The sequence below is a fragment of the Rhinolophus sinicus genome, linkage group LG09 (assembly GCF_036562045.2).
Source record: "Rhinolophus sinicus isolate RSC01 linkage group LG09, ASM3656204v1, whole genome shotgun sequence".
NCBI lineage: Eukaryota > Metazoa > Chordata > Mammalia > Chiroptera > Rhinolophidae > Rhinolophus > Rhinolophus sinicus.
The window spans coordinates 87,878,764-87,950,852 of NC_133758.1; the positions used below are offsets into that span (position 1 = coordinate 87,878,764).

Below are 72,089 nucleotides of genomic sequence, written 5' to 3' on the forward strand. Positions count from 1 at the left end.
CTGAACCAGAATGGAGGCAACCTACCAGGAGGAATGTCTAGCAGTATTCTCAGGGTGGAGTTTCTCATCTATGCGATGATTATAAATTCCAGTTTGCCCTGGACACTCTTGGTTTACACCTGTTATCCTGAGCTAAATATTAATAGTGCCACTCTTCCTTCAAAAGAGTCCCAGACTGGAGGATAATTTACATGGTCACTATTCATCTTGACCCACCATTGAAGAGGCTAACCAGACCAGAGAGCAGAGAGTGTATACACATAATGACAAAATTTGCAGGACTCAAATTTGTAGTGAGAAATCCTATGGCAGTTTAAAAAAATAATACATATACTTCATTATAACTACATTAGTGGGCATTCTGATTACTTGAATGTGGGAGCACAGGAAAGGTAACTACATTGCTCTTGATCGTTCTACACACAAGTGGGAAATACAGTTCATGTCCTGAAGAATAATGCTCTTTTTAAAATAGGCAATACATAAAATAGAAATGATTTGTAACAAATATTTTATAAAGAACAGAAACACAACGAAATGGAATAGAACACAATGCTAATAGCAGTTGTCCATGGAGTAGAGGATAGAAGGGCTTGCTTTTTTGCTCTATATATTTCTACAGTTCCCAGTTGTTTTACAGTAAGAACATATTACTTTTATAGTCAGAAAAAGCCTTTTTAAACGTTCAGAGTGACTCACAAAAAAAGCAAAACACAACTGCAGAGTCCAAAACATATTAAAGTTATTTCAAAAGCATGAAAGTGAAGGGATAAACAAAGATATACTAGGAAAGTATAACCCAAAACTTGAGATCTATATATCTGACAATGTAGAATTCATGGAAAAAAGCATGAAACAAGACAAAGAAGGACAAGTTTAATGCTAAAAGCCATAATTTACCAAAAGCCATAATATATCTATGTACCCAAATAATATAACAGCAACCTTCAAAACTCAGAAACTATGAGGAGAAGCAAAAATAAAAATAGAAAAATGACAATATCATATTGCTTTCCAAGAGAACATGGAACACTCATAAATATTGACCATATTTTAACTCACAAAGAAAACCTTAACAAACCTCAACAAGTAAAGATAATAAAAAACATTATCTAATCAAATGCAATAAACAATAAGTTCATAATAAAATTTTAAAGATCCTCCTACTTGAAACTGTAAAAACTCAATATTATACAATTGTTAGGTCAAAGTAGAGTACAAATTGAAACTGCAGAACTTCTGAAAAATATTGATGAAAATAGTACATATCAGAATTTATGGGGTTCATTTAAAGCAGTAGTCAGAGGAAAATTGGTAACATTAAATATCAATAAAATAAAATAATAAAAATTAATTAGGGGATTTCCAGTCAAGCTGGTGGAGTAAGTAAATGCTACGCTTGCCTCCTCTCATGACCACATCAAAATTACAACTAAATTACAAAACAACCATCATTGAGAATAGACTGAAGTCTAGCTGAACTGAAGTCCTACCTCTAAGGACATACAGAAGAAGCCACCTTGACACTGGTAGGAGGGGCAGAGATGTGGAACAGGCTGCTCCAACACCCATGAGTGACTGTTAAAAATTGGGGTGATATCTCAGCTGCAGAGACCCCTCCCCCCAAGGAGCAAGGTGTCCCAACCTCAGACCAGGCTCCCCAACCCAGGATTCCAGTGTCAGGAAGAGAAATCCCCATAACTTCTGGCTGTGAAAACCAGCGGAGATTGTGGCTGAGTGAGACAAAGGCAGCTAGGGTTCCAGAAGATTCTCTTAAAGGGCCAACACACAAAACTTCTCACTGATGGACTCATTTGCTCTGAGCTCCAGCACTGGGGCAGCAGCTGGAAAGTCACCAGGGACATACAGGAGGAACTGAGTTGTCTGGCTGCAGGCTGAGGGCTGCAAGATGGAAGTGCTGGCAGGAGCCATTGTTCCTTTGTTGAGCCCTCCCCCATCCCAGTGTGCAGACACAGGCAGCCACCAAATCTGAGTCTCCATCAATCTAGCCAACACCATTCTCCTTGCCCTGGTGATTCCCTGAGACCCCACCTCATCCCACTTTTGGGCCCACCCAAGCCACTTTCAGTGGCTATTCCATACAAACAGTCTCTCTTCGCTCATGCTGCAGACTTTCCTAAAATGTCTCACAGGTTCACAAAACCTAAACAAGCAGCAGCTGGCTTTGGTGTATCCAGTATGTCTTGCTTAGCAGCCCCAATCTTTATTGCAGTGGTCTCGAACTGACCCACAATATCTCTGAGATATGTTTGTAGTTTTGTTTTTGGTTTTTTTTTCCAATCTCAATGTGACCTCTTCTTTAGATCCTTAGCTTCAGGGGTTTTGTTCAGCCGGTTTTCAGATGATTCTTAAGGTTGATTGTTCTATAATTTATTTATAATTTTGTTATGATCCTGGGAGGCAGCAGGCATAGCATTTACCTAATCCACCGCCTTGGACCTCCTCCTGTTAATTATCTTAATTCTGATAATAGTGCTGTGGTTACTTAAGAGAATGTTTTTACTGGGTTTTTTTTTTTTTTTTGGAAGCCTTCCTTTTTTTTTTTTTTTTTATTGAGGGAGGGGAACAGGACTTTTTTATTGGGGAACAATGTGTACTTCCAGGACTTTTTTTTTTGCTTCTAAGTCAAGTTGTTGTCCTTTCAGTCTTAGTTGTGGAGGGCGCAGCTCAGCTCCAGGTCCATTGCTAGTTGCAAGTTGCAAGGGGCACAGCCCACCATCCCTTGCGGGAGTCAAACCGGCAACCTTTTGGTTGAGAGCCCACTGGCCCATGTGGGAATCGAATTGGCAGCCTTTGGAGTTAGGAGCATGGAGCTCTAACCGCCTGAGCCACCGGACTGGACTGTCTTTATTCTTAGGAGATACATACTGAATTATTTAGGGGCTGAACTATCATGATGTCTGAATATCATGATAATTCCAAATTATTCTATAAAAAAATATGTGGAAAACACTAACAATTGTTGAATTTGGATGGTGGCTATAGAGTTGTTCTATTCTTCCATTTTTCTCTCTGAAAAAAAGTGTAACAAAATGTTGGCGATTGGATGAAATTTATAAAACTAGTAATAACAGTACTTTGTCAATATACTTTCACGCTCCTATTGTTTTTGGTAGACACTTTCGGTTCAGTAGTCACAAGGATAAGAGACTCACTCAAGTTACCTCAAGAAAATGGAGTCCAACACTCATGGGTGCTCAAGTCGCTCTAAGAACTGCCTACTCTCACTGTGGCCCTCTGAAGGTCCACCTAGTAATACTCTCTGGGTCTCCGCTTTCCTCACGGCTTCTACTGCCTTCTCAACTCTCTAGCAACAGACTTCCTTTGTTACTCTCAATTTCTGCTTACCACGTTTATGCATTACCCTTTCACTTATCAACCTTACTCCTAGAAATCTACCTCAAAGGCACGCTGGCAACAATACAAAATGATATTCACACAAGACTTATTATTGTAGCATCATTGTATGGGCACAAAGCTGAAAACAACCAATTCCCAACTTCCTTCAAAACGGGACTGATTGAATAGACTGTCATAATCTACACAATGGACTGTGTAGCCATAAAAACAATGAGAACAGTCTCTGCATACTATATGGAATGATCTCCAGGTTCTATTGCAATGTGAAAAAGCAATGCATAATATACTAATTATGATATTTTACCTTTAGTGGTAAAATTATATATAAACATAAATATATACAAATATACATATGTACTGTGTTTCCCCGAAAATAAGACCTAGCCAGACAATCAGCTCTAATGCGTATTTTGGAGCGAAAATTAATATAAGACCCAGTCTTTGAGGCAGTTGGAGAAATTTGAATGTAGACTCTGTAGAGGAAGAAATACAATTTTCCCTCTACCTTCCTAGGTTCTCGGCTGAGACCCCCCTGCAATAAAAGATAAACAGGGAAAAAATCTATTTTAATTATATATGTATATACCTACATATAGGAACCCCACAAAGATAGACTCAAAAAGCAGCCAGAGGGGTGGCTGGATGGCTCAGTTGATTAGAGCGAGAGCTCTGAACAGCAGGGATGCCGGTTCCATTCCCACAAAGACCAGTGAGCTGCACCCTCCACAACTAGATTGAAGGACAATGACTTGGAGTTGATGGGCCCTGGAAAAACACACTGTTCCCCAATATTCCCCTAATAAATCTTATGAATAAAAAAAGGCAGCCAGACAATTGAAACTGATATATTATCCTGAACTATGGAAAGGGAGGGGGTCTGGAGCTTCACTGGGGGTGGGGGAGGGTCGGTGAGGGGGAGGAAGATAAGAACAGGAAATGTTTAGTAAACAAAGATTGCCCTGCCATGTAGGCAAGTCTCTCAAGTGACAAAGTTATCTGTGGTAATAGCTTTCTTCTGGTACAGCCTCCCTGTAATTTCCCTTACAGAAAGGTAACTTCTAGTTTGTTTTTGGAGCTTCACCTGTGCCTAAGTTTCTCAAAAGAATCAGCTCAAAATAATCCTTATGCCAAAAAGGCACATTTTAGGGTGGGACATTCTGCTCCCCTTCGACTGAGTATTAGATGATTTTGAAAGGTAGCACATTATGCCACCCCAAAATATACCACTTTGGTATATTGATTATTTTGAACTGAAGGCACATGAAAAATAGCAAAGGCAGGGAGAGGCTTTCTCTGAACTTCCCTTATCTTCCTAAAGACAAATCCTCCTAAAGGAACTCAAATGTCATAGATCCCCTGTAGGGAGTTTCACCAACAAGGGAAGATTGACTCTTAACACCAAAGAGGAGATTAGAAGTTGATACCACATCCAGACAAACTTTGTCACAAACTATCATATATCCCTTCTATTCTTCTAAAGGCCCATTCATCTTTCCTAAAAACCGTTTGCTCTCCCCTAAGAGGCCTACATCCCATCTCCCCTTTCCCAAGTAAGCTGGTGTTTAAGTCAGAATTCTAAGCCACCTCCAGAGTTGCTCCCTTTTCCCTGGAGATCTCCCATGTATACATGAGATACACATGTGAGGATTTATAAGAACTTTAATACCATAACTTGTGACCCAACATTTGGATTTTTGCAGCTTGAGCTCTGTAGGGGCTTACAAAGCAAAACTTTGCCTTTTTGAGCTATAAAACCTGTAGAGTAAGAAGCTCCCCCCATGCTGATTGTGCTGTTGGATAAATTGTACCCTCTTGGGCAGTTGACAAGCAGCACCCCCTGTATTGGAAATGCTCAATCACAAGCCTTTGTTTTGTGAGCCTGAACCAAAACTAGGACACTGATAAATGCTTAATCATATGTTACTCATTGTTTTTACCATTGAAAGTTCAGTTGCCCCATCAATCAGAAAATGAATGATGTCGGTTTATAACCTAGATTCCCTAGCAACACTTCTCCTTTTAAAAACCCTGTTCTCTGCCCTCCCCCCACCTCAGAACATGTTTTTGGTTCATATGGAGGGCTATGCTCTCTGATTTGCAAATCATATATGAATAAAACTCTCCTTTAATTTCTTTTGCAAATTTTGTTAACACATGTTAATGAACTGGGTTTTTTGTTTGTTTGTTTTTTATTACAGGGGTCTCAGCCAAGAACTTGGAATGGTAGAGGAAAAATTATTTTTCCTACACTATTAATTCTGTTAAAATGTAAACCATAAATAAATAAATAGAAAATCTGTTAAAAATTCACAAAGAACTATTTAGAGATGCTTAAAAGAGAAACTGAGGCATATTAAGTTTTAAAAGTTTATTTGAGCAAAAATTGATTGGAATTTGGCAGCACCAAACCAGCAGTGGTTAGTAGCGCTCTACCAACACAAACTTGGGGAGAAATTTTTTATAAAGAAAAGGCAGAAGCAAAGCAAGGACGTTAGTGACTGACTATAGCTTAAAGCCTGGTTAGCTGTTTGTGATTGGCTGTCCTTAGGTCCCAATTTTTAACCTTGAAGAATTTGCATGCTTAGCTTTTGGCTTGCTTACATATTAGTCCGCCAGGGCATTAGAGCCACATAAGTCTCATGACCTCCGTGTTTAATTAGTTTAACAAGGTGAAATAATATGTCTGGGATTTGCTTTAAAAACGTAAGAGAGGGAAGTGAGAGATGAATGAAATAAAATGTGCAAAATGTTGATGAAATCACACAAATGTTTCCCTTTTTTTTGTTTTTTAACATTCTTTATTTACATTAACTTGGTGTTTGTTACTTGGTGGAGGATCCCTGAAGAGTAAATACAATTGATTCAGCCAAGCTGTAGCCCACCTGTTTGGGTCTAAGGTCTACCTGTCCTTGGGTTTACTCTCCACTCACCCTGAGTCCAAAGAGCTGGGAGCAGTGAGTTAAAATGTAGCAAACCTGACCCCTTGGGCCTGCCCCTTGGAGGGGTGGGGAGGGTTGAAGACTAAGGCACTTCCATAGAAGAGAGGCAGCTGAGGGGGGAAGCAGACTATTCCGGTGCATCTCTAGTGCTGCTTCCTGAAGGTGGGAGGAGCTGATGTTTGAATTGGATCACATTTGCATGCTCCAATCCAATTTTAAAAATATCAATAACATCTTTTTGACTCAGAAACTTGTCTGTAAGCCCCAATTCCATTCAGAGAAATAAATGAATTGTATTTTGGTAAATCCACTAGACTGCATCTTTGGGGAATTGTGTTGCATTGAAAGCAGTTTTTAAGATAACTAGTAATTATCTTTAAGCACCACCACCCTTTCAAAGATTTCTTTTAAGACTTGCCTACCGAAATCTAACTGGCAGCAGATGGGGGTGTTGAAATAGTAAAATGTAGGTTGGAAAGTCAGAGAATATCCTGTTTATAAACGGCCTTGAGAAGCAGGCTAAGGAGTTTCAGATCCATGGCTTTGCTAAAAGTGGTGACCGAAAAGGTCAAGTTCAAAAAGAGCAGGATGAATTACCAAGACAAAGAGTGATGAAAGCTGGGGCACCACCTAGGAAGTTCAGTTATAAAGTTCTGATCTACAAAAAGCAACAGTGGAAATGTAGATGATGCAAAATATCTGAAAGCTATTCCAAAGTGAGAAATCATTTATTTTGATGACTATAATGTAATGATACTCCAGACAGAGATGGAATATGAAAGAGAACCCCTAATGAGGAAGGCAGGCACTCAGTCTGATTAGGAAGAGCTCAAAATAAGTAGGGTAAGAAAGACATCTTGAAGGCAAAACTCTGTACAAATACATGTACAAAATTCCCCAATTCTTTATAAACATTTATTGAATTGTGGAAAGGGTGGAGTTCAGGACATTTCGACCATTTTCACTCTTTGAGAAGATAATTCTGGGCCTAGAATATTAATATTGAAATTAATTGATTAATACTGCAGGGAGTTTATACACTGGTGGGCTGAGAGTTTAAGATATCTGTCAAGTTATTTAATCATTCTTCTGTTTCCTTCACATCACTGATTCTAAAAGCTTTACCAGCGTTTAATCATCTTAGCCATGGAAAATTTAATAAAATTTCTTTAAATTATATTTATCGTAAAATGTTTTAATTACCCATGGATAAAATTCAACTGGCAATGAGAGTCATTCCCAGGTTTGAAATGAACAAATTTGACAGTTGAGTGATGACCATGGTTGATGTTATTGCTTTCAGAGAAAACAGCAATCTAATTTCATCTAGAAGCCAATGCATCATATCCCAGTGTCAGTATCTTCAAACAGTGATAATCCAAGTGAATTGTAGGCTATTTCCCAAGAGAAATGACTCTAAAGGTACACACAGCTCTCTAATTTTGTAAACACATATATCTTGTTGCAATTTGACCATCATCTAAAAGTTAACTCCTTGAAATTTAGAATGGATCTCTGTGTAACCCTGTAGCTTTCAATCTCTGCTGCATATTGGAATCACATGAAGAACTTAAAAACAAAACAAACAAAACTGATATCTGGCTCCCGTCCCATCCCCCTTCCCAAGCTAATTGTTCTGGACTATGGTCTGAGGAGCAAGAGTCTTAGATGCTCCCCAAGCAATTCGAATGTGCAGACAGTTGTCTGCTGTTTTCTTAATGATTTTTTGAAAACTCAGGTTTCTTTTCACTTTTTAACAATTTCCTAAAGTTCCTATAGCACTGGTGTAAGGAGAAAAAAATGCGAGAGTGAATAAAAACAAACAAATAAAGCAAGGACAAAAAAAGTAGTTTTTCTAGAAAGTAGGGAGGACTTTAGGGAGAAAATTGTTATTTAGGGAAATTATTTAAAGGCTTTTAGATGGATGAAGTGGAACAAATGCCTACTTTGTGTGGGGAAACCCTACTTTGTTGAGTCTAGAAGAGGTTGGACTTATTCAGCATAATATGGTAAAAACATGTTGCCCTTTGGCAGAGAAGCTATTTTCTATTGGTTTTGTTGTTTATTGGTTGGCTAATGGGTTTAGTTTTCTTAAAATGAGCATTTTGCTGATTCTTCTGGCAGCTGAAAAAATGGTTGTTTGGTTGGTTGGTTGGTTGGAAGGTTGTCAGTTGGCTTTGGGAGGAGAGAGAAGAAATTGGAAGATGGCTTTAGAATGGCCTCCATATACATGTAAATAGGCCAGATCCTAAGATCTAGAGAGAAATGACCAATGAGAGGCTTCTATTATAGGATTTGGTTACTGGAGCATTGAAACAGCAACATCAAGTATCTTTCTTTTCTATGTTTTAATACCCCGCTCAGAGAGAAGAGAAAAAGCATCCTTTTAAATTACTGAGGGTTTTTCTTTTTTCTTTTTGTGAATGACTATATAGAATGGGGCTCTGAATTTGGATAATCACTTAGCATATTTTCTAATAAACCCATAGGCCAAAGAAGAACTCAAAAGGGAAATTAGGAAGTACTTTGAACAGAATGAAAACACATTTCAAAATTTGTGGGATGATATTGAGGCTGAACTTAGGGAAATTTATAGCACATTATATTATATATTTTTTTTGGTAGAGCTATATCCCATGTCTTCAATTCTGTTCCTCTTGTATTATTTTCTTTCTGCCCATGTAAGGATGGAAACTATGATTTGATCTTCTTTATCTTACTATCTGTCACAATTTACCCACTAAACAAACATGTATCAAGAGACGGCTGTTGGCCTGTAACGGCAGCTCCAAGTAAGAGCTTGATAAATATCTTCTGAATAAATAATGAGAAAATTTCGCTTGGAGAGAGTGAAACTAAGGATATGAGGAGAGTTGGCAACTCCATTTTCCAGATAGCTCTGTTAAATCAGAACATTTCACGTTCAGGTTCATGCCCTCATAATCTTGATCCTAATTTTCCTCTGTCTTAAAAGATCAAGTCATAGAATTACAAATCTAACCTGGTCACATCTAACACACCAGTATCTGGCATTTCCAGCAAGATCTTGTCTAACCTCCTCTGAATACCTTCAGTAAGATGATCCAATATATCTGTGAATTTTCTAGATTCATGATAGTGCAATGCTTTGCATTTACCTTTCTAAACTGATTTGTAAATCTGATGAAGTTAGGACTTTGAGCATTGGCTCGGAAGTCCTTCCAGCTCAAGTGGTCTGTCTTCATCACCAAGAGTAGTTTGTAGAAAGGCAGAGCTGTCTTCACTCAGTTACTTTGGCCGCAGAAGAGCAGGGGTGTATCCCCCAAACTTCCATCTTTTTCCCTTTGCAACGTATTAGAGAACAACACATTTGGTGACATCACCTTGAACCTGTTTGTGTTTCTATCCATCTACACACTTTTAACAGGCAGACTCCAGGGGTGGACACAAGTGAAAGCAGTCCTTCTTTTTATATGCCTACATTAACCCCTTTCAAAGTAAAGCAATGCCTAACGACTATGAACAATAATTCTGATTACGTTCCCACTCCTTCTTTATGGTTTTGATGAAAACCTGCCTCTTGAGTTGACCTCCATGTGATTCCTACTCATTTCCCTTTACATTTTAGTGGCCTCTTCTCAGACTTCTGCAGCTCCGTTGTATCTTCCTCATGACTTTAGAATTGCATATATTATCCAACAGCTTATATAAGAGGAGGATGGTGTTTGCAGTTTTATTTCCATTGCCTTTCTGGTGATTCCTTCCATTTGGACGGCATTGTTGTCTGCATTCCAGAATATAACTTGCCAAAGTTTTTGAGAAACAATCAACCATTACTGCTACGTCCTGTTCCAGAGCTAAAACTTAGAATACAACGTTTATCACAGTTAAAGTATATTTTGGAATCTAATGTTCCAAGGTGCATTACTTGAGTTTGGCCACAATAATCAAACACTGCTCTCAAACTCTTTTGTCACTATTCAATGTTTTGCATAATCAGGTGAAGTGTGTTCATTTAAAAAGCCTCTTGTGTTCCATGTCTAGTTACCTAATATTTTACACGACATAATGTTAAGCATATAAATTTAGCTCTCTTCTTCAAAGGTAGCATATGAATCTTACTCATTTTTGCTAGAACACTATAAACCCTTCCATTGATATAACACTTTAGAACTCTTGGGTAAAACCTACACCTTGTATTTAGAATGACAAGTTAATAATCACTGCCATCTGCAGGCAACAACAAACAATCTCTGGTTTATACCAACTTGTTTGATCAAAGGCAATGTCAAATGAAAAAATAATTATATTTCCAGGGAACAATACACTCACAGATAAAAACAGACTCGGCTATTTCCTGCCCTCCACATTTGCATTAGAACAAACAGCACCCAGAGCAAACAGAAGAATAATATTGAGCAAAAGCAGTTGTATTGGCAACACTGAGGTCACAGTCTTTACTGGAGAATATAGAATGAAAGGCAAGATAAGATGGGGAATAGATGTGTCCCCCAAATAGAATTCTTTTGGAGCATCACTACTCTCAGTTGACAAAGCCAATTTATTTAGCCAAATTGATAATCAGTCACATGCAGAATATCTGTCTGGGATCCATACTCAACCCAAATGTATGTTATCTATTATTAGAGCAAGATATTGATGTGCTCTAATTCATTGAGTTTGCAAATGTAAATACAGTGTGGAGAAAATATTACCATATATCAATGGGAAATGTGTTTTTATATAATGATTTCAATTTCACTTATATGTGGAATCTAAAAAAGCAAAACAAATGTACAAACAAAACAAAACAGAAACAGACTCATAGATACAGAGAACTGGTGGTTTCCAGAGAGGAAGGGGCTAGGGGGATGAGTGAAAAAGGTGAAAGGGGAATAAGAGGTACAAACTTCCAGTTATAAAATAAGTAAGTCATGGGGTTGTAATGCACAGCACAGGGAATATAGTCCATAATGCCATAAAATCTGCATGGTGACAGGTGGGTACTAGACTTATCATGGTGATCACATCATAGGTAAATAAATGTCCAATCACTATGTTGTACACCCAAAACTAATGTAATATTGCATGCCAGCTATACTTTAATAAAAAAAAATTTTTTTTAAAGAAATAGTATTTTTTTAAAAGATGTCTTGGATCACAGTCTAACTCAGTTGTTTCTCAATGGCAGCTACTCTTGGCATCCAGGAGGGACAAGTCCTCACTACTCTGTGCATTGCAGGATGTTTAGCATTCCTGGACCTCATACACTCAGTGTCAATAGAATCTCCCAGTCTCATGACAATAAAAAATGCTCCCATACATTTCCAAGTTGTCCCTAGGGCACTAATGCTCTACAGTCCTGTGGGATCTGTGAATGCCCAACTGGCCACCAGAGCTAGCCATCAAGGGGTACGTTCCCTGGGTGGCAGCCACAAAAGCTGCCAGACTTGTGTATAAGCTCCTTTCATGGAGACACCAACAACCTGGAGCTGGGCAAGGGCTCCAGGACTTGGAGATGGCCAGCCCCACAACCCGTCATAAGCCCCTAAGTGTGTGCTAAATAAGGAACGGGACCCTCAGGCTGCAGCTTTTATAAAATATGAAAATGGGCCTCTTTCATGGGTAGACTGGGAAATGGGTGGTTTTTTTTTTTTTTTTTTTTTTGCCTGCTCCCTCTGTGCTTAACCCTGGGGAGATAGTCCTTATGAGGCCATTAAGAACTAAATTAATTAATTAATTTATTAGTTAAAAAGAACTTTTTCATTATTTACTCTAGTCTTGTGGGTCTGCCAGATACAGGTCCCACTGACTTTCAGAGCTAGGTTTTTGGGGGACCTATCCCTCAGGTGAAAGTCATAAAAGTTGACGAGCTAGATGTTGGGCCCAAACCTTTTACTCTTGAGGGAGAAGCTGGGAGTTCCTTTCAAATTATATTTTGGCATGTTGGGGTTGGGGTTTATGGCGAGATTGTGTAGCTGAGCCCCCTTGTAATTTTAATGCCCCTAGTATTTTTGACAGCTAGAACGGAATAATTTAATTCTTAATTAGGCCTTTGTTCACATGTTAACTGTTTTTCTTGCTCAACTCCTTTTGTTCTCACGGTATAATTTTGTGTTGCTGATGTGCTGTTTCTTTGTCAAATGGGAGGAGATAACTTCAGGATCTTGAGGATTTATGAGTTTGTTTTGCAGAAGGAAAGAATGTCTCCAAGGTAGTTGTGACCAGCTGCTGGCACCCATGAGTCTGATGCGAAAAAGCATCATCTGTGACTAAGAAACACAGACTCCTCTCTCAGTGCCCTGGAACTTCTCCTCCCCTTCCTCCCCTTTAAAACTCCTCTGCTTGGACTAGAACTTTGGAGATGGGCTTTGGACATTAGACCTCCATCTTCCCAGGCTGCCAGTTTCCTGAATGAAGCATACTTTCCTTTCCACCCAACATTTTCTCTTGGGTATTGGCTTTCCAGCCGTGAGCAGCTGACCTGGGTTTTTTTCAGAAACAATTGTGTCTCAGCCTCTTCTGTTTGTTTTGATGTCTAATCAAATATTGTCTAACAAGTAGGAATTGCTCAGCTAGTGTCAGGATTTATCTCAGAGGGAATTATTCCATGTATAGCTGTAGATTTGGTGTGTCTGTGGGAAAAGGTGACTTCAGGAGCCTTCTTTGTCACCATCTTGGACTAGAACCACCAAAACAAAGATTTTTAAAAAATTAATATATTTGCATTCCCTTACAAAAGAAAACACCAGTGTTGCTCATGGCGTTGAAGGACTGGATCTAAGGAGCAGCTGTGCCCCATACAAACGTCTGGTCTTTCTTTGTCATTGACCACTCGCTGCCCAGGCTGGCTTCACCATTGACACCTGCCTGGCAACTACTGAGTGTGTAATTTTTGGTTGGGTTTATAAACAGATGTGCATAAGGCGATCACCTAGTTTTGTGGTTTTAATCTATGTTCACAGAAAAGTGCTGGAGACACACACACACACACACACACACACACACACACACACAATTTAGATGTTAAAACTGGCAGAGAAATTCCTCAAGAGACTGTGGAACATATTCGACTATCATCTTGCCCCACCTTGTGGTCCTTTGAGAACCACACAGACTATCAGGATACCAAATACAACAGAACGTGGCTTGATCAGGGGATAATGTAATAGGATGGAAATAATGTGTTCGGTGCATTTTAGTAAAGCGCCTAAGACAGTACTTCATTAAAATTTGATCTGATCAAAACTTGTGCGCAGCCCCAGAAACCTTACCATTTTACCCAATAATGAATCATTTACTTCAACTCTGTTTTCTTTTCACTCCCTGAAACAGACCAACACATATCCAGGGTTCTTCCCTGCCCCTCCACTTTCAAACCTTCTGCTCTAGAACTTCTAGCATTCCCACTAAAATCTTGACTAGTGAGCTCAACCCGTGAAGCATAAAGTTAATGGATAGAAATTACCACTTTGGGGCCGGCCGGGTGGCTCAGGCGGTTAGAGCTCCATGCTCCTAACTCCGAAGGCTGCTGGTTCGATTCCCACATGGACCAGTGGGCTCTCAACCATAAGGTTGCCAGTTCGACTCCCGCAAGGGATGGTGGGCAGCGCCCCCTGCAACTACAAAACGGCAACTGGACCTGGAGCTGAGCTGCACCCTCCACAACTAAGACTGAAAGGACAACAACTTGACTTGGAAAAAAAAAAGTCCTGGAAGTACACACTGTTCCCCAATAAAGTTCTGTTCCCCTCCCCCAATAAAAAAATCTGAAAAAAAAAAAAAAAGAAAGGAAATTACCACTTTGTTAGCAAGAAGAAAAGAAGACATTTCTTGTATATTGTAGTGGGGGCTCACCACGTTTCTATGGGTCATCTATCTGCAAATAAAAATTACCTTACTAATATAGAACTTTTTTCTGTAGCATCCAATATAATCAACAGACAATTCCATTGGCCACCAGTTAAACATCTCATTCAGTATCTAGGCTGCTTATGCATTCTGTTTCTTCACCCCTCAAAGGAGGATGCCAACAATAGTGGGTACCTCTCAGGATTGTTATGGAGACCTAGTATGGTCCTAGATCAATGTTAGACACACAGTAAGTCATTAGTACATGTCACCTGGTTTTATGTGTAAACAGAGTGCTCAGTACAAAGTTTTATCTCTTAGCTGGATTAGAATAAACTAAAATGAGTCAAGGCTAGCTAGAATGGGTGATTATGAAAATGACAGTTTATGCATAGATTTTATTGTATCCAAAAGGCAAATAAATACAAATTTGGGGTTGTCCACCCTCCTTCTTACCTTTCAGAGTATGAGCAATCTTGCCTTTTAAGGGCATACTTTATATAGATATGTTTAGGATGGTGGGTCAAAGAGGAGGGAAATAAAAATTTCAGGGGTAAATATATATATATATATAGAGATAGATATATGTATATATGATATATTGGCCCGTACAACAGTCATACGCTGTTAACAAGTAAAAACTGCTTACTAATTACCTCTAGCAAACTACAAAGATTCCATGCTGAGATTTATTCTATGAAATGAACAAGTCATCTCTCAAATTTGGCATAAAATAGTCTGTCCAAACCACTATACTTGAGAAATGCATAAAATTGCCTGTGGAGAAACTCATGTATCATGGCTGCCACCTTGTGGTTGTGGTTGTATGTATTATATTAGCCCTCAGATACTAAATAGTTTGTACTGCAACAATTAATTACTAAAATACACCAACAGCTTGAATATGGCTTTTTTCCCCTTTAGCATTATTAAAATTCCTCCAAGTTGCAAAGAGGACTATGAATTAATTTCTTGCCATCCATTTACGGGTTAGCTAGGGCCTGAAATCAGGTAAATATTCACATAGGATCTAAATCACATAAGCTCCAAGTCACATGAGGTCTAAATTATAGAAGACATGTGTGCTTATGTGTGTTTGCTACAAATTTTAAAAACCAAAAAAAGAATCCTCATGCCTAATTAGTAGAGGTGCTAAATAATTTATGAACTATCCATATATACAAATATATTCCCACTAAGAATACAGAATTAGAGATGACATCCAAGATGGCAAAGTAGATAAACACTGTGCTTACCTCATCCCGTGAACACATCAAAATTACAACTAAATTATAGAACAATCCACCTGAAGAACTACTGGAAGTCTGGCTGAACGTAAGTTTTATGATTAAGGATATAAAGAAGAAGCCAATTTGAGACTAGTAGGAGGGGCAGAGATGCGAAATGGGCTGCTCACACATATGTGGTTGTTGAAAATAGGGAGAGCTATCTCAGCTACAGTGCAAGCCATGAAGGAGCAAGGAACCCTAGCCCACCGCACCAGGCTCCTCAGCCTGGAGTACTAGTGCCAGGAAGAGGAGTGTCATGCAGGGTGGCATGCAGGGTCTCCCGCTCCCCACATAACAACACAGGACATGGTGAGGCCAAAAAGGAACACCCAAGGAGCCATAGGTAGGGGAGTCATACCCCTATAGTCTCGCTGGCAGCTGGGCCGGAGACACAGGAAGCAGGATCCACACAATCTGCAACCCACCGTCCTAACAGCAATCCGTGCTTGCCAGCCACCATCTTCTTGCTAGCCCCCATTTTTTTGCTAGCGTAGCCACAGCAGTTATATTAGTGGCCAATGGCTCACTGGTTATAGCTGACAGCCAACTAGCCACAGCTGATGGCCATCCAATCACCATTGATGGCCATTTACCACCTGAGCCAGCACCTTTCTATGTGAGGCCGAGAACCTGGAAACTGCTCTTTGGGGCTCTGTCCCCACAAGGAGCCAACATAACTTCTGACTGTGAAAAACAGTGGAGATTCTGACCGTCTGATGGTTCACAAGGCTGTGGGAAACCCAGACATCCTTTAAAAGGGCCCACGCAGGCACTCACCCTGGGCTCCGGTGGAGGGATGGTGACTCTGGAGGCATCAGAGACACATAGGGAAAGACTGAGTTGTATAACTTCAGGGCAAGGACTGGAGTAACGGTCCCCATTTTCTCTGTGTAGGGCCCTCCTCCCAAGCAGCTGGCAGGCGGGAGCCATCTTTCCTGTGTTGAGCAGACCCCTACCACGGCCAAACCTGAATCTGATTGGCCTGCTGAACTGTGCTGCTCCACCCTGCTGACTCATTGAGACCCTGCCTCACCCAACTTGCAGACTGCAAGAGGCTTTATCAGTGGCTGACAGATGGGAGGGGGGTTGTGGAGCAGAGTGAAAAAGGTGAAGGGATTAAGAAGTACAAACTGGTAGTTACAAATAATTTGAGGATATAAAGTAAAGGAAAAATAGTCAATAATATGGTAATAACTATATATAGTGCCAGGTGGGTACTAGACTAGTCAGGGGGATCACATCTTAAATTATATGAATGTCTAACCATATGCTGTACTCCTGAAATTAATATCAAATAATATTGAATGTCAATTGTAATTTAAAAATTAAAAGGGAGGAAAGGTGAAGGGCAATAAGTGGTCCAAAGTTTCAGGTATAAAACAAATAAGTCATGGGTTAGTAATATACAGCATAGAGAATATAATCAATAATATTGTGATAGCGTGGTACGGTGTGAGATGGTGGCTGGACTTATCATGGTGATCACGTCTTTAGGTATATAAGTGTTGAATAACTATTTTGTATACCTGAAACTAATATAATATTGTATGCTAACTATATTTTCAATTAAAAAACTTAAAAAATGTAGAATTAGAGAAAAATTATAGGATTATGTTTTTTCCATGTATATAATTGTATTCTATATTCTAATCCTTTGAAGGGTAACACAGAGTAATTATTAAGTACAAAGTCTCTAAAACCCTGTAGTCTTGGGTCAAATATCCTACTCTGTTTATTTATTAGTTATATGAATTTGGGCATGCAACTTAATACCTCTGTGCCACTTTCCTCATTAAATGTGGATGAGCTCAACAGTACATACCTCACAGGGCTGTTGTGAAAACTCATTATAGCTTTTAGAGCAATCTCTGGCACTTGGGAAGGGTGATCAATAAATGGTAACTCTTCTGAGTAACCAAAATTATGATGGCATGCATCAAATTAACTTCATTGTTAGAAATCAGACTTGCCTGTTCGAAGCATTCCCATTTCTCACACATGCATAGGAATCTATTCCCCCCAGCTCTCACTCCTGCCTCATTCTGAAGTCTTGGCTACTGGTAACCCTTTGAGAGGCAGTTTTCTGCTGGAAACCCAAGGTGAGGGCCCTCAAAATGACTGGTGAGCAAAGTGTCTGAATTGCTACCTGAATTGCTACTCTATCCTTTTTTAATAGGAGTACATATGATTTTGTCATTGTTGCAATTATTCTAATATATACTGAACAGGTAGGGAGAAGAAAACTTGCCTTCTCAGTTCATGAAGAGGTGTCACCTTCAGCCCTGAAACACAGACTTCCATATCAGTGTATCACCGAGACATCCTAAACTCTGGGTTTATGACCACGGCAAAATAGAATTCTGTCACTCTTGAAAAGGGGATGAATATATTTTGTGTAGGAAAGAGAGTGAACTGAATATTAGGTGACTGAAGGGTGGATTTGGGGAGTTATTAGTACTATTCTCCAAATATTTCATTTTCCTTCCTGGTAGATGCACCCTTGAAGTTAGGAGTGGCCATGTGACTTGCTTTGGCCCATAAAATATGAGAAAACGTGATGCGTCGATTTAGGGTGGAAGCTCTAAGTTTTGGTACATGATTCACCTCTCTCCATCCCCTGCCTTGCAGGTCCTGGAAGTGATGTTGGATCTGCCGGCAGTTTCTGAGTGTGGGCCAGGATCGTGTCTCGTGAAGCCAAAGAATGGAAACACGGACCAGGAGAGGCAAAGTTTAAAAAGAGGGTAGTTTATTAGAGCAGAAGAGGTTGCAGCTCCTGTGACTGAGGCAAAAGCTCTTTTATACCTTCCCTTGCCTGCTTGGGGAAGGGGAGCTGTTTGAAGAAGGGAACTTGTTTGAAGAAGGGAACTGGCACCTTCTAATGAAATTCATCTACCAGGTTGGTTCTGCTTGCCTGAAGGAATTAGCAAACTAACCCACTCTTTATCTATCAGATCAGCTCCATTTGTCAGGCCAAAATGCATTTTATGATTAACCTCAAGGCCTTGTTACATTATGTCCTGGAGCGACGGAGTGATTTCAAAACCTGAAGTTTTAGGATATGACTGTCTTTTGTTTATTCCACCAGGGACCTCCCTGTCTACCTAGGGACATGCTAACTCTCCTGTATCAGAAGTATGTGTCAAGTTTGTGCCTCCATCGGCCTGGGTCCCAGGGTGACTATAATCACTCAACAGTGAGCAAAACTCCATACAGATCGAAATACATATACAGTTTGAGCAAGAAATAACACTTGTTGTGTAATGCACTACAAATTTGAAATGATTTTCTCATAATTATCTAACCTATCCTGTTATAGAAAAGGATTAAGGCCACTGTGATTCCCTGGGAGGTAACCCGGCTCTCCCCATCCCCACCCACATCTCCACCCACATCTCATGCCCTGGGGAGGCCGTTTCCCTGAGTCTCCTAACTCAAAGCAGAGACAGAGCTAAGCTGTAGTCTCATGCTGACCATGGGAGGGCAGTCAGGAGAGAACAAAACACAAAGGCTCTGGAGCCACTCTCTCTCTAGGTAACATGGGGCTCCACCACTTAGTAATTAGCTGAATAACTCTGGGCAGGTGACTTGTATAAAATTGGGGTAATAACGCTTACCGTTCCAGTTACAATGTCTGTAAGAAACCATCCCAAAGCCTAATGGTATCAATCATTTATTATGCTCAGGGATTTATGAGTCAGGAGTTTGGACAGAGCACAGCAGGGATGGCTTATCTCTGTTCCTCATGACTGGGACCTCAGCTAGAAGAGTCAGAGTAGGAGCTGGACTCATCTGGAGGGTCATCACTCACGTGCCCGGGGATTGATGTTGGCTGTTGACCGAGACCTTGGCTGGGGCTGTCAGCCCTGACTGTTCTTATACATGGCCTCTCCATGTGGCCAGGGCTTCCTTACAACATGTATCAAGAGGGAGAAAGCAGAGGCCAAATCACCTTCTGTGGCCTGGCCTCAGAAGTCACAGTGTCACTTCTATTGGGTTCCACTAATCAAGGCAATCGTAAAGTCCTGCCCAGACTCCAGGAGAGGGGAAATTGACTGCCTCTTCAGAAGAGTAGCAAGGCTCTGGAAGAGTCTGTGGGACCAGAAATACTGCTATGGCCACTTTTAGAAAATAAAATCTGCCATACTTCCTCAGAGTGCGGGTTAACTCACTAAATAAGTAAACACAAGAAAGTACTTAGAACAGTGGATAGGTATGTGCTTGGCATTACTGATGTATCTGGTTTAGAACCACATGGAACTGCCTCTCTGCCTCCCTGAGGACCCACACCAAGGATCTGTTATTTCCGACTCCAAACTCTGGCAACCCCAAGACAGGAGGCATTAAGGGGCTCGCTCTGACTGCAGCTTCAACACAATATTCGCACAAGTCTGACAGCAGGCTTAGGATCCGTTCTTTTTATATTTTCCTTGGAAAGAGTTTAAGTAGTACTAGCTTTGAGGCCTTATTTAACCCAGGTCATATACTTGCATATGTACCACTGTGCCTTTATAGTAAGAAATCTGCAAGAAAATGTCAAGACTGTTTAAAGCAACGGTACGGTGGAGGTGGATTTTTTTCTTTTTTTCCAACGAACTCCTTGAGCATTTTTAGAGTCCCATCCCTCACCCACCTCCCCTTTGACAACTTGTTCAGCTTGTTCTCTTTATCTATTGATCTACTTATTTTTATTCATTTTTTTTTGTTTTAAGATTCCACATATAAGTGAGACCATATATTTGTCTTTCTCTGATTTCACTTTGCATAATGCCCTCTAGGTCTATCCTTGTTGCCATAAATGGCAAGATTTCATTCTTTTTTATTGCTGAACAATATTCCATTGTATGTATATATGTATATTTATATATGCCACATCTTCTTTATCCATTTATCTATCAATGGACATCTAGGTTGCTTCTGTATCTTGACTATTACTAGTAATGCTGCAATGAACATAGGGGTGCATCTATCTTTTCAAATTAGCGTTTCTGTTTTCCTTGAATACATACCCAAAAGTAGAATAGCTGGATCATATGGCAGCTCTGTATTTATTTTTTGAGGAATCCCCATACTGTTGGAAGTATATCACTCTGTCAAAAACTATAAAGTACCTTTTTTAAGTCAGTATTAAGGCAAAGTGAAATAAACCTCTTAAGGGGCACTTCATTCACAAGAGAGCTGGGATGAGGCTGAACCGGTGAGATGATATCAACTAATAATCTTTCAGTTTATGCCGAGGGCACTGAATTATCTGTTAACAGCGCTGCGTGGATTAGAAATCACATCCATCTTCAGCACTGAGTCACCAATATCACAATGGTCCGGGAAACAGGCGTGGCCCCAGCAAAGCTGAGTCCTCTGTCCATGCCCTAGTGGCTCATTTCTTCAAGCCTTCTCCTATTTCAGTTGCAGAAGACAAGACTAGCTTCACCCCATGTGCCAAAAACTGAATGTAGACCTCACGTGCAGTTTGAAGTCCACAGAGCGGCTGCTGTGATGGTTGACCCAGAAAATGGTCGGACTGAGTTCACTGGTAGGAAATTGGCTGAACTGAGTATCTCTACTGTTAAACTTGTGGGTGGTATCTAAAGGTGCCAGATCTCATAGTCATTAAAGGTAAAAATCTGGAGCCAAACACACCCTCAAAAAACTGGCAGCTTGTGGTTTATGGCATACCTTCATTTTGCAAAGCACAGTTGACTCTTGAACACGGGTTTGAACTGTGTGGGTCCACAACGATAAAGACTGTAAATGTATATTTCTCTTCTGATTTTCCTAACATTTTCTTTTCTCTAATTTGCTTTATTGTAAGAATACAGTATATAATACATATAAAATACAAAATATGTGTTAACCAATTGTTTATGTTATCAGTAAGGTTTCCAGTCAACAGTAGGGTATTAGTAGTTAAGTTTTGGGGAGTTGAAAGTTATAGTGTTGCAGAATCCAAGACCGGAAAGAACCCAAGCGGCACTCAGAGAGTTAGGAGAGTCAGCTTTATTACCCCGGCGGGCTCAGCGGGATCCTTCCCAAAAGACTGAGCCCCTAGCAAAATTTTGAGCAGGTTTTTATGGGTTGGGGACTTCCTTGAGTCGGGGAAAGGGTAGGTGTCGTCTGGTGATTGGTTCAAGGTGTGGCTTGGAGAGGGTTATGCAGAAGTGGCTGGGGCTTAGGCTGGGGACCTCTCTCTCCACTCAGACCACCATTTCAGGTCGGTTCCACATAGCAAGGAACCATTTTAAGGTCAGTTTCCCCATCAATAGGCAGATTTTTGACTGCATTGTTCAAGGGTCAACTGTACACTGTCGAATCACTATCAGCCAAGTTTCCCAAGCATTCTTGGTGTCACTTAGCTTGGGTGGGTAAGGTTATACCATGAATAGATATGCCTGAAACCAAATCATGCTAAGTTTAAGCAATTTAAGCATCTGCAAATACAAGATTATCATTAAGAGTCATCCAATATCAATTAATGATACTTCTTCAGCTTTCTAAAAGATGTTTTAAAACTATAGGTGAAGACCTATAGCGATCCTCAAACAGTCCTCACCTTCTAATTTACCAGCTAAAATTCCTGGCTTACTCACTCTTCCCATTAAGCATTTTTTTTTCCATGGCCTCAAGCACTCTTACATTGACCTGTGCGCTAGCAGTTATCTCCTCCAAAGTTTCTAGTGACTAAATTCATCTTTATATTTCAAAATAATGTCCCTAAATAACCAATGAGCATTCAAATGAGAATCTTCTACCTGTCCTTTGAATGTGAAGGGGAACAAAGTTTGCTACCCCAAAAGATGTCTCTTTGGAGACATTTTAGGCTGGTTAATTTTAAGCAACAGCAGACATGGGAGAAGCTCTGAAAACCAAGAAGTTACCCTTTGTAACAGGGCATTTACATTTGTAAGGGAAATCTCTATTTGTAAGGGTGTCTCCCTCACTGTACCAGGCCTGCCTTCACTATCAATGGAGTGAGATAGGATTTAAATCTGCGTTACAATTTTCCTCATTTGCTATGCTTTTCCTGGTAGCCACCCAAAACTGACTCTCAGCCCCCAATATCTTTAGTTGAGAATGCTATTTAAAATAATGACTTCTGCCATTATGGCAAAGTTACTCAGTTTTTCTTTACAGGAGAGATACATGCTATTAAACTTTGTTTTTCTGTCTTGTGTTAATCTAATTATTAGTTCAGCCAGAAAAACATGAGGGTAGAGGATAATTTTTCTTCCCCAACATATGTTTCCTCGTTATACTTTTGTTAACTTAGGCAGAAAGAATAGGACAGTGGGGGGGGGGGGGAGGAAGGAGGAAGTGCAGGAGGCAAAGGAGAGATGAGATCATCCTTAAGAAACAGCAGCCACCAGACAAGTAAGAACTAGATTTCGGTGGCCAAGAGCAGATCTAGGACACCGTCTTCCCTTCAAGGTGAACTTTAGCGAATTATAATAGATTAGAATATTATTAGCATTTCGAGCAGGGACAGTCTCCACCTCCTGTGCCATCATGAGTTACAAAAGCCAAATGACAAAAATCCCTCCTTCGGATGGGAAGGAGGGGTCAGTGACGAGCCGCCTGGGAATGCTTATAACTAACACCACCCTTGTCTTGAATATTTCACATCCTCATTTTAGAAATAATAAATTCCTAAGCCTCTTAGTTCTTCAAGGTAGTTTCTCTATTCCGAGTCTGCCTGCTCCCACCACCTTGGCAGTGTACTATCCTCTTTCAATAAATTTACCTCGTTTGGCGTATTCGGTGCATCCTCGAATTCTCTCCTGCGGTGACACCAAGAACCCATTTTCTGGCAACACTTTCTCTTTCTCCAACTAGGCTCAGCATGCTTTTTCCTTTTATCAGCAATGCTTGGCTTGGGTTGTTCCTCTGGAACAGAACTAAGCAACCAACTATGGCCCCTGGGCCAGATCCAGCCCACCGCCGTTTTTATACAGTGTTAACAGAACACGGCCCTGCCCATTTGTTTGCACATCGTCGCTGGCTGCTTCTGCACTCCAATGGCAGAGTTGAACAGTTCCGACAGAGTCTGCAAAGCTGAACATATTTACTGTCTGGCCCTTTGCAGAAACAGTTTGCTGATCCAACCTAGAACAATAGTTCCCAAAGACAGAGAGGCTCCACAGAAAAAGAAATACCAATTACTCTCTTGCAAAATAGAGCTGTCATGAAACCTTACGAAGGACTAACTTCTCCAGAGTGTGCCTAGCCAGGTGTTAGGAATACAGAAGGAACTGAGAGAGGGAAGGCAGGAAAGGCCCACTCTGATGAGGGAAAGACTGGGAGGAGTCCATGCTGGCTTGAGACCTAAGTCCTCTAAAGCTGCCCTGCCAGGAGAGTGCTGTGACTTCTCGCACTCAGACTATTTCCCACTTTCCTAGCTCACTTTCTACCTTACTGTGACATAGTAAAAGCTGCTCAGTTATCTAGTCCCCTCTAATGAAGGGGCTGTATGAATATATACAGTGATATCAATGTTTCAGATTTAAGACTTTTATTTCTTTTCTCCTCCAAGCAAGCCTGCATGGTTGAGATTTGACGCTCCCCTTCCTGCCCCCAAGGCCCCTACCATTTACAATAAGAAGAAACATTTACTTTCACTCTACAGCTTACAGAGTGCCTATGCTTTGGCGGCTGACTTGTAATGAGTCAGAGTGCGGGCAGAAGGGTCGGTGGCATTGATCCACCTGGGCATCCAGTAATGGGTCAGCCAGTCCGCTCGGCCTGGGTAATGGCGTTCAAAGATTTGACGGTAGTAATAGCCTTCTTTAGTTTTAGGTGTATTGAAGGGAAATTTTTCGGCTGCAGTTGCCATCATTGCATCACTAACCTGTAAAAATAAAGAGTATAAAAGCAAAATGGTTTTTTAAGAGGCGTGGAAATACTTGTATTTAATCTGGCTTCACAAAACAAAACAAAACGATGTGAAAAGTCTTGACTCTAAATTGTGCCAGAGACCCTCTGAATCACCCATCACTTAGAATATATTAAAATGCCATAATATACATAGCTGCAGTGACTTTTAAAGAACATTCATATGCCCATTTCTAATCCAGGGAGGCTCTGAGTGTTTTATTCATTTATGCCTAATAATGTCTGGCACCCAGCATGTGCCAAAAGTGCATTAAATGAAGGTCAGCGATGATTGGTTAAGTCTCGTCTCTCTTTTAACACTAGATGCTACTTTGTTATCCTGTAAGCTACTTAATTCTTATAAAGTTCTTGTAAAAAAGGAAAGCTCTCCTACAGACACAAAACATTTAAACTAAGTACAAAATGGAACAGTGATTATTTATAACTCTGCATCCAAATTGTCCTATTCTAGAAAATGTTTTTAAAGACATTATACCTGATGTTCAATATAGTCCTGTAATATCCTAAACCAGGAATTCTTAACTGAGGTTATGCCATCACTGAAGGCTTCTTTGGGTCGCCAGAGAATCTCTTTAGGTAACAGATTGGAGTCTTCAAATGTCTCTCTCAGGAGATGTTTTTCTATCCCATTCTGACAGGAAAACAAAAGGAGCATCAGTAAAAGTTCCAAATATAACCAATGGACAAGTTTTTTTTATCTTCAGTTGATTTACCTACCTTGGGAATTCTCAGGTCTGGTGGCAGAGACAAGAAATAGGAACAAAATCGATGATCTAGAAATGGGACCCTCAATTCCAGGCTTAAAGGGGAAAAGAAAATCAAAATGGGTATTTAGTGCCTGTGAGTTTAGATTCTGACTTCATTTCCTAGCAATTCAACCAGCCTCTAACTAATGTTACAATTTTGTCATTTTTACAGTCCTCCTAACTGAGTGCCCTATGCTAATGCATGAATACAAAAACCTTCCTTCAATATATGCATTATCTAGGGAGTGAAACAAACCGTCTGAGGATAATTATTTTTACTTTCCCTTCTGTGAACAACTAAATGCCTATCAAAAAGTGGAGAGAGAATCATGAGTTACCTGATCACTAAGAATATCCTCTCCTTTCCCTTGACCTTTACGACTCAAAGTTTTTTCTAGGCGAGACCATTTCATCCTATTAAAAGCTGTACTAATAATTCAAAAAGTTTTACTCAACTGATTACTAATTTACATTCAAGATTCAGTATAAACCAATGTTCCACAGTGTCTCATCACAGGACACATCATGTTTCCTAAATCCTGGTGAGTCTGATTAGGACAAGCAGAAAGGAACATAATCACAGATTCAGTTCATTCCCCATCCAGTATTTTATTATTTTCCAATTTAAGTGTGAGTTGGCAGAAGCAACTGAAACATTTAATGTTGATTGTTTATCTTGTACAGGAAGAGTCTTCAATTCTCCAATACAACCCGCTGAAATGTAAAATCTTTAGCCAACCAGAAATGATATCAAGGAAACCTGGTTTTTATAATCGCATCAAACAGGCATAGCAGGCTGTCAACATTTGTTACACGGAGGTGTGTAATCGTTACTTCTCTTAAAAAGACTTATTAAAAAGAGCTGTAACTGGCTTCCCTCTCGGTTGCTCAGATGTGAGCAGTATGTCGTTATGCTTTAAAGATGGAAACTTGGTCTAAAATAACCTGTAGAAGTCCTCTCACCATTCCCTCAACAGCACTTTGAATTTAGCCTGATTCCTCAGGGGCTAAGTTAAGAGGCAAACTTCATTTTCTCTATACAAGTTGTATCTTGCAACATATAGCCGATGGGAAAGAGAAAAAGAAAATTGGCCCTCGAGCTTTTTGTTTTTTGCGGTTGTTTTTATGGTTGCTTTTTAAAACACTGAGTTACCCATGGGCAGCAGTAGTTCGATCTGCTCGGAGAACATCAAACAAATAGAGTTCCTTCAGAAGCCTCTCACTCTCTTCCCCGGCTTTTTCAGGAGAAGGAGCCTATTTTATAAACAAATAGCTGAAAGTTACAAATACACCCACAGATTTGCTTTGGATACATCAAACAGTTTTTATTTCTTACTTTTACACATATTCCAACAATAAAGGTGGGTAAGACAAAAAAGCTAAGCAAAGTTTAGGGAATGGAGTAAATGCTGTATAAAACATGTCTTCCCTCACACTAAAGAACAAAAAAAATGGATACACTGTGCAATAACCATAGTATCACAGGGGATTAAGAAACATGAGGAACACGAGTCTCTTGCTTAACTAGTTTTAAAGAAGACAGATTATCTGACACTACTAAGACTTCTTTCTCCTCAGAAGAAACACAAAGCTGACACTATCAGGTTTCTTCATATACCTCACAAGATACTCAAAAATGTTAACTGCTATACTGAAAAGACAGATGACAGAAAACAGTTAAATAATTCATACTTTTCTTAACCCAGCACCAATATCCCTCCATTTGAGAATACTTACCTTATGAAAATATATGTATCCCTGAGTTAGTTCATCTGAACCTTCTCCAGAGAAGATCACCACGCTATCTGTGTTCTTCCGAATGTACTTGGAAATTAAGTACATACCTTAAAAACGAGACAGAAATTATTGTTAAGGTCAACATAACTCTCTACCAAAAACGCTTTTATTTGGCTTTTGGAAACAACTACAAATTTTGTTCTTAGACTATACTCCGTATTGATATAGTTTGCAAAATAATGACATTTTTTTCTAAATGCCATGTATACATACACATAATCTAAAAGTCACACTTTTGTAATGAAATAGTCCAAAACCATGCCACAATTTTATATATAGGTTTGAAAATTGTAATGCTTTTAGACCAAGAACATCCACGTTAAAATTTTGCTAAACCGAACAATAACTCAAATATCTAAAAAAATTTCATACCTTTCATACCAGTATCACTATACAAAAATAGTAAGAGCTGGGGTTTTGGTAGTTTTGTGTTCATCTTTTTTCCTAGTACCCCCTTATCCACCAAATTCCACATATAGTTAAGATACTATATAAGTTATTAGAAGATGACCATTGATTCCTGCTTTGTATTCCTGTGAACCAGTATTGGTTCTTAGCCATTTTTTCATTACTGCCTCCCTAGGGAGACTTTCTAGACATTTTTCATAATTACTCCCCTGATGAAATATTAATATCAGATATACTATATATCTCTTCATGTATTGTGGCTCTTTGGAGGGCTATAAACTATTGTAACACCTGAAATTTTTTTGCCCCCAATTTTTGATCCCTTGGAGGTGATTGTCACCCCTGCATGGAGTCCTAGCAGATTCTGAGTCTCTTTAAGAGAGGCGCGTCTAAGCCAGCAGCATAGTAGAGGCTCAACAACATTGGATCAGTCTGATTTAGAGTACGTTTCTGATCTCGGTATGTATCCACGGGGTAAAAACTAGTATTGCTTGTTGGGCAATAAACATTACTGATTGATAAACATTACTGATTTTATACCATGAAATATTTATCAACGTGTATCTAAAATGAGTATTCTTTACAGAAAATTAGTTACAACATAGACTATTTTCCTATACAGCCCAAGAAACTTTATATAGAGAAATTGGGGGAAGGGATACAGAAAAAAACCAAAAAACAAAATATATATATATTTATACATACACACACACACATACACACACACACACACCCATACACATACATACATACATACACTTTCTGGAGAAATACAAATTGTGATACCAAAAAATGGAAGTTTAACTATGTATTTATCGTTCCTCTCACTTCAAAAGAGATTCAGGGAATTCTTAAATGGTCTTGTCTTAAACAATTGCTGACACAGGAATTTTATTTGAACTCACTCTTGAGTATTGTTTTTTAAACTGTTGCTTGAGGTAATATTTTTTTAAACCTTACACTTTTTCAGTATTCCAAATATTTTTTGATATCATAAAATACCTTACCTACAGACGCACGCACTGTTGTAATGTCGTAAGTTTCCAAGGAAAATATGACTTCATCCAGAACCTGAATCCCCTCCTCAGAGTTAAAGAGAACTTCATGGTGTTCACTTCCAATATGATTTGCCACCTGATTATATAAAGAAATACCCACACACGTGTTATTTAAAGAAAAGTACTGCCCTTGAAAATGCAACATGACAGTAGTTCCAATGCGTTATGAATTAACAACAGTGAAAAACAAGGCAAAATAAGGGGAAATGGTTCTCCAGGACACCACATACAAGCCCCACCTAGTCAGGTTCCCTGGCCTCCCCGTCTCTACTCTCCACTCAGCCACCAAGGGGTAGGACTCCCATCAGCCCCGTCCACTCCAACCTAACAATCACGAGGCTTCCAATTAGCATGCCACGCCCCTCCCCCCCCCCAAACACACACCTATTTGATCTAATACGCCTCGTCTCTCTAGTCCAACCTGGTCCTGCTCTAACCCTGCTTTTCTTTGGCAATGCCTAATTTTATATCCAGGATGCTATTCCTAAATGAAGTGCTCTCCACTCCCATTTTCTTTGGTTATTTTGGATTCTTTCAGCATTAATCAACTTACTTTGGGACTGCTCTCTAGCTCTTTCTCATCCCTTCTATGTAAGTTTTTCCAGAGTAAGAACAAAGTATCCTGCATACTGGGTATGTACCAAGTTCCCTATGCCCAGTCCTAGACATAGGGCTTTATTTTAAAAAAGCAGTAACAGCTACCAGTCACTAAATATTTACTATATGCTGGGTTCTAGCCTATGCATTGTACATGAATTATACATTTTTTACCTCAAAACTATTCCATAGTGAATACTATTCCTCCCATTACATAAGTGAGGAATTGCGTTGTAGAACTAGGATTTGAAAGCAGTAGTCAGGCTCCAAAGCCTGCCCTCTTAACCACTATACCAGGCTCTGACTTTCAAAAGGACAGAATTATTATCATAGGGCTTTTGTGAGAATTGCATGGGCCACGGTGGATAAAAGCACTCAGAATACAGGGTACAACATAGTTGATATTCAGCAGGCATTTTATTCTATTTTAATATCTTTAATTTAAAATAACTACTTGAATCAATACAGCAGCAGAAGAGCAGAATCTTCAATTATTGACTTGATTTTCATTCTAACAGTAAGTCTGTCTTAACTATGGGCAGAGACAGCATCTTACCTTTCTAGCAGCCAGTAAATCAGGACTGTCTTCCATGCCAATCGCAAATGTCTGGAAAGGGTACTGGACTTGGGCCTCTTTGAGCTGCTTCATCAGGGTGGCAGCAACCAAACTGGAATCCAAGCCCCCTGCGAGCAAGACATGAAGTACACTGGTCACGTGCCTTGCGTAAGAGGGGGACAGATGACTTACATTCCTATTACATGACACCAAGATTAGAATTTTACCATTTAAAATCCCCAAGTTTTATAAACTGAAAATCAACTTCAATAAGAGAAAAATCTAACATATAACCTGTGATAATGGTAACAGTATTTGAATTGGTTAGAAATCTCTTAAACATAATTCTAAAGAATGCTTCCTAACTCACTCAAACCAATAATATAATTACAGTGTAACTTTACATTGCTACATTACCGTAAATACTAAATGCAGCTTACAGAAAACTTTTTCATCCAGTAACTGAAGAAAGATTAAATCACAGAGTACATACTTTATAGTCAAAACCTCAGGAATAGCTACACATCATTGAACTTAAACAAATACGAACTAAATAGAATTAGGCTTTGTAACAGACTTCACCTGATAAAAGGCAGCCAATCCTTCTGTCTGTCATCAAACGTTTCTTAATGGCATTGTCAAAAAGCATCCGGAGGTTGCTCTTCACAGTTTCTAGCTCAAAACCTATTAACATATAAAGTAAATGAAACAGCTCCAGAAAAGCTCGACTGAGTTATTTATTGAAATGAGGTCCACAGTCACCTATGTCTGTCATAATGGCATTTGTTCAACAGTGGCGCTTGCCAGATCCCAATGTGTGACCTCCAAATTCAATAGGTACTAGATCTTCATACTTACCTTCTTCCAGTGATGAGAGAGTATAATTTTCCTTTGGGAGAAACAGGTGGGGAGTAGGTGGGTGGGCATTTGCTTTCTCACCTGGAAACAGTTTCTCCACACTGTCATAGGTGGCATGCAGAGGCTCGTCTCTGCAGTGATGATATTTAACCATTTCCACCGATGCAACTTTGCCGTTTGGCTTTAAATCCAAAACTTCATAGTGTCCAGGGAGAAAGGGCTCCACTTTTAAAAAAGGAGCTGTGGAGTGCTTCAAGTTAATAAGACCTACAAATCCAAAAAAATAACTTTACGAGCATTCAAATTAGGATAGCACTTCACAGTAACCTTCCTGATTAGTTAATATTCTTTAAATTCCTATTTATTGTCTCTTTTTAATACATGTCCATCATATCAGCAAAATGGGGGAAAAATTAATCACTTAACCCTACTATTTACTTACTACAGAGGTAATAATATACAGCAAAAGTATAGATTTCTAGTAATACAAAGTGGTAGGAAAATCTCCAGTGTTCAATTTCTTCTTCTTAGTTGGAATTTCTGATCAAGAAAATCTATTTTCTATAATAAAACCAGCTACAAAAAGAAAAACAAGATACGTTTATTAACCAAAGAGATGGACTTGAACTATTAATTTTATCATCTGCTGGCAGTCATTGCTTCGTCATCACTAAGGTACTTTAAGGAAACAGCCGTGGCTCCCAGCCCTTTCACAAGCAAAATGATTTACTACTTGGCACTTTAAAGTCAGATATTAAGAAGTTAGGCATTTATCCCTTAACAAATTATTATACATGGTGTGTGAGTTAAACAGTATAACCTAAATTTCTTCAGCAAGTTCTCACAGGGAGTAGCCAACCTGACATCACTAAGATCTTGGAAATAAATAGGAACAGCCTCTCTACACAGAATAATATGATTTATAATTTGAGTTTGTTAACCCAGGAGTCTACTGTGTAGCACTGACTTCAAAGACTAGATAAGACCAAATCCCATCACTAGCTAGCAGAGCTTAAGAGAGCCACACAACTCCTGTAGGGGATAAAGAGGAATTAAAAGGTTTTAAGCAGAGAGTGGTATGATCAGATGAGTTTCTGATAGGTTATTCTAAAAGCAGGAAATACAAATCACAACCACAATGAGATACCACTTCTCAACCACCAGAATGGCCAACATAATAGTAATAATAAAAGACAGAAAATCACAAGTGTTGACAGAAAATGGAACCTTCATAAATTGCTGGTAGAAATGTCAAATAGTACAGGCACTGGAAAAACAGTTTGACAATTCCCCAAAAGTCACATAGAGTTCCCGTATGATCCAGCAAGTCTGCTTCTGGGGTATACTCACATATGCAAGAAAACTGAAAGCATGTATTTCATACAAAGCTTGTGCATGAGTATTCACAGTAACTCACAGCCAAAAAATGGAAACAACCCAAATGGCCAACTGATGAATGATAAACAAAATGGGATACACCCATACAATGGAATATTATCCTGTTATAAGAAATTAAGAAGTACTGATACGTGCTACAACATGGATAAACTTGAACATGAACTTGAAATGTCCAGAATATAAAACTCCAGAGACAAAAAGGAAATTAGCAGTTGCTAGGGGCTGAGGTGGTGGGTGGCAAGAGGAATGATAGGTGTGAGATTTCTTTTGGGGGTGATGGAAATGTTCTGAAAATAAAAGTGGTGATGGTCACACAAATTTGTGAATATACTAAAACCACTGACCTGTATACTTGAAAAGGGTAACTGTGTGGTATGTGAGTTATATCTCACGTTTTTTTCTTAAAAAACAAAAACAAAAACCTGTTACAATTCTCTAGATGAGATCATTCAGTCTGGAAAAGGACAGTGTTAAGAGGATGTAAAAAATAAGTCAAGACATTTCAAAGGGTAAATTGAATGTAACATTAGAATTCCGTATTAAGTTATCAGGCCTAAGGGAGACAGTGGAAGTAAGGAGTCTGCTTTTCCCTTGTGTTCTCTTTGCTGGGCTTCCCTAATCATACTAAACATACATACCTGTTCCGTGCCATTTGACCACACTAGAAATGCCTGAAAATAGACCAATTCAGATATCTCTTAGTCCCCACAATGTGACTAGTGTCCTAAGGACCCTTTTATTGATCTCATTATCCTTGCTTCAGCCAATGTTACATCTTAAAAACTAAGTGAGAAAGGATTTAAGGACTAAAGCAAAATGAAGTAGGCAGTTAGACCAGATTTTAGAATGTTATTGCTGTCTAGGGAAGATAAAAGATGAATGTCTTCCTCAAGTTTACTGTGAAAAAGTGCTGAATATGATTAGTTTAAGTATTTTCTTTCCATTCTGTGGACTGTGTTTGCATTTTGTTGATGGTGTCCTTTGATGTACAAAAAAGTTTAATTTGGATGAAGTCCAATTTATGTGTTTTTGTTGTTGCATGTGGTTTTGATGTAATACTTAAGAAATCTTTGTGAAATCCAGTATCATGAAGATTTACCTCTATGTTTTCATTTAAGAATTTTACAGTTTTAGTCCTTACATTTGGGTCTTTGATCAATTTTAATTTTTGTGAGGAAAAGGGCCAACTTCATTTATTTGAATGTGTATGTCCAGTTGTCCCAGCATGACTTGTTGAATAGGTTATTCTTTCCCCATTGAATGGTCTTGGTACTTGTTGAAAATCAGCTGACTCCAGATGCATGGGTTCCTTTCTGAACCCTCAATTCTATTCTACTGGTCTCTATGTCTATCCATGTGCCACTACTATACAGTCCTGCTCACCCTTGTTTTGTAGTAAATCTTGAAGTCAGGAAGGGTGAGACTTCCTTCGTTGTTCTTTTTTTTCAAGATTGTTTTGGCTATCCTGGGTCCCTGTACTTCCACATGAATTTTGTCAGTTTGTCAATTTCTACAACGAGGTCATTTGGGATTCTGATAGGGGTCACATTAATATGAAAATCAATTTGGGGAATAATCATCTTAATAATGTTAAGTTTTCGATTCATGATCATGTGATGTTTTTCTATTTATTTAAATCTCTCATTTTTTGTAACAATGTTTTATAGTATCACAGTACAAGTTCTGCACTTCTTTAGCTAAACTTATTTCTAAATATTTTATTCTTTCTGATGCTATTGTAAATTAAATTGCTTTCTTAATTTCATTTTTAGATGTATAGTGTTCACTGCAAGTGTATTAACCAAATACAATTGATTTTTGCATATTGATCATGTATTCTACAACCTGGTTGAATATAATGAAAGGAACATATGGGAACTCTGTACTTTCTGTTCAGTTTTTCTGAAACCTAAAACTGCTCTAAATGCAGTCCATTCATTTTTAAAAAATATTAAAGAATTAAATGATCCTCAGCAGGGGAAAAAAAAGGGCAAAGGAACTAAATAGACATTTCTCCCAGGAAAATGTACTAATGGCACACACATAAGAAACGATGTTTGACATCATTATCCACAGGGAAATGCAAATCAGAAGTACAATGAAATACTGCTTCACATGTATAATACTAGGAAGGCTAGAACAAAACAATCAGACAAATAATATTTGTGAGGATGTGGAGAATCCAAAACTGTCATATACTGCTGGTAGGAATATAAAATGGTGCAGCCACTTTGGAAAACAGCCTGGCAGTTTCTCAAACAATTAAACAGAGTTACCATATGACCCAGCAAGTCCACCCTGAGGTATACGCCCAAGAGAAATGAAAACATATGCCCACACAAAAACTTGTGTGTAAATGTTTATAGCAGCACTATTCACAATAGCCAAAAGGGAGAAACAACCCAAATGTCCATCAACTGACAAATGGATAAACAAAATGGGGTATATCCATATAATGGAGTATCTTTCGGCCATAAAAAGTGAAAACAAAGTAAGTAATGATACATGCTACAGGATAGACAAACCTTGAAAGCATGCCAAGTGAAAGAAGCCAGTCACAAAAGACCACATATATGATTCTATTCATAGGAAATGTCCTGAATAGGAAAATCCACATAGAGGTTTAATGGTTGATGGATATAGAGGGATTAGGAGTGATAGCTAAAGGGTATAGGGTTTCTTTTTGAGGTGATAAAAAACTTTCTAAAATTGGCAAAAGCTTTGGTTGCAGATATGTGAACATACTAAAAACCACTGAATTGTATACTTTAAATGGATGAATTATAGTATGTGAATTATGTATCAATAAAGCTGTTTTTAAAATGCTAAATAAGTATTTGCTATAGCTATGGCATGGTACCACAGAGCAATAACTGCAAGGCCAACCCTAACATTACAATATGACATAGGAAAACTTGCCAATACGTACGAGATCAACCCAGATGCAAAACATATCAACACAACAAAAAATAAATGACTTTACTATAGATTTATCCTTCAAGGATTACAGAATTTAAGTGCTAAAAAGGAGAGTCTAACTCCTTGGTTTAAAAAAACACAAAGCTCAGCGGGTCCATGACTTACATAGTCAATTGTAAAATTTTGGATTGCCCCCTATGGGATTTGACCTAGAAGAAAACACAAAATCAGGACAATAATAATAAAAGAAAGCAGGATAATAATGGAAATCTATAGAAAAGTTCTAACATTACCTTTAGCTTCTGAACACACGGCCAAAAATCCATCTTCTGTCATAGCTTTAAACAAAGGTCTGACTCCATAGGTATCTCTGCCCAGGAATACTTTCTTATTGGCTGTATCCAGTAAAATAAACGCAAATACCCCATCCAACATACAAACTGTTTGCTCAATTCCTCCTTTGTCATAGAGATGAAGGATTATCTCACCATCCACTTTGGTCTGATATTCAAATTCAAAATGGCTTCGCAGCTTAAGGAAGCAATAACAAAAAACAAACAAACACTTTAGAGCCCTTGTGCATTCCCCAATAATTTTTTATTGCAAAGTGACGTCTATATTTCTGTCCTCAGTTATCATTTCATGCATTTTAGTGATTTAGACAAATCATAGCATTATAAAAATATAGCTTGTTTGAACTCATAATCCTACAAATTATTTAAAACAAAAAGGCTAAACCTGTGAAAATTTTACTTGCATTCTGATAAACAGAATGCAGAGACAATGTACCAGAGCAGCAACGTGTGGAGGGATGTGAATGCATGTTATATACATACCGTGTATGTAATACAAATATATTTACATACCCAGAGGGTGCCAAAAAAATGTATACACATTTAAGAGATAACAGCTCTTAAAAAATGTGTATACATTTCCCCCCCAGGTATATGTAAGTTAAACAAATAGGTTGCGTAGTTGCCATGATACTAAAAATGTGTTTTCCGCTACTGTGAAATTTTGGTTTGGGAAAATAGTAGTATCAGCTGAAGTTCTTCCAGTTCAGCCTCAAAGATCTACTTAAGAAAACAGAAAGCAAAATGACAAACATCTTTGGCATTATTCCCTGACAAATAAATAACTCCATCACAATAACAGAAACACATGGTCCAAAACAAAGCTGCTGGTCCTAGGGAGGACGACAACATCGAGTCCTTCCACCACTGCAGTGGAATTAAAGCTACTTCTCACTGACAGACAAAATGACAGTGGAGGTTAGTCCACATACCCCAAAGAAACAGCAAAGAGCAAACAAACTAAAAAGCTTCTGCATAGCAAAAGAAACCATTGACAAAATAAAGAGGCAACCAACTAAATGGGAGAAGATTTTTGCAAACAACGCCTCCAATAAAGGGCTAATATCAAAAATATATAAGGAATTCATACAACTCAACTACAAAAAAAAAAAAAAAAAAACCCCAATTAAAAAATGGGCAGAGGACCTGAATAGACATTTCTCCAAAGAGGACATACAAATGGCCAATAGACATATGAAAAGATGCTCAACATCACTAATCATCAGAGAAATGCAAATAAAAACCACAATGAGACATCACCTCACCTGGTTAGAATGGCTACTACTAACAAGACTAATAATACCGTGTTTCCCCAAAAATAAGACGTAACTAGACCATCAGCTCTAATGCGTCTTTTGAAGCAAAAATTAATATAAGACCCAGTCTTATTTTAATTCAAGACCAGGTCTTATATAATATCAGACCAAGCCTCACATTAATTTTTGCTCCAAAAGACGCATTAGAGCTGATCGCCCAGCTGTGACTTATTTTCAGGGAGATACGGTAATAATAAGTTTTGGAGAGGCTGTGGAGAAAAAGGAACCCTTATACACTGTTGGTGGGAATGTAGATTGGTGCAACGGCTATGGAAGGCAGCGTGGAGGTTCCTCAAAAAATTAAAACTACAATTACCATATGACCCAGCAATCTGTCTCCTGGGTATGTACCCCCAAAAAACTGAAAACGCTTATCCATAAAGATATATGTGCTCCAATGTTCACTGCAGCTTTATTTATGGTGGCCAAGACATGGAAACAACCAAAGTATCCTCCAGTAGATGATTGGATAAAGATGTGGTACATATACACAAAGGGATACTACTTTGCCATAAGAAAAGATGAAACAGTGCCATTTGCAACAACATAGATGGATCTTGAGATTATTATGCTAAGAGAAATAAACAGAAAAAGTCGAGGACCATAAGATTTCACTGATTTGTGGGATATAAAACTGAAAATAACAAAGGAACAAGACAAACAAATGAAGAAACAAAAACTCATAGACACAGACAATAGTTTAGTGGTTACCAGAGGGTAAGGGGGTGGGGGATAGTAGAAGAAGGTAAAGGGGGTCAAATATATGGTGATGGAAGGAGAACTGACTCTGGGTGGTGAACACACAATATGAGCTATAGATGATGTTATTACAGAATTGTACATCTGAAACCTATGTAATTTTACTAACTATTGTCACCCAAAAAAATTTTAATTAAAATAAATAAATAAAAATAAAATAAAAAAAGAAACAGCAAAGAGTCCATCACTATCACAGCTTGCATAATGAAAGGGTTTGATTAAGTTATGCCTGAACTCGGGCTCTCCCTCACCATTGGCAAACTGAGATGAAAAGTCCTCGCTGTGCTTCTCTTTGTTTGTACTTATGACTTTTGGCTGACAACAGATAGAGTAGAGGTTCACATAAACAAAACCAGGTGGACGCCCTAGATAAGTTTAAACATTTTAAAACATGTTTTTAAGTTTCAAAAAGTCTATGTGTTTGTACATGTATGACCTATGAAACATGCTCCACAATCTCACTCACTTTTATAAATCTGTAAACTTTCTGTCTATATGCACTCACAGAACTGTCCAAAAATGGGCTGTGGCTGCCTCCCGTGACTATAAAGCCACCTGCCTCCTGGTTGCTGCTACCTACTCTGAGAGACTATCAGGGATGATCTGTCAGTAGCAGGTAGAATTTGGAAACAGTCTTCTGCTGACCCTTCTGGGCATTGAAGTACCTGAAGGATAAATGACCCTAAAGCATCCAAAGCAAGCAACAGCTTCCCAAATCGATCTTCCACCACCACGTCATTGTCACTCTGGCCTAAACCTTGCAGATAATTTATTGGTTAATGATTCACATGTACCACTTCCTATTCCCTCTACATGAAATGCCCTTCCCAGCCCTGCTAGCTGACCCTCATCCACTGCATCTTAGCTCAAGTGTCAATTTCTCAAGCAGCCTTCTCTGAACCACCTTTCCTAAAACTGGATCGCCCATATCCATCAGTTCCATAGTCGTGTTTTCAGAATGCCTATTACACATACAATGTTTTAGTTTTGGTCTGCTCCCTAATAGAATGAGCTCCTTTAGAGTGCAGACCTACCTTCATATTTACTATTATATCCCCAGAACCTAACACAGAGCCTAACACAAGTCCTAATTAATATTCAAATTCATAATAAGAAAAAAGAAAACATTCTTAAGCATTAAAGAACCTGAATTGCCATCCCCATTTACTTGGTTTTTTTTGTGACCAAGTCACTTCACCTCTTTGCGCATCAGTGTCTTATCTATATAACTAGAACAAATGAGATAATGAACACGGAAAGTGCTTTTTGAAACGTAAAAAGCATTATATAAACTATACAAAATTATTATAATCAATGAGCTGTGAGGTTTAATCACAGCAGATATCTTCTGATTGCATTTTCTTTACCTTTTGGTGGTTGTAGATTTCACCATTGTAACAGAGCCACAAATAAGGATATTTCTTCACTCGAATTGGCTGCATTCCAAACAGTGGGTCCACCACCGCCAACCGGTGGAATCCAAAGCAGCAGTTGGTGTATCCATTGACATTCTCAAAACGGAACGCATCTGGACCCCTGTGTGCAATCTTCATAGCACTCAGACACTGAACAGAAAGACAGTCGTCACTGCCAAAGAGGGCCCAAATGCCACACATGGTTCAGCGGAACTACGGCCTTTCTAGAGAGAGAAAAGCAGACCAAATAAATATTCAGCATCCAATCCAAGTCTGTATTAAATCTTGGTTCCAAAAACTTGCATAAACCACTTCAAAGACAAATACAAACTATCTTATCTATAGCAATTTCCCATTAGGTTGGCAGGCACACGGGTTAAGAATAGTTCAATTGACTCCCAAGTATTCAGAAAAGAGGGATGACCTTTACATGCAGCCAGCTATAGGAGTTTAGCATCCAAAGCCTGCATCTGCATCTGTCTCACCTAGGTCACTTTAGGATTTGGTCAGCTAGAGCTGACAGTGTTCAGGCCACATTCTGTTGTGCATCCTAGGTTTACTTCCAAGATACACATACACATGTAGGCTGGCTCCAACCATGTGAGACTGCAGCCCCACCTTCTCCCACCCAGAATCTCAAAAACCCTCAAAAATCCAAGATACTTTCCAGATTACTACAGTGTCCTCTTAAGTGTCCCTGACAATTAATGTCCTCCGTTTACCTGTACAAACTGCCCATAGAATACAGTGGGTAGAATAAAAGATCATACATACTGCTGAAGTATAATATTAAGATATACAGCTCTTCTAAGCATTTCACGACTTCTAGCTTACCCAAGTGATTTATTCAAATGTGATAAAATAAATTCTGGAGAAAAAGAAAGCAGATATCCTGGCTTTATAACAACAACAACAACAAAAATTACATTGACAGAGATACAAAATGACTATCATCAAAAACGTCCGAAGAATAAAAATGTTCTCAAATATTTTTGTTTCAAAGCTTCCTTGGTCAATAAGAAAGCAAAGTAAGTGGGACAGAGACAGTGACAACATCTCTGAAAAACTACTGGGTTCAACCTTTCAGGCGAAGAAGCAGACAAATAATTCCTACAAATGTTAACTACTTCGCAATTTCAAAATTTCAATGTGAACTAAAGGGTTATTTTATTTGGATGCTGCAAGCTCAAAACAGTTATTTCACCAAAATATCTGTTAATTTGGAAATGATTTTGGTTTTTTTAAAAATGAAAATTTGCAGCAAATGCCTAGATAATTTGGGACAAAAACTATAAAGAAAAAATATATATAAAAATTGTATCAATTACTTTGAGCAAATCCTCTGAGGGCATTTCATTTGTATCTAAATGAACCAAAGCTTTATTTGGCCTTTCAATGAGACCAGATCAAATTAACAGAAAATTGTATTAAAAAAAAGTATTAACTCAAGCAACTTGGGAATAAATTATCACATGTCCTATGCAGTCCCTTCCATACACTTGGCCAAATAATCTATGAGATATTTACTTTAAGTTTTAGTGGGAAAGTTCACTAAGATTTAAGTGAGATAACTATTGATAAACCATCTATCTACCGTTGACTCTATATAGTATAATGGAATACTACTCAGCCATAGAAAAGAATGAAATCTTGCCATTTGCAACAACATAGGTGGACCTCAAGGGTACAATGCCAAGTAAAGTAAGTCAGAAGGAGGAAGACAAATACTATATGATTTCACTTACATGTGGAATCTAAAAACCAAAACAAGAATTTTTAAAAAATGAACAAATGAAATAAAACAAAAACAAACTCACAGATATAGAGAACAGCTCAGTGGTTACCAGAGGGGAAGGGGTGAAGGGGGTCAATTATATGGGGATGGATAGTAACTAGACTTTGGGGATGATCACTTTGTAGTGTATATCGATGTCAAATTCCAATGCATACCTGAAACTTACATACTAAATAAAATCAGGCTGGGTAAGTGCTTTGAAAACCTCCTGAGGCCATTAGCGAACCATTTACCTGTCTTCCTGGTGTTACTTAGTGAATCCCATTAAGCACACTAAAGATAACATTAACCACTACAGTGGAGAGGGAGTGGAGGAAAATAGTTTGTGAAGCACACTTAATTTCTCTGGCACAAAATAGCAAATTAAAACCATCACCTAGGATTTTTATTGGAGTTAGTCTTATCGGAAGGCAAAGGTCCTACTTGCAATGATTTTTTTCCTACTGCTGCTACTTGTTCCCAGTAATTTCCCCTATTTCCTCATAAATGTCTAGAGCAGGGCTGTCCAACAGACATGTGAGCCACATTTTTAATTTTAATATACTAGCTCCATTAAAAAAGAGAAAAAAGGTGAAATTAATGTAAAATATATTTTAGCACAATGTACCAAAAACAGTATCATTTCAACATGTGATCAGTCTGAAAAATTATTGACAAAATATTTTACATTGCTTTTCTCTATTAAATCATCAACATGTGGTATATTTTACACTTATAGCACATCTCACATCATACTAGCCAGCATGTCAAGTTCTCAATAGTCACATGTGGCTAGCCACTACAGAATTGGACAGTGTTGTTTCAGTGCATTTAGTTTCTATTCTACTTACCAACTAGTTAAACTTCATATCACTTTATTTTTACATTAATATCTCAGCAACAGTTCTGGTTCAAGACTCACGTTACTTCTAATTAACCTTACTGCAATGCGATCAATCAATGAAAAAAAAGTTCTTGGTGCTTTAAAATTATTAATCAAGCACCCAGGGCAACAGACAGTAAAGAAATAATGTAGGCCCCAGGGGCCGAAAACTGGAGCTTTATTCAAAACAGTAACACTAATCTGAAGCGAGCCCTGTAGAACAAATATCCACTGAGAAATGGTGTCCCAGTTCTTTTGACTTTTTCTGTCCACACCGCCTGTCGCCCTCAACATATCTCTTTTGACAGAGTTTGCTCAGCAAGTCACTAGTCTTGCTATCTATAAAGGAGGGTGGGGGGGGGGTGTCTAGCTAAAGGTGGGGAAGGGGGAAACCAGAGGTGAGGGAGTAAGTACCGACCCTGAGGCTGAGACCCACAACCCGGGAGACCCTCCCTCCTGGACCAAGACCAAGCTACTGAGTCGCCCCAGGAATCCCACCTGCACCCTGGCCACGTGCACCCTCCAGCCCGTCCAACGCAAGGCCTCGGGATAGCGAAAATTTCCACAGGCTTCGACACAACATAATAAAAAGTAATAAAATTTACAGGGGCCAACGTAGGCCACCGCCGCCTTTTCTCCGAAGCGGCCTCTTCGGTTCCCGATCCCTCCCTCCCGGGACCAGCACTGAGGTCTTCTCAAGCTGGCTCCCTGATGCACGACAATTGGCCCCGCCCCTTACCCCGGCAGGAGCCACAGCATCTGCAAGAGCGGGGATCCGCATCTGCCCCACAGTGGGCAGCGCACCCTCCTCCCCCTCCCGGGGCAGCCCCGAAGCACGCGGAGAGGGCGCTCCGCTAGGAGCCGCGGCCCGGTTTACCTGGGCACGAGCGGATCGGGTGAGCCGGGAGCGGGCGGCGCGGAGCCGGGCTGGACTGCAGGAGGGCGGGGCGCGCGGGGCGCCTCCTCTCATTTTATACCCGCCTAGCTCCTGTAATGCGTGCGGGAAGTTTCATCATGCAGACGAGGACCAACCAGCGGGCGCAGGGGCGTGGAGTGGCCCAGCGGGACGGGGTGGGACAGGGCGGGGAGCGAGGGAGAAGGTGGAGCAAGGAGGATCTGCTCTGCTTCCAGCTGGTTAAAGCGTTGGGCTCTTGCTGAATAGCCCCAGAAGTCAGGCCAAATGCTGCATTGACACCAATGGTTAGCTTATCTGCAGTTCGGACAATTAGGGGGTCTTCTGTACTTTGTTCTCAGGGAAATCATCACCAAATTGATTGCAGTATCCCCTCTGAAGATAGAGAAAGTATACCACCATGATTTAAAAAAAAAGTACTATGACTTTATAACACTTATATAGATTTATATTTTGTGACCTCAGCGCCAAAATAAATTGAGAAACAGTAAAATTACACGTGCAAGACATACTAAGATCAGACTACAGTCAATGCTTGTAGAATACAGGTTTGATATCCCTGTACAGTACATTCCTAACTAGTTCAAAAATTGCCAGAATATAAATTCCGCAGAGCATGCAGTGAGCACTTAGTAGTTGACAGGCAAGAACAAAGATGATAGATGACTATGTTCTGAGGTTCTTTATTGACGTAAAGTTTTCAGTATCAAGCCGACTTTACTACATGCTCATCTGCGTAATATCTTTTAAACCTGAGAACCTTGAAAAGTAAGTCTTCTATCCACATTTTACAAATGTAAAGGTAAGACTCAGAGAAGTTAAGGGATTTAGCCAAACATACACCGTTTGAATCACATCATAAAGAACTGAATCATAATCTGTATGATTCATTTCCTTTACCTCTATGTACTGGAAGACAGATACTTGAGATGTTTCCTAATGTGGTTCGTTGTGCTGGATATCTTCCACGTGTCTTTCTAGAGTCATTCCCCAGCCTTCTCCACCTCACTTTGTTCCCTGGCGCTCTTGCCCTCCTCTTCCAGTGGAAATGTCCAAAGGGAGTCATTTCGAGGAGACGCAGAGGGTGGGAGGGAGAAATTTCAGGGTATTTCTTCCCCTGATTCCCTTACCACAAAATTCCCAAGTCCACAGCTCCTGTCACCTGACCCTCTCCTTTCTTTCAGATTCTAGAAGCTGCTCTCTCCTCTGCCCCTACCCTGTCCTAGCCCTTGGGTACTAAACTCTTTGCTTTACGTAAATCCTGCCCATGCTTCTGTAATTAGTCCCTCCAGGAATATGCCATCTGCATCGCATCAGAATCCTACCCGCCAATACATTGATCTAGGATACAACTGAGGATGCGGTAGATTTAACTACAGTGGAAGATTATTCAGGGCCTCTCATAATTATTAGACACACATGAAAACTAAATTATGTTGGCCTGTTTTCCCACATCTTATCCCAATCCCACATTAAAACCTCACTCTGAAAGCAGCCTTGGAACACTTAAAATTCTTTGACCTGAGTCACTGAGGATTCAGCATAAAATCCTCTGCCAAGTAAAACCTTTAGGCCATCTTGTAATTGACAACACAAGATTGCACTTGTTCAGCCCTGAGAGCATTAATTAAAATAAAGTCAAATAAAATAACTTCAAAAAAGAAAGAAAGAAAGAAAGAAAGAAAGAAAGAAAGAAAGAAAGAAAGAAAATAACTTTAAAGTTCTTTTAAATATCAACTAAATTGGTTTTTCTCAATGCATTTTTTTTGGTTAGGTAGATCCATTTTCTAGAATTAAAAAATATATAGTAATTAGACTATATGATGGTAGCTATCCTTTGGTATTCACTAATTAAAAAGATGTACATAATAAAAAGCTTCACAGGTGTTAATAACAACTTAAAGTTGCATTTTATTCAACCCAATATACTCTGGTAAACTTAACATTTGTTGACGAGTAAGACATATTTATAAAGTTTATAGAAAATGCTATAAAAAGATTCAGATTTGCCAATGCCTGTCAATAACTCCAAATCTACCAGGAGCCCAGGACCCGCACGTTAGATAACACTGAATTAGAGCTTCAACTAGTTTATAAGCGTACCTCATCTTACCCCCCAAAATAAAAAATGCTTCTAGAGCAGGCCACACGGTTAGCACGTTCTAAACACTAAATGGGTTTCCAGCAGTAGAGCCACCTTTGGATGACAGTAGCCAGAGCTCTTGACCTGGGACCACACTTGAGCTTTCCACTGGCCATGAACTTGCCTTTTTAGGGTGGAATTCAGGATATCATCTGTATGGGTGAGCTCTCAAGGTACAGGATAGAGTCAGAGTAGGACAAAATGGAGCTGGAGCCTCCATTTGAACTCTAGCCCTGTCCCACAAATGTTAGCGGCAGGACTTCCCAGCAGCCTATGATTCTGTTTCCCGGCTGTTTAATTTTTAATGATGCTTTTTTTTTTTTTTTTTAATCAGGTGTTGAAATGCGATTTGAAATAGGACTTCTGAAATAGGACTTCTTGAAATAGTTCTATGTCCCCTATTTCTCTTCTAATTTCATAGAAATTCCCTGTGCCTACGTTTAAGTCAGCAGGTTAAGGCCAGAAACTTATCTCTTGCCCAAAGTTATAGGTTCATCAAACTAAGGAATATATAACACTTGATGCTGAAAGGAGTCTGGAGGCAGATGGAAGGATGGGGACAAGATTCCCTTGCACAGGTCAGCAATGCCATAAGGAAGACCTGAGGCCGGTATTGGGTGGCCACAGCTGCTTTGACCTGATGCCCCGATGATCCAGCTGCATTGAGGCGGTCAGGGATGGATCAAGCAGAAAAGATGGGAGTAAAAGTGCAGGAGAAAAGTGTGGAATGGGAGCCACCTGAATAGAAGGTGAAGCTATGAACGTAAATACATTTTTTCAAGAGAGAAAATACATTTGATGACAAAGAAACTTGGAAATAAAACTTTCAGTCATGCCCTTTCAAGGATGAGCCAGGAGCTAGAGAGTGGAAAGAACCAGAGAAAGACAGAGAAAATAGAAGAGAAGTTTGCTAGTAAGGCGGTTCAGATGGAAAAAAAAAAAAAAAAAATTCAATAAAGAAAAGGAAATTAAATGGTAAAGGATTTTCTTTTAAAATTTTTGCAGACATAGCAGGAAGAATGAAATCAAGCTAAGGAAAAGACCACGGTTCTGTTGATTAAAAACTCATGGGCACCTTTCGTGTTAAATTGGCCTCTGTTCCCCTGCAGCTTGCTTGCCCTTTTATTTTTCATGTGCCTGAGTTATTTTGGGGTGCGATTTTTATACGTAGGTCAATTTTTGTTTTTGACCCTATCAGTTTATTTTTATTACATTTTCTTTGAAAAATGACTTATGCACACGCTGTATAAAAATTATTTATACTGTGTTTTCCCAAAAATAAGACCTAGCTGAACAATCAACTCTAATGCCTCTTTTGGAGCAAAAATTAATATAAGACCGGGTATTATATTATATTATACTATATTATACCCGTCTTGTAGTAAAATAAGACCTGGTCTTATATTAATTTTTGCTCCAAAAGATGCATTAGAGCTGATTGTCCAGCAGGTTGTATTTTTGGGGAAACATGGTAACATTTTAATTTTATTTCCTGGACATATTTACAACTGCTTATACTTATTTCTGCATTTAAGCCTATATATAATTTATGTCATTCCTTTTAATTTCTGACCCATACATTTTTAAGTTCTTCATTGTGTTGCATCTCTTGGTTTATTTATGTATGTCTTTCATATTTTTAGAAGGATATATACCTTGTGAGTTCTTGTATGAACTCGTGAAATTTTCTTTTGTTTATACATATAATATACAGCTTCACAGATTATTAGATTCTTGGGTTCAAACTTTTGCCCTTTAAAACTATACATATGCTTTTCCACGATTTTCTGGTATTTAACATTGTAGAAGTATGAAGCTATATTACTTTTCTTAATTTTAGGTATTTTTTTCTTTCTGCCTTTTTTGTAAAATTCTCTATTCTTAATATAAAATGTTTTCGCTAGTATGTATTTAGATATTCTGTTCTCAGTATTAATTGTGTCTGGCCTCTTTCAATCTGCAACCCTGTATAGTTCATCAGCCCAAAGTTTTAAATGGCTTCAAGAGTAAGGGTCTAAAGTGGGACTGCCTGGTTTCCACCCTGAAGCTCCTCTTGACTAGCCTTGTAACCTTGGGCAATTCACTTAGTCACTCTGTCCCTCAGTTTTCACATTTGTAAAATGAGATAAAAAAATAACATAACGGAAAGTTTACTCCTTGAACAGCAACTGTCCATTTGCCCTTGCTCAGCAGTCACAGTTCTGTTCTTTGCTTCTTTGAGTTTGAATATTTTGTATACCTCACGTGGGTGGAATCATGCAGTGCTTTTCCTTCTGTGACTGGCTTATTTCCCTTAGTATGGTATGAACTTGGGGTTCGTCCATGTTGTCTCAGATGGCGGGATTTTCTTTTCTTTTTGCGGCTGAAAAGTATTCCATTGTGCCACATTTTCTTTGTCTACTTCTCCGCTGATGGACATTTGGGTTGTTTCCTTGTCTTGGTCATTGTGGACGGTGCTTCGGTGAGCATGGGGGGTGCAAATCTCTCTTTAAGATCCTGATTTCAATTATTTTGAATGGATTCCTAGGAGTGGAATGGCTGGATCATGTGGTGGTTCAATATTTAATTTTTTTTGTGGGGGGAGGGCTCCATACTGTTTTCCATGGTGGCTGTACCATTTTGCATCCTACCAGCAGTGTGTGAGGGTTCCAATTTTTCTACATCCCCACCATCATTTGTTATCTTTTACTTTTTGGGGGATGGTCATCTTGGCAGGATGAAGTAATGTCTCATTGTGTTTTTGGTTAGTAGTTTCCTGATGATTGGTGATGCTGAACGTCATTTCATGTATGTCTTGATCATTTGGCGTGTCTTTTTTGGAGAAGTCTTTGTTAGGGTCCTTTGCCCATTTTTTGATCCAATTTTTTTTTTTTTTTTTTTTTTGGTTATTGTTCTATAGATTTGCTGTTCAACATTAAGCCTACAGTTAATAGTACTGTATTGTACACTTAAAAATATGTTAAGAGGATAGATCACAGATAGATCCCTACCACAATAGAAAAAATAGTACTTACTTTGTAGGATTGATGTGAGGATTACATGATATAATCTATGTGGAATAGTTGGTGCCTGCCATATAATAAACACTGAATAAATAATATCTATCATTATTAAAAAATAAAATAAAAAAATCAATCAGCAGGTTGAGCAATAATATGAAAAATTCCAAAAGTTGAAATTTCCAGAAGAATTAGTCTGTCATGACACTATTTGATTTGACACTCTAGGATCCGTTACTCAGCCTCAGAAAAACAAAAAGGGGAATATTAACATGGGTTGTATACATATGTGTTTTGTAGAACCACAGATTTCATAAAACTGGGAACCATCTACCCTTCCAACAAAATGATTAGGTAGTCCTAAATACAAAAAGTCTAGTGGATAAAAAAAAAAGAAGAAGAAAACACAGGTAAAGCTGAAAAAGTAGAGTCACTTCTCTAAAAGATTAAAAACTTCCTGGGAAGGACAACTAACTAGAATTAGAATAACAACTGCTTTAAAGAAGGTAAGAATAGAGTGTAAGGAGCATAGAAAATAACTAAGTATGATTCAGAGTAGACCCCACAGAGCAGAGAATATCTAAATAGAGACTGATATTTAGAATAATAATATTAGCACCCACTTATTGAGTACCTCCTGCCTGCAATGCATTTTGTATAAGGTTTTTCTACTCTGTATACCAACGATGGAAAACAATAACTATTCTTCCATTTTGACAGTTGAAGTGGTTCGAGAATATAAGTTAATATACTCAATACCAGATAGATGTTTACTGATAGAGCCAAGCACGGTGACTTGAGAGCTCCCAGGTCTCAACTCTAGAAGTTGCTCAGCAGACAGACCAGGTAGCGGGAGCCCTACCAAGAAGTGGCAGTGAGACATGAAGGGTCCCAGTGTGTCCCTGAGGATAGCTGGAGACAGTACACAGGCCAAGAAGAAACAGCCATAAAACGGAAGACATTCCCTTTTAAGAGAGCAAGAAGAATAAATGGAATAGGGTTGGAAGGACAGCCTAACGGACAGAACACAATGCATTTGGAGAGAAAATATTACTTTTACTTTAGGACAGGAGAGGGGGCAAGGAATGGTGTGATATGGTGTAGGTAAGCTTAGAAGAAAAAGAAAGCAGAGAGAAAATAAAACACATAAATTAAGTATATTGATGATGATAAATAAACACTATAAAGAGAACAGAGAGAGGAAAGTATGTATTGGAGGGGGGTTACAATTTTTAGAAGAATTTGTACTTATAGGCCTCTCTGTTCTTTAAGAAATAGAAAGCACATCATCATCAGGCACTGAAAGTTCTGGGATGTAGTGAGGATTAACCCTGAAATAACAGACAAATGTCAAAGGGGCTTGATAGGGTGGAAAAAAAAGATTGTTGGGCAATGTACAGGTTCAGGAAAGGAGGAAAACAGAAGCATGAATGTGACTGGGGTAATTGGGGAGGGCATATTTTTCTTTTTTCTTTTTCTTGCTCTCTCTTTTTTTTTTTAAATTAAAGTTTATTGGGGGTGACAATGGTTAGTAAAGTTACATAAGTTTCAAGTGTACAATTCTATAACACATCATCTATATATCATGTTATGTGTTCACCACCCAGAGTCAGTTCTCCTTCCATCACCATATATTTGATCCCATTTCCCCTCATATTTTTCAACCACATGGGGCAATCCAAGAGCTGGTGTCAAGCATGGAGGGGAATGGATTCAGGCTCTGGGTTTGGCAGAGCAGGTGCAGAACAAAGATAGCCTGCAGTAAGTGTCCCTCCCTGGGAAGGATTATACTATTCCTAGCTCACTGACATGGGGCTTAGACATATGACTTACTATTGCCAATGAAATGTGAGTGCAAGTAGCAGGTGTCCCTGGTGAGCAGAAACTTTGAGAGCCATTGTATGGTTTGCCACGCCACCCTTTCCTTCTGCCATGATTCTGGCAATGTTCCCGAGAGGGGCAATCAGCCTAGGACCCAGAAAGAAATGTATGTGGAGAGGGGTCACAGCCTACCCATGATCAACATATAGCTGTCTGGTGGCTGGTGTTTGACATTTGGGAGTCACTTATTACTGCAGCGTAACCCTCGAACCTGACTAGTAGACCATGAATATTTTAAGTTGGAATGGGAAGAAATTAAGGCACAGAGTGAGTTAATTTGTTGAAAGACTAACAGGAGCTGAAGGAGGTGTGGTTGTAGGTTACAGAAATACAGGAATAGAAAAAGTAAATGATCTGAATATTCATGGGAGAGGAATGTATACTTTTAAAGTGTTAAGTAAAACATTGACTGTAAGGTTACCTATTCCAGGTCTCTGAACACAGCAGGCATTAAATAAACAAAGTTCCTCCCCAGACAGAATTCCCCTACTCATTTCCAGGCTAAGCCCAGTCCAGTCAAGATGTTTATATACTTGACTAAGAATCAGCAGCCCTGGAATAAAAGGCCCCCAGAAAATCGAGTCATGTAGCAAGTTCCGAAGCTTAACATCCACTCTCATTCTTGTTCACCCACATCTCTTACTGCTTTCTTCCCCAGACACACTGGTCTCCTTGTTCTCAAACACAACAGGCAGAGGTAATAGGGATTTTAGCTGCCGAAAGTTGGACTTCTGGCTCTAACCCAGATTAATCCCTTTTCCTTCTTGTGGAAGTTATGCATGATGAGGTGGTCAGAGCAGAAAATCATGGTTTGATTTCTTCATTAAACTAACAATATATATTGAGACTCTACTGTGTTCTGGGACATGGAGCTTACATTCATGATGCAGAGGAACAGGGAAAATCAACAAGATACATAAAAGTTAAGAATATAGATAAGGATAAGTAAGTGCTCTGGAGAAAAACAGAGTAGAGGATGAAGAGCATCATGACACAGCTGTGTCATTGCATATATAATATTGTCCTGTAACATTAGTCTGCTACTGGGTTTTCACATTTAGTAAAATATGATGAGCATTGCTCCAAGATAAAACTACATCAGAGTCCACATCTCTTAGTGAAAGGCCCTCAGAAGAGAGTCAGTCATTCAGTAGTGCCTGAGGCTTATCAGATACGATCAGTTCTTTCAACACACCTAGGCCATAACTAAATGATGCCCACCGAACGAGAAAGAGTTTGCTGGATACCAGCCATCAGCAGAGCTATGCAGCAGTTGAAGACTCATTTCACCCTTTCTCCACTTTTGGCCTCCATGACAGGACCCAGCCCAATACCTCAAAGCAAGGTTATTAACACTATAGTGGAGACCTGTGTTTCCTAGAAGGATACAAGTACAAATGGCATTCACTACTGTATCTGCAGGAATTTCTGCATTGGAAATCCTAGAGCAAAAATTATTAGCTATCAAGGCTGCCACGGTGGCCCGGAAGTAGGACCTTTAAGAAATTAGCAGCTGGTAAAGGCTATACTACCCAGACCAACCGTGGAAGATCTAGAAATAATAATAGTAGCTACTGCTTACTGAGGGCACTTGGGCTCGCCTTCTGCAGGTGATTTATTTTCACCAATTGCTAAGTATCAAGACAGATGTCGTGGCTCGGAAGCTGGACTCCCAGGGCAGCTCCACCCACAGGAAATCCTTTCGACTGAGCATATCTCAGCCATCAGGCTCCAGCACAGGCAGAAAAATGCACCTTCCCAGGCATCAGATTGTGATCCAGGAGATCTGGTGGAAGCAGAGAGGTGAGGAAGGCTGAGAGGGAATTATCAGGGCAAGCCAATAACAGCCTAAAATACAGGCTCACCAATGAGGTCAGCTCTGTCCATTTGTGTCTCTGAACATAGTATGCAAAGGACTTGTTGTAGTGGGTTTCATGGTGCCCCCCAAAATATCTGTCCAAATCCCATAACCTGTGAATGCAACCTTATTTGGGAAAAGGGTCTTTGCAGATATAAGGAGGGTCCTTACCTCCTTATATGACAAGATCATCCTGGATTATCCAGGTGTGCTTAAATCCAATGACATGTTTTTATAAAAGACACACAGAGGGGAGACAGAGAAATGGAGGAGAAGGCCATGTGAAGACAGAGTCAGAGATTGCAATCATTCAGCCACGGGCCAAGGAACAGTTGGAGCCACCAGAAAGAGGATGAGGCAAGGAAGGAGTCTCCCCTGGAAACTTCGGAGGGAGTTCAGTCATGCTGACACTTTCATGTAAGGCTTCTGACCTCCAGCACCGTGAGAGAATAAATTTCTATTGTTTTAAGGCACCCAGATGGTAGTAATTTATCACATCAGCCCTAGGAAACAAATATACTTGACTCTCTTTAGCTTGAACCTGCTCTTGAGGTCCACTTCCAAAGCAAGGCGTGGCCCTGGCAGCAACAGAATCCTAAATTCCTCTGCAATTATCATGGCCTTCACTTTAGATGTGTTCCCACCACATTCAAACTAAGGTGTCCACGTGAACCTCCTCCCAACCCACAACTGCCCAAGTTGGATAAAGTAGCTGATTATGAAAGAGATTCTTTATCTTCGTGGATGATCAGCCAATTAGCCTCCAACCTTCCACTCCAACACATGCCCTTACTTGTTATGGCACCATTAAAAACTGTCCATGACAGCATCCTCCTGTCCAGTGCCCAAACCCACTCAGACAAGGTGAATCTGCCGGTGCCATTCTGAGGCACCCCCGAAAGGCACCACGGTTCTTCTACCTGCTCAGTCTCCATGAAATGTCCTACAGCAAACTGCTGTCTTCCTCCAACAGAATGGCCATTTTTCTAAAAATTATCATTTCTCCCTCTACCTTTTCTCAGGTCTCTAGTCCCTTGACACATGTAGAGCCAAGCACAATGCCTGGTACAGGAAGGCATTCAATAAATACTTGCTGATTGAACAAGGGGGTCTAGCCAGCTTTGGAACAGCAGAAAAGATGTTCTAGAAACCCACCAGTGCATCCAGAAATGCTTTAAAGACTTTCCCATCAGCATTGCTGCCACTGTCCTAACACACTTGACAACTCTCTTTACCTTGACCGTACCCTTGATGCCTGTCTCCTAGTGAAGATAGAACCTCTCTCAGCCTCCTCCCAATGGGCACACAAACGCGCATTACAGCTTGCTTCCAGCAAATCCTTCCTGCCAAGGAGACAGGAGCCTATGAGGTGAACAAGCAAAAATTAATGCACAAGCCCCTACCTTCCGGCTAGCATTCTGATCCTCTGTTCTCTTCTTCTCGCATTTTGGCCTCCCTGGTTCCATACCTTCGGTTCAGATACTCAGAACACCTAGCTCTTATGTAATGATTCAACCAGCTTCTCCACCTAATGTTACCTTCACAAGCTCTCCTGCTGTGCTTTGGGAGAGAGAATCTGGGCAATGGACTCAGACAGGTCAAATATAGAATCCCACATACATCACCATCAATCTGTGTGACCTTGAGCAAGTCCCTTCCAATCTTCAGTTCCTTCACTTGCCAAATGGACAGAAAGACATGAACTTGGCAGTTTTGTTGGGAATTCAGGAGGAAATGATGACAGGATTAGAGAACTGGCAGAGCAGGTGCAACACAGTAAAAGTTCAAAATGTGACAGTGATGGTTATTATTGGACTTACCTTGATATTCATACCCTTCGTTGCAGAAAGGAGACCTTACAGAACTGGGCAGCTCTCCCAAATCCTTCCTGCCAAGGAGAAAGGAGTCTTTGAGGTGAACAGGTAAAAATTCAAGCCCAGCCCTTACGTTCTGGCTAACATTTCAGAGCTGGAAAGGTGAACACGTCACTTCCAACTATCCCCAGATGTTTCTACAATTCTACCTCACTAGACTGAGGGTGGAAATATAACCACCCAGAAAGCTTTATTTCTTTAGTATGACCTTTTCCTTAATTCAGTCTAATAGAACTATGACTTACTTGCTTTCTTTCAACCAAATTCTTACACCTTACTGGACTGCACGTCCAGTTCCTTAATCATTAAGACCTTAGGACATTAGGTTCTCATCAGCGTCAAACTCTTAAGAATAAAGCCTCATGTCCATCGGCCATGACAAGGATGGAATAACCAGACCCCAAACTAGAACAAAGTTTCAGTGAAACGATGATAAGATCTTGACCTCAGGTATGTTTCAGCCCCAATCCCATGACCCCACAGACCACATCCTCACAAAACCAGACAGGATGATAGCACGGGTGACATCAGGACCTAATGCAATGATCAACTCTCTCCTACTCCAGCCCTGACCAATCAGAAGGGTTCATGACCCTAACTCCCTTAGCTACCATGACTAATGATGATTTTCCTATATAATCTATTCCCCAGAGGAGATAGGTATTTTTGAGTACTACCTCACCTGTGTCTTGGGGCTTCATGCCACTTCTCTTATAGCTGATGTCCTGGACTCATAATATTGGTAATTGAGTTGAGGTATAAGTCACCTACCAAGCTGTGCTCCAAATAGCCCAACCAAAACATGTTAATGATGCTAGTGTTAGGGAGAAAAAAGTATCCTCCATTGACAGAGAAGGCAGACCTGGTATAGTGTGGGAGACATCCTTACAAATGGAGATTTCCCTTACATAAATGCCCTGTTACAAAGTGTAACTTCTACTTGGTTTTCAGAGCATCTCCCAAGTCTGCTTTGTCTTAAAATTAAGCAGCCTAAAATAACCGATATCCCATAGATGCATATTTTGGGGTGGCAGACTCTGTTCTCCTCCATTAGGTTAGGAGATTAAAATATTGGGGTCTACTCCCAGATATACAAATAGTTTATGATGTATCTCTTGGCAACTCGCATGATCTTTGTTTCCACATCTGTAAAATAATGGGACAGAAATAAATAAACTTTATAGTCCCTTCCAAGAGTTCTAACTGTTAAAACTAAGTGTGAGCTATCGAGGGCGTTCCAAGGCAGGATGAGAAATGTGACACTTATTGATCTTTACTCCCAGGAACCCTCACATTTACATTCCCCCATTTAAAGATAATTCAGAATCAGAGATAGGACAGAACTTGCTCGTGGTCACACAGGTATCCAGGAGTGTATCCAGGGTTTGAACCCAAATGGATCTGAACCCAGAATCTATTCTCTACCACCACATGGTCTGGGAGACTGACTTATATAAGATGACCATCTTTTTTATTAAAGGACACGACTGAGGTCCAGGTGGTGCTATCTTAAAATATAGTATATTACTAAGTAGAAGCTTTTTCCAGGTTTCATTTGTAATTTTTAATTGGAAACTAAAAAAGAACCAGAGGCATTTTAAAATTATTTTAATTGAGGTGTTAAGAATGTAGAATCCCATTCCTGTTTTGAATAGACTCTGGTGTCAATACCCCACCTTCCCCCATCTTCACTTACCCATCCCTACTGTCACTCATATGTTACCAAAGTTTGTTATGTAAAATTAATATGCCCCAGCTGCCGGGTCCACAGCCAGAGAACAGCTCTGGCTAAGAATATTAATTAAAACAAGAGCTTCTACACGAAAATAACCCAGTAGGTATGTAGTTATGAATAAGAATGTCTTTTTTAATGTCAAAAAGATGAGTGGCTCACATAACAATAGTTGTACATTTAGCTTTCCATTGATTGAGAAAAATACGTGATAAGCCACTTAAAATGTTGCAAAGAGTTTGAAACTAATTTTGTTTTCTTCAGCATAACATCATCCACATATATCTTGAAATATAATTCTTCACGAATGTTCAGGAAGTCTCTGATAGGTAAGATGGGCAAGGCCAGTTATAGAGTGATATTATAAGGAGAATGGAAATGACAGCGGAAGTGACATGAGCATAAGTGCTTTTTAACTGGAGTGGAATGATCAGATTGACTTTTCTTAAAGCTAACCTTGATGGCTGTGGTGAGAACCAACTGCAACAGGGAGACCATCAAAAAACAGAGGAGAATGTCAGAAGCACTGGGACTTGGAGACAAATGGACATGAGGGTGATGGAGGGGGAAAAATCCAGAAAGTTCTAGATTTAGGGAATGGGATAAAGGAAAAACCATGATAAGAAATAAGGACTGTCAGAGGAGAAGATATTGAAAAAGGGACATTTGCACAGTAGGAGAAGGATTGGAATGAGAGCTAAGTAATACTGAGTTTAGTTTAGTATCTACTAATATGAAATGTCTAAGCTGCATCCATTAGGTGGTTGGATGGGTGTACCAATCAACACTAAGGAGATCTGAGAATTTCAGAGGACAGTGAAACACAGTAGTTTTAATAATAGCTTTAGAGTCAAATCGGCAATAGGTTAAATCAAAGCTCTGCCATTTACTAACTCCATGGGATTAGATAAGAGTCAGAGCTTTACTGAGCATGAACTTCCTTATTTAAAAATGAAGACAGTAATATTTAAATGAGTCTTTGGTATGGATTGCATGAGACAAGACAGATACATCAGTTAGCAAAGTGCCTGGCCCACAACAGTCATTGCTCAGTAAATGTTATGTGCCATTCTTATTACATAGGTAATTGAATCATGAATACAGGTAGAAATTTTAGCCAGAGGATTGGAGCTGATAACCCTAGAAGTACGTGAGAGAGGATAACTAATGGCAGGGCCTTGGGGATGCCAGCTCTAGAGGGGCAGGCACAGCAGGAACAGGCAAAACAGACTGAGAAGGAGTAGAAAAAGGAAACAGAAGAATCAGGAGAGGGTGGTGGCCTGGATGCCAATGGAAAAGTTGGCCACAAATAGGAGAATGGATCAGAATCAATGTATTAAGCAGTTATGGAGCAGAGAGTTCACCACTAGATGTGTTAATGAGGATGTCTGTGTTGACCAGAACAAAGTGTGGTTAGAAAAAAGGGTAGAAGCATTACATACGACAGCATTCAGCATTCCTAGAAGTGGATATATAATTCTAAGAGAGAGAATATAATCTAGCTTAAAAACAGGAAGGGGCTAATTAATAGCATTAACACAGCTAAAGCAGATCTTTGAGGACCCCAGAGAGCTTTTGTTTACGTGGGTTATATCTATCATTATTTACAATATAAGAGATTAGAACTGAGAAATTTATTTAATGTTTATTGATTAATTCATTTTCAAATAGTGTCTGATCTTGCTACTATTTCTCCTATCTGAACAAAACAACAACAATTCTTGATTCTGTGACTCTACTTCTTCCTTCATCTACTACTCCATTTCTCTCTTTACCTTCAACAGTAAAACTCTTCTAGCAGTTGATCTAAACTCCCATTTCCAAATTTCTTCTATTTTCTTCTAAACTAATTCCAAAAGGATTTCCCTCCCACATTCCACAAAAATTATCAGTAACCCTCACACTGCAAAATCCAAAGGTCATTTTCAAGTCCTCACCTTGGTTGCCCTATCAGCCACATTTTACAATGAATCACTGTCTTCCCTTTAAACCCTTGGCTTTCAGGACACATAGTCTCTTGATTTTTCTTCTTTTTCACTAGCTACTCTACTTTGCTGGTTCCTTATCAGCATCTTGATCTCTTAACATTTGCAAGTCCTACAGCTCAGTCCCTGGAGTTCCTTATTTTTATTATTATTTTAAAATCTATCCTCACCACTCACTCAGCAATCTAATCCAATATCAAGACTTACAAAAAAAAGTGTCAATGCTGGTGACTCCCAGCTTTACATCTTAAGCCTGATCTTTTCAGAAATTCCAGAATACTATACCTGAAACAGCACACAAATCACATCGACCAACTGAAACCTGGTTCTGCTCCCTTAAAGAAGACTGGTGATTAAAGCCATTTTTGAGTTATTTTACAGAGACAGCACTGTGCGTGTGCCATCCCTGTCCTCAGGATGATCCCAGGCCAACAATCTTCAGTGTACAGAACTCAAGTAACAGAAACGTGGCCACCAGAGCTCTTTCCAGAGTGAGATGTCCTTCAATGAGGAAGATTCGGGGCCTAGACCAAATATGGACAAATTTGGACAGAGAGCTGACTGAGCTCTCAGATTGGAATTCCTTTGTGCTTTCTCTTGTCCCTCAACCCTATACTATAAGTGGCCAAGTTCCAAAACCCTCCAACAAAACCTGCCCTACCAGCACTACCACATACCAACCTGTTCTCCCTAACCCTTACAACCTGTCTCGACCCCAGAATGGGGAGACAGATTGGAACCTTGCTTCCTGTCTCCTTGCAGGTAGACTTAGAAATAAAAGGTTTTTCTTTTCTTGAAAGCTGGGGCCATAGTACTGGCTCCAACGTGCCTTGGGCGGCAGACCCTTACTCATAACATATCCATCTTCATTCAACATTTCCACTTGAAATTCTTTTAAAAACTATAAAATTTTGAAATGCATATCAACTAAATCAATGCTTGGTAATCCTTTCAATATGTGGAACCCTTTCCTAACATCAGAAAATTAAACAAACCATTCACGTGAGAGAAGTTGTAACTCAGTATCCATTGATAGCAAAATTTATAGCGAAACCACCTACTATAAATTTAGTCACACTGTAAGTTTATACTTCATTCATCATTACATTCATTTGAAAATCATTTTTATAGATGTATAAAACTAGAGACCGTGAGACAGCAGCATCCAGATTCACCAATTCCTTGCTATATAATTCCCAAACTATTCAAGATCTAGACACTAGATTACCAATTAATTTATATACATTTTCAAATATTTATACCTTCAAGGCAGAGTCCTTTATTTAACCTTATATAGGTTGACACACAGCCTAGAAGACTGATTCCTTGTTTCTCTTCATTTAATACATTACTTATAGGAATTCTTTTTTCAAGCACTGAAATTCAGAATGGGAAAAACAGAAATTTTCATGTTTAGCACTCCAGGCCCCTATCCATCTTCTCTCATGATGTCCTAGAGGTACCACCTGCATCTCCTCACATCCTAAATACAGTTCAAAAGGTTAAATAGCAAAGATAAAATTTAAGAATACCCAATACATCATTAAACTGCCATGATGTTTTGCTTTGTGATATTTTGACTAGATATTAAACCTCATTTCCCTTTGTGCAAAACAATAAAAGTACTATTAACATGGTCCCCAAAAAACACTTAGAAAAATTGAAGTCAGTAAGATATAGGATGGAATTGGAATATGGAGAGACTAAAAGTGAGGAAGCTAGTTAGGAGGTGGCAGGTGATAGAAATAATAGTAGGGATGTCTACACATCTCTGGGGTAAAGTCTGCGGGATTTGGAGCCAAAACGATAAGGAGAGTGAGGGAGCAGAAAGATTGTACAATAACTCCCAAAAGTCTTTCTTTGTGTGGATGGTGATGTCTGAATAATATAAGAAGTACAAGAAGGGGAGATTTGAGAGAGCACAGGAGCAGTTTTGTTCATTTCAAAGTCAAAGTTTCTGGGAGGCATCTAGATGATAATCCAGTAGAAAGTCTATTTAGGATCAAGTTCCCATTACCTGTTATGCATCAATTGCCTGCATCAAAACCATCCACCAATATTTTTATTCAGTAAGAATGAAGAGGGACAAAGGCATCTCCATTTAAAATTATTTTTAATGACATTTCTGAAGTGCCCCAAAGATGTGAAGCCCTGGTCTCAGTTACAAGGTAGAAATTGGGGTTGGCAATACATTGGGTCGCATAAGGTAAGTTTAAAACAATAATTTTGAGTTAGATCTCTCAAACTGTTATTTCAACAAGGTATGCAACTTTTTGCATACCTCTCATGCAGCATAAGAATATTAATAAAAGTCTTTCAAGGTTGTTGTAAGAATTAAATGAGATAAAATATATAAAGAGATAAACACAGCTTCCAGCACATAATAATTGTTGAAAAAATGGTAGATTTTGAAGTCATAGGAGTATTTGGAGAATGGAAACAATCATATTAAAAGAGCAAAAGAGGTGGGATTTGAAGGCCAGGCCTTGGAAATGCCAACTTTTTAGGAATAAGGAGAGAATGATGAAGCAAATACACTATGAAAGTATAGGCAAGAGGACAGAGAAGATTCATGCAGGCTGAAACAATGAAACAATGGAGGAAATTGTTTCAATAGTCATGGGACATGTCCAATAGCATCAATACAGGGAATAAGGAAGACTAAAACTAGAACTGTATCCTTAGACTAGAAAATTAGGAGTTCATTGGGGAATGAACAATTTCAATAGAATTGTAAATTTAGTGAGCCTTCTTGCCTGTACCCTTAAGGATGGCACCTATGGTTGACCTTTAGTCTTATCACCAGCCATTGGTTTTAGTTTCTAGTTGATTTATGTCTGTTCCAAGGGCTACCATATCTTGCCTTTGAAATATTGTTGCTTTTGTGTCAAGTGGACCTTTCATGCAAAATGGTGGTCAGAGAACCTAAAGGGACAGAGAGCATGACTTCATCAAACTAATAGAAAAGGCTGGATACACTGTTTTATGTCCTTTTGTAGAGTGTGACCTAATGATAGCTTTCATTATAATCCAACTCAAGCTTTTACAGCAACTACAATTTTCTATCAAGAATTGACCAAGGTGATCTTCAGACTTTGATTGACGTGAGCTCCCTCCTTTTCTGTGGTGCAGTTTTGATAAGCACCAAAATCCTGTTACAAATCCTGAGTCTGAGTCTCATTTTCCACAACAACTTGTAATTGTGTTTGCATATGAAACAACAAAGACGTTGAGAAGGGCAGAGATGACGTACAGGGCAGACTGTGTGAGCCTGGATGCCTTACTTTACCTTCTTCCTTAAGTCCCCTCTGCACCGCCCCTCAGCAGTGTCATGGATAAGCTCTATCCTCGAGTTGTTTTTGCTCCAAAAGACTTTGTTTACTGAGGAGGATTATAAACTGAATCTGTCTAGTTACTCTTCCTGCTTCTTACATCTTTCTTATATGGTCCCTTAAAAATGGATGGCTTGTTTATTGATGCTTTCTCTAGCTCAATTTTCTATCAGTCTTCCTCAGTCCAAGTGTTAAGAGGGGTATCCGACCCCACAAGGGGGGTTAAATCATAATTATCCTTGGTTTATAGCAGCAATTCTCAAACTATCATCTCCAAAGAGATTCTATCAGTGGTTCTGTGAGGTCAAAATTATTTTCATAATAATAGTAAAAAGTCATCCAACTCACTCTTATTCTTTCATGAATGTACAGAGTATAAAACATTTCATTGGTATCATTTCAGATTCCACATTACAACCAACCTTTAAGACACTACCACTTGTCAAAGGCGGGAGCCACAGTTGATTATGGAAGATTCTCACAAGAATAATACTTCAGAGACAGCACGTCCACCTGGTTCAACAGTTCAGGGAGCGCATATTTCTCATATTGCTCAACAGGTATTATCTTTATCAGAAAGTGAGGAGTCTCGGGACTCATACGATCATATAGGCTCCTTGCAGAAAGCTCATGGGACCTTAGCACGGCACCCATCTTGTAGCTGCATCAGGACATATGCAGACATATCAGACCTGTACCACACCTTCAGTTACTTCGCTGCCACAAACTGTGGCAATGACCTCTCCTATGACTCTTACATCTCAGACAACTAAGACAGATGACCCCCAATTCAAAAGAAAAATAAGGCTGATGAAAAACAGGGAAGCTGCTTGAGAATGTTGCAGAAAGAAGAAAGAATAGGTGAAATGCCTCGAAAAGCAAGTTGCAGTCTTGGAAATCAAAATAAAACTCTAATAGAAGATTTAAAAACTTTTAAGGATCTATATTCCCATAAAAGTGTTGGATTCTTACAGAAGATATTGTATGGACTTGTCTAAAAATTAGATGGAATTTTTTCTTTTTAGTGGTTTATAAATTAAAAGGTCAAAAATGAATCTTTTCTTTAGGCTTTTGCAACTCAAAGATAAATATCTGATGCAAGAGATCTGGTGACAGGGTAAAGTGGAAAATGACCTCAAGGAAGTTATTGGCACAACTTGAAGCTCTAAAAATTAATCATACTCAAGAAGTAGGAAATGAACTTTCACCAATTTGAATTTTCTAAATGACAATCGTTGTCAATAATCCAAAAATGGTGGATACAATTTGGTAAATTGAATTTTTAAAAATAAATCAATTTACCTATTTGCATTTCTTACTATTTCCTAAAACTTACTGTTTTCAGTTGTGTGTGTGTGTGTGTATTTTATTTCTGCGAATAAATTCTAAATTACAAATATAAAAAAAGAGCTAATATATAACCAAATACATAAATTATGTGTCTGATCACATATACTTGTTCTGTTGCCATGTTTTTTAAATGAGTTTTTAAGTTTGTTTATTGGACTCAAGAGAGTTTTTTGAGACTGGGTTTAAACTATTTTTGAGGCCTTGTCCTAAAAGGCTTCTAAGGTACATGAATGGAGTGTGGTGATTTTGTAACATTTTTCAATCAGAATGGAGAGAGAACTGTTTAAAAGTTTGATACTTTTAAATAGTTTGTTTTTTGGTTATTCTGGGAATGGTGATTCTCTACAAAGATATAATTGTTTTTTGATTATATATCCTGTATGCAGTTGAATATACATTACTTATTCTGTTGTGCTTTAATAGAATGGAATGTTTACAGGCCCTTGAGGTGATATTAGAGTATTTTTTTACAACCTCCTGAAGATGTATACCAAAGTTTTCCAAGAGGATTTTATAATCGACTTAATGTAAGGTTTATCAGATTCTAAACTATTAGAGTTATTAAAGCCATTTTATGTTAGAGACTATTTTGTAATGCAGTGAATGGTACATTTATAAAGGTGATTGCCAATTTATTTTTATAGTTAATCTTTATAAATTCTAAACTTGAGTTTTTAATGATTATTTTAAATGCTTATATAGTTTGTTTAGTGAAAAAAAATATTTTGCATCTCAAAGTATCCTTTTTATATTATGGAAAGTAAAGTTTCCAGATTGGCTAATATTTGAATTCTAAGTTTTGTATGCAGTTTATTCAAAGTTCAAAAATGTTGTTAGTACACCAGTGTTTAACCTCTGTATTCCAATTAGTATACACTTTGAAATTGTACTGCAAAGCTATTGCGCACTTCTTATACAATATGTATCATATTGTCTACAAAATTAAAGGACATTTGATTGAAAAAAAAAGGAACTACCACTTGCCAAGTTTGGTGTAGTTTCAAAAAAGAAAATCCACAATTATCTGAAAGGGCTACTAAAATACTCCTTCCTTTCCAAATGCACGAGGCCAGATTCTCTTCATATACTTATTCAAAACAACGTATCACAACAGATTGAAAAGAGAAGCAGATATAAGAATCCAGTTACCTTCTAAGCCAGAAGTGAAATGTAAACAATATCAATTTTATCATTAATTTTTTGGGGAAAATTGTAATTATTTCTCATAAAATTATTACTTATGTTAACATGTAAAGGATTTATTGTTACTTGAAAATGAACTAATCAATAAACATTAAATAAATTTCTCAGTTCTAATTTCTTATATTGTAAATAATGATAGATATAACCCACATAAACAAAAGCTCTCTGGGGTCCTCAAAGATTTTTCTTTTTTTAAAAAGGAGTCCTAAGCTTTAAAAAACAAAAAAGCAGTAGAAGAAGTTCAAGTATTGTTGGTCTATAGAATTTCTTTTAAATGGAGCTATAATATCCACAACAGGCAAAAAGTGACAGTAGGGGGATTAGTGATTACACAGGGCGAGGGGTACTGGGGGTGGGGGGTGAGGAAGAAGTGATGGTTAGGAGGTGGCGCCTAAAGGGTGTGGCATTTCTTTTTGCGATGATGAAAATAGTCTAAAATTGACTATGGAGATGGTTACACAACTCTATGAATATATTAAAAACTATTGAATTGTATACTTTAAATGGGTGAATTTTATGGCATATGAATTATATTTTAATAGTTATATTTAAATAATCAAAAAAAAAAGAGTTGTAATACTGGGGATTATGTGAAAATACAAGAAAATATTTTCCTTTTCTGGCTCCTGTAACCATAATAATCCCTCCGCCCCGCCCCCTCCCAAACAAAACATGTGGCATCTTTAGCTTAGAGGGCAGAATATACCAGGTGGCATCCCCATCAGACTGACTGAAGACCTCAAGGAAACCTCTAAGCTCCTCATGGAGACTCGGAACAAATAGCATCAGGACTTGGGTACGTACCAGTAACCACCAAGCCAGTGCCCCTGCGAAAGGATCCTCCTTCTCTGCTTCTAATCGCACCCCTCTCGGTCAAGCGTCTCCGGAAGTTACAGTCAGTCGTCACAGCTATAACGAGTCATAAATATGTAAATAGGTATACATGTGTGGCTTACAATTGACAAAGGGGGGAAGTTGATGTAGAAGAAAAGCAACTTCCATGATAAACAGAACTTCCTGTCATATATTCTAACAGATAAAATATCAAGGTTTCCTTAGTCTACTGCTCTCCAGAACAAACACTCTGACTCCTTCAGGAAGTGTTTATGTTTTACTCCCCTGGATAAATACTGTGAATTATTTTGAAATCTTAAATATTTTATTGGATAAACAGCATAACTTCTGTGAATTGTAGGTCGTTCCCTTTAAACGGTCTTCTTCAAATTTGTCCACTTTGGACCCCAAGCTCTGCCCGCTACCAATCCTCCTTCTACCCCCCCCCCCCATATCACAAAATCCAGTTGTATCACAAAGACCAGGACTTCCACTTACAATTGTACATGTTGTAATAAACCGTGGACTTAAACTGGAAAGGAAAGAAAACGAAATGTAAGCGCGTTGGTAGATAGAAAGACAATGGAAGGGTGGAAATCAAAGTAGTCTTGATTACCTGGCTGAGCTGAGGTAGTACGTTAAAAGGTTCTTGTCACATCATAATCATCATGGACTTAGAGAGATTTATACAAATTTGTATAGATTTTTATATGTAAAATTATAACGTATCTGGCATATGGCAACTCACTAGGTTACTGTAAATTATAGAGATAAGGGAGGAAAATGGGGCCTCCATCTACCCTCAGCTGCTCTCAGCCTTCCCTCTGCTCCTCCCACTCCCATATGTTTTGATATTTCATTACTGTTGGGGACATTATCTCATTGTTGTAAGGACAAACTAGGTCTCCAAATGGGGTGGGGCCTCTGTCGCAGCTGTCAGGCCAACTCTTTCCTCAACTATAGGATGAAAAGAAAAGAAGTCTGGGGAAGGAAGCAAGAGTTGGGAGGAAGGATAAGGGGAGGGCAGAAAAGCCTGTAGCTGTAGCTTTGAGTCAAAGTGCCAGAACACAAATGCTAATCAGAATAATAAAAACCCAGGGCTGATCTGAATCTTATTTCCAAAGACCGGAAATAATTTGACCTTCAGTCCTATTCCCCCCCATCCCTTAATTGTAAACTGTTTTACTCATTTCTCTTTTCTCAGATGTGTCACACACAATATCTAGAAGAGATGTTTTGCTCCAGATACAAGTATATTTGTTGAATTAATGGTGGGGAAACAAGCTGGCATTGCTCTTCTTCAGGTTTCCCAAAGCCTTCCTTTCACTGTCCAGGCAAATCCCTCCTCCGTCTGTGCTCCCAAGTACTTCTCACTTCCATCACAGTTATCATTCCCTCCTCAAGGATATTTATTTAGTTGTGTTGGTGTCTCATACCTGGCTCGCACCCCAGACCAACTAACTGAGCATTAAAAAATTCTGAATTAAAAATTCTGGGTGAGGTCCAGACATGGATAATTGTGAAGACCTCTCCATGTGATTATAGTGTTCAGCCAGTGTTATGTTTCTAGGAGCCACTTCAGATCAAGGAAACATTTTCATTCATCATTATACTCAGCAGCACCAGTCCAGTGTCCAGAATTCAGAAGACTCTCATTTATTTGTTCCATTCAATCCACTTAATAGCTCGTTAGCATTTGATTAAAGATCAATTTTCCATCAGTAGGGATGAATAATACTAGGCTAGAAGCAGACTCCTCAGTCTATTCCCAATTACATTACAATTTTATGACGTGACCAATAGATCTTGCATGGCCTGTTGATATTTTCATATTTGTGAAATAAGGGGCTAGACTAAATAAGGATTATGGTTCTTCCAGCCTTAGAGTTTTAAGCACTAAATGGAAGTGAGGTATTTGGATACATGGTACCATAGAAAGAGAAATCATATTTATTAATCTTTTCAAGCTCAACTGTACCTTGTTTAAACTCCCAGAAGTTTACAAAATAGGCTTTGTTCCCATATTGAAGACACAGAAACTGAGGTGTAATATTTGGTGACATTATATTCAAATTCTAACCCAAATATGTCCAACTCCAGAATCCAATCTCCTCCCTCACCACACAGAGCCTCTGTACAGGTTAGGGTAAGCAGAGGTGATGGAGAAACATAAAAAGGAGGGATACTTGGTTCAAAAGGTTTGCCCCTAAGGCCTCTATTTCCTCCACGGCAGGATTGTTGGGGCTGCAGATGACTTAGAGAGAAGAATAATGACCATAAAAGGGACTGCCATGCATGACTGAGGCTCCAGTCAAGAGTGGAAGCTATATACCTCCAGTGGGACACTCAGGGGTGGCATTGTCTCCAGAAAGCAGGATAGAACAGTGAACCTGGGTTGATCCCATGAGTACGTAGAGCTCATGAAACAGGGGTCACCTGATCGCCCTGATTCCCCTTTAGTTCCACACAGCAGCCAGGGTGGTTTTATAAGGACACAAACCAGATCTTGATGCTTTCCCATTCCGAACCCCTGACGGTGCTTCACTCACACTCAGAACTAAACCCAAACTCCACAAGCTTTATGTGAGTTGGTCCCTGCCTACGTTCCTCTCCGATATCATCTCTTACCAGTTCCTTGCTAACCATGCTCTAGACACATTGGACTACTCTCTACCTCTCAAAGTTATTCATATCTCAGGAATTTGCTCATGCTCTTTCCTCCACCTGGACCGCTCACCCTCAGGTATCAGCATGACTAGTTCCTTTGCCTCATGAGCTCAAAGCTCTAATGTCACCACCTTAGCAAAGGCCACTTACTCAGAAGTGATCAACTACCTCCTCACCCCAATCAGGTCATGTCACTTCAACCTGTTTATTTTCACTCAGTGCTTATTGAAGACATACCCTTTCCCAGGCACTGATCTCAGCGTGGAATGTGTGCTAATTCATTTATTGAATCCCAGCAACAACCCAGTGAGAGGGAAGCTGCTGCTGCTTCTTCTTCTCCTTCTCCTTCTCCTTCTCCTTTTTTTAAAAAAATCATACTCCTCTTATAGAAGAAGAAATTGAGGCCGAAAGAGGTTAAATAAAGTTTTCAAAGCCACATTAGTGAAATGTAGGGAAGTTGTGATTCAAACACTGGGCAGTCTGACTCCAGAGTTAATGTTCTGAACCCTCCCAGTACACTTCAGCACATAGCCTAGATTGATTAATTATAGAAGTATCAAAGAAATAAGAAATCCAACAGAGAGATACACTTTTATCATCGGCTAAGTTCTCAGTAGCCAAAAATGACACAGCAGACACTCTGACTAGGAAACTAACCTTTGGGAAAAGGAGAGAGGGAACACACTCCATGAAGCTCTCTACACCAGAAACAGCCAGCTGGCCCCAGAGCGGGCAGCAAAGGGTTACCCATTTGGCTGAATCTGGGTGATATCCAGGGGGACTTCATGGAAGCCTGAGCAGGACGGAGGGCTAAGAGGGCTTTATCAGGAAATACAAATGATCAGGCTTGGACCCATAGTAGGTGTCCTCACTCCCAACCCCAGCATCCCCTCCTCCACCCTCACAACTTCAATGTGAGACACTAAACACTCTCAGGGTTTTTTGGTGGTACCTGTGCAGGGCCTAGAGGCTAGGATACAACCACCTGTGAAAGCTGCATCCAATTTACAATTTAAACAGCTAAATATTATTAGCCACATTCTGCAGAAGAGGCTCATCATTGTTCAAAATCATTATTTTTATCAAGGCAAGGATGTGGAAAAATCCCAAACCCTCACACATTGGTGGGGATATAAAATGGTTTAGCCACTGTGAAAAACATTTTGGAAGTTCCTTGAAAAGTTAAATGTAGTTATCATATGATCCAGCTATATACCCCAAAAAATTGAAAACAGGTACTCAAAGAAGTACACGTACAGATGCTCTTTGATCTAGGATGGGGTTACATCCTGATAAATCCATCATAAGCCAAAAATATTGCTAAGTCAAAAATGCATTCAATGCATCTAGTCTACTGAACATCACAGCTGAGCCTAGCCTCCCTCAAATGTGCTCAGAACTCCATATCCAAAAAACGCTGCCGACACAGTGCACTGCAGAGTATCCCTCGTGCACTGGGAGCTGCAGTTAACTGGAAGAACTTTTCAGTCTTTTAACTGAACCATAGAAGAGTCAGAATAAAATTGCCCGCTTTCCCAGTAAAGACCAGGGAGAGTCAGCTTCTCTCAGATTTACTGTATAGCATGTGACCCTTGGCCTGAATGAACACATCCTATCTCAGCTCAGAGTGTTGGTTATAATAATTAGGGTTAAAATCTTAATATAGTTGCTATATAGATCTATTAAATCAATGCTTCTCAGCCATTCCAATTTATGGATCACTTTTCTAACATCACAAAATTCTATGGACACTTTCCCAACATACGACATAGTAGATATATAGATATTCTCTTGGTAATCATTGCTGAATATGTGTGTATATATATATGTGTGTATCTATATATACATATATACATATATATGTATGTATCTATATATACATATATATATATACACATATGCATATCAGGGGTGCCAAAAAATGTATACAAGTGGACACTTTGGTCAACGTTCAAGCAGTAGTTTGCCATAATCAGAGGTGTCTGGACACTGATGGTAACCACTTTGAGCACCTCTTGTAATTGCAGAAGTCACATTTGACTTGTATTCATCTTTTGTTATTGGTATATATTGAGTTATTACAATTTTAATAGTTTTCTTTTCTCAAAATGTGCATATATTTTTTGGCACCCTCTGTGTGTGTGTGTGTGTGTGTGTGTGTGTGTGTGTGTGTGTGAAAGAATGACTTTAGAAACACTTTAAAATGACTTCCTATCTTATTCATCACAAAAGCATACCTGTTTTTCAAGGTGATTATTCAGTCCACAAACAATACTACAAAAGCAGTAACTCTGTGAGTCCATGGCACACAGATTAGAAAACACTGAACTAGATACTTAACTCAGGTTTGCATCCCTAGTCACAGGGCCACATTATGACTTTCATGGATCCAAAGCAGTTTTGCCTCTGTGGATCCTCTATAACAAAATACTAAAAATTTTATTTTATAACTGTGTCAGTATACAAATATACGAGGTCTGGCAATTGAGTTCGCAAACTTGTTGCAACGATGTTGCTATCCTTTTTTTGATTTCTGAGGGATTATTCATTATGAATTTGTACCAACTGGACAGTTAACCAAGCTTACTATTTGGAAGTGCTGAAAAGGCTGCGTGAAACAGTTAGACGATCTGAACTTTTCACCAACAATTCATGGCTCCTGCATTACGACAATGCACCAGCTCACACGGCACTGTCTGTGTGGGAGTTTTCAGCCAGTAAACAAATAACTGTATTGGAACATCCTCCCTACTCAGCTGAACTGGCCCTCAATGACTTCTTTCTTTACCTGAAGATAAAGGAAATATTGAAAGGAAGACATTTTGATGACATTCAAGACATCAAGGATAATACAACGACAGCTCTGCTGGCCATTCCAGAAAAATAATTCCAAAATTACTTTGAAGCATGGACTAAGTACTGGTGTCAGGACATAGCTTCCCAAGGGAAGTACTTTGAAGGTGACTGTAGTGATATTCAGCAACAAGGTATGTAGCACTTTTTCTAGGATGAGTTCACAAACTTAATTGTCCAACCTTTTATTAATATTATGTTAAAATATTTTCTTTGACCTAAAAGTGTTTTTTTTTTCCTCATTTTAAAAGAAATGAAAAATGTTCATTGTGGGTTCCCAACACTGGGCCTAATGGAGAAGCCAGCCTGGATCAGGTGGAAGCACATTCAGGGCAGTGTATATATGCAAGTACTCACTCCTGATTAGGTTGGTTATTAGTCAATAACCAAAATAATAGTCATATTTTTTGCATCTCTCCAATCCAGGGTCTAAAATGACTTCATTTTCAGTGTGTGAAATGCAGGTTTGAGAGAGCAGATTTCTGGTCTTTAATTTCCTACCTCATCGGTCATCTCTCACAATTCCTTAAGTGTACCGACGGCCCCGAAGCCATGATTCAAGTTAAAAAGCAGGATGGAAAATCCAAGAAGAGAATTTCTAATTTCCAGATAAAGTAGTATACTGCCATGCTCATTTCCTGTTATTTTAGACCAGTTGGTACTATATCTCTTGGTCTCACGTGCATCCTGTATAAATTCATAGAAGAATTATCAACATAGTCCATCAATAGATGCATTTTCGATGTTGAGAAAAACGTCTCTGGAAGCAGTGGGAAGGAGAGCTGGGATGTGAACTGTTGAGAAGCAGGAGACCGGTAAGGATGCAAAAGATGAAGATGCAGCTGTGGGGTTCCCAGAGCTTCCAGGACAAGCTCTGGTGGACGTGGTACGAACTGGATCAGGGAGGTGGGCTGGGGAGCAGCCTGGGATGGTTGCCCCATCAACCAGTTAGCTGCTTATAGCTGCTCAGCTGCAAAGTCACCCAAAGCCTACTTGGTGAAGTAAACTGGGGCCCTGTCAAAATTTTTCCTTTACCAGCTGGCACAATATTAAGCTTTGTCAGTAGAGGGCACAGGAGGAAAGGTTTTTGCTCCCTGGTTCTGCTGAAGTGTGCAAGTCTGCCTCCTCCAGCACCTGCTCCTGTGTCACACGCAGTTTCTGCAGTGGCCAGCAGCTTCCCCAGTCACCTGCCGCGGAAGGTTTTATAGCAGAATGCAGCCACAGAGACACCTCCTTGTGGATAGCTTTCCTTGGTACCCTAGAGAGCTGATTTCTGGCAAGTTCTGCCAGTCTTGCACAGCGACTTTTCTGCCACCCAGTGAGATAGCTGTGCCACCTCCAGCAAGGTCTGGGTCTCAGTCTAGAAGGGGGTGGGGACCCCTTCTGGTGCACTCCATCCCAGCCTGGGAGGCAATGGCTGCTCCTTGTATCTACTATTTCTGGATTCATTTCAGTGCTTTCCCCTCTCCCTAGCCCATCTCCTGTTATTTCTATCCCTTTTTACAGTTAATAATTGTTTATATTAAACTTACCCATTACTGTGTGGTTTCTCTCTCCTAATTGGATCCAGACTAATACACTTGGGCCACACTAAATTCATAAGCATGGTGATGCTATTCATAGCGATGAAAAAGAAGGAGAGGAAGAAGTTTGGAAGGAAAATAATTTGTTCTGTTTGTACATGTTAAACTGAGGTTCTTGACAGACATTCAGGAGACAGTCAGGAACAGGGGTTTACATTATCTGGTGCTTTTCCAAACTACACAGTTCTAACTCCACCCACTGAGATGTTTATTGAAATGTATTATTATACCAAAACACAGACACCTGTACTTTAAAAAAAAAATTTCTCAAATGGTTCAAAATATGCAATTGCAATATTTGGCAATACAGAGAGCTGATTAAGAAAATTTTTTCAGGGGAAGAGGGTGGTAGATGAGGGTAAATGGGATGAAATATATGGTGATGAAAGGAGAACTGACTCTGGGTGTTGAACACACAACATGATATATAGACGATGTATTACAGAATTGTACACTTGAAATCTATGTAACTTTACTAACCATTGCCACCCCAATAAACTTTAATAATTAAAAAAAAAAGAAAATAGTTTTGAAGTTAGATTAATCTGGGTTTAAATCTTGTTTTGCCTTTTATTAGTGGTGACTTTGAACAATGATGAGCCTCTTTTGCAAGATGTGGCCAGTAATATTTAGCTGTTTAAATTCTAAGGATTAAATTAGGTGAAGACATGCGATTAGATAGTTCTTGGCACATATCATATTTTAGTAAACAGTAGGCGTGCTTATTGTTCTCATAAGATTTGAATCTGCTTTATGTTTCTATATTTCACTTACCCCCACATGATATGTTATACATTTATGTCCTTATTTTATAACTCACATCTCTAGAAAGTAAACACCAAGGATGTGGGGAATTTGTTCTAATTACAGTTGGTCCCGAGGGCCCAGGACCAATGTAGGTACTCAACAAGTACTAGGAGAGAGAATAAATGATACAGGACTGAGCAGCAGCATAATATTTCAGGAGCAAAATCTGTTGCCCTGAAAGAGCAAGAGAGAGTTTAATTTAAAACAGAGCCAATATTTGAAAAGTAGGAAGAAGATAAGCAAAGACTTTTCCTCTATCCTCGTAGGTTCTTTTTATGGGAACTATGAATTAAACTGACAAAGGATAGGTTAACAAGAGAAAAGGCATATACATTTTATTTGATGTTAATTTTTACATGTGTACCGAGGTCTTCATAGAAAATGAGTGACGACCCAAAGAGGTGTTCAGACACAGGGGCTTGTATAGCATTTTAACAAGGGTGATAAATGGTGGAGACCAAACTAGATAAAGGGAAGGGGTTTGGGCTTCTAAGGGCCATAAAGTATAGGAAGATACATACGTGGGAGAAACTAATGGAAAATAAGGGTTACTTATGGAAGTTGTGTTTATTTAGACTCTTCTTGGCGCTATCTACACCTCCAGTGATAAAGGTTGTTTTTCCCTTCCTGGTAGGAGAGAGGGAGGCACTGTCTTAAAGGGAAATTTATGCCCTGTTTTAGGCAGAGGGAAGGTGGAGAGCGTTCCTGCTTCTGCTGTTTCCCAATTGCCTTCAACTAAAATAATCCTTAAGCCAAAGTGGCATAGTCTGATCCCCTTCAACATTAAGGATGACAAATCAGAGAGGCAAGAAGAGAAATCAGAAGAGGGTAGAGTGAGAAGCCAATGGAATAATATGTCAGAACAACCAAGGAGCTGGTTAACATCTATCTGTCAGGAGGATCGGGAGTGAAGATT

The 72,089-nt window shown here is 39.2% G+C and overlaps 1 protein-coding gene and 1 pseudogene across 2 annotated transcripts; one reads left to right on the forward strand and one right to left on the reverse strand.

Moving 5' to 3' along the window:
* Positions 1–23,925: 23,925 nt before the first annotated feature.
* ASNS (asparagine synthetase (glutamine-hydrolyzing)) lies at positions 23,926–42,191 on the reverse strand. Of its 2 annotated transcripts, none has more exons than XM_019729769.2 (12): positions 42,037–42,191; positions 38,455–38,726; positions 34,953–35,190; positions 30,424–30,609; positions 30,067–30,168; positions 29,485–29,612; positions 28,281–28,407; positions 26,806–26,912; positions 26,222–26,322; positions 25,040–25,121; positions 24,798–24,953; positions 23,926–24,278 (listed from the first exon to the last, which is right to left on the reverse strand). In XM_019729769.2, exons 2-12 carry the CDS (start codon positions 38,701–38,703, stop codon positions 24,069–24,071), a joined length of 1,686 nt encoding a protein of 561 aa, XP_019585328.1. In that variant the 5' UTR covers positions 38,704–38,726; positions 42,037–42,191; the 3' UTR covers positions 23,926–24,068. The 2 variants fall into 2 exon arrangements, with proteins under 2 accessions (XP_019585328.1, XP_074196864.1); XM_074340763.1 differs by lacking the exon at positions 42,037–42,191 and adding an exon at positions 41,899–42,016.
* Positions 42,192–60,343: 18,152 nt separating this feature from the next.
* On the forward strand, positions 60,344–60,874 carry LOC141573051 (cyclic AMP-dependent transcription factor ATF-1 pseudogene; annotated as a pseudogene).
* The last annotated feature ends 11,215 nt before the right edge of the window (positions 60,875–72,089 follow it).

Excerpts from the sequence above, each read along its gene's own strand:
- ASNS (XM_019729769.2), bottom strand. The coding sequence starts at position 38,703 with ATGTGTGGCATTTGGGCCCTCTTTGGCAGTGACGACTGTCTTTCTGTT. Across the intron at positions 30,610-34,952 it reads CGTGTGTTCAGAAGCTAAAG|GTCTTATTAACTTGAAGCAC; the intron begins GTAATGTTAGAA and ends TTGGATTTGTAG. Across the intron at positions 29,613-30,066 it reads GATTGGCTGCCTTTTATCAG|GGGGCTTGGATTCCAGTTTG; the intron begins GTGAAGTCTGTT and ends TCTTGCTCGCAG.